The sequence below is a fragment of the Mycena indigotica genome (assembly GCF_014461135.1).
Source record: "Mycena indigotica strain 171206Taipei chromosome Unknown Mind.scaff0015, whole genome shotgun sequence".
Taxonomy (NCBI): domain Eukaryota; kingdom Fungi; phylum Basidiomycota; class Agaricomycetes; order Agaricales; family Mycenaceae; genus Mycena; species Mycena indigotica.
In genome coordinates this window covers 367,905-438,546 of record NW_023503014.1, presented here as the reverse complement: position 1 = coordinate 438,546, position 70,642 = coordinate 367,905, and the positions used below count along the sequence as shown (strand labels likewise).

At 51.0% G+C, this 70,642-nt stretch overlaps 8 protein-coding genes across 8 annotated transcripts; 4 read left to right on the top strand and 4 right to left on the bottom strand.

The window, feature by feature from the left end:
- Window positions 1-6,534: 6,534 nt before the first annotated feature.
- On the bottom strand, window positions 6,535-7,329 carry MIND_01331600 (uncharacterized protein; the record flags this gene model as incomplete). Its single annotated transcript, XM_037369764.1, has 3 exons — window positions 6,535-6,776; window positions 6,830-6,957; window positions 7,007-7,329. The coding sequence occupies 3 exons, from the start codon at window positions 7,327-7,329 to the stop codon at window positions 6,535-6,537; spliced, it is 693 nt and encodes a 230-aa protein (XP_037213760.1).
- Window positions 7,330-17,775: 10,446 nt separating this feature from the next.
- MIND_01331500 (uncharacterized protein) lies at window positions 17,776-21,293 on the bottom strand (the record flags this gene model as incomplete). Its single annotated transcript, XM_037369763.1, has 11 exons — window positions 17,776-18,192; window positions 18,250-18,847; window positions 18,900-19,029; window positions 19,085-19,273; window positions 19,327-19,412; window positions 19,555-19,719; window positions 19,764-20,105; window positions 20,157-20,356; window positions 20,406-20,597; window positions 20,637-21,023; window positions 21,072-21,293. 11 exons carry the CDS (start codon window positions 21,291-21,293, stop codon window positions 17,776-17,778), a joined length of 2,928 nt encoding a protein of 975 aa, XP_037213759.1.
- A 10,570-nt stretch (window positions 21,294-31,863) lies between these two features.
- Window positions 31,864-33,582, top strand: MIND_01331400 (uncharacterized protein; the record flags this gene model as incomplete). Its single annotated transcript, XM_037369762.1, has 2 exons — window positions 31,864-32,121; window positions 32,170-33,582. 2 exons carry the CDS (start codon window positions 31,864-31,866, stop codon window positions 33,580-33,582), a joined length of 1,671 nt encoding a protein of 556 aa, XP_037213758.1.
- Window positions 33,583-34,259: 677 nt separating this feature from the next.
- Window positions 34,260-36,243, top strand: MIND_01331300 (Major facilitator transporter-like protein; the record flags this gene model as incomplete). Its single annotated transcript, XM_037369761.1, has 5 exons — window positions 34,260-34,411; window positions 34,457-34,742; window positions 34,789-35,028; window positions 35,078-35,605; window positions 35,656-36,243. 5 exons carry the CDS (start codon window positions 34,260-34,262, stop codon window positions 36,241-36,243), a joined length of 1,794 nt encoding a protein of 597 aa, XP_037213757.1.
- An 871-nt stretch (window positions 36,244-37,114) lies between these two features.
- On the bottom strand, window positions 37,115-38,574 carry MIND_01331200 (PLC-like phosphodiesterase; the record flags this gene model as incomplete). Its single annotated transcript, XM_037369760.1, has 7 exons — window positions 38,385-38,574; window positions 38,108-38,338; window positions 37,951-38,058; window positions 37,749-37,904; window positions 37,530-37,708; window positions 37,296-37,477; window positions 37,115-37,244 (listed from the first exon to the last, which is right to left on the bottom strand). The coding sequence occupies exons 1-7, from the start codon at window positions 38,434-38,436 to the stop codon at window positions 37,115-37,117; spliced, it is 1,038 nt and encodes a 345-aa protein (XP_037213756.1). The 5' UTR covers window positions 38,437-38,574.
- Window positions 38,575-44,233: 5,659 nt separating this feature from the next.
- Window positions 44,234-46,176, top strand: MIND_01331100 (uncharacterized protein; the record flags this gene model as incomplete). Its single annotated transcript, XM_037369759.1, has 7 exons — window positions 44,234-44,406; window positions 44,454-44,574; window positions 44,632-44,807; window positions 44,853-45,427; window positions 45,494-45,547; window positions 45,595-45,720; window positions 45,767-46,176. The coding sequence occupies exons 1-7, from the start codon at window positions 44,312-44,314 to the stop codon at window positions 46,174-46,176; spliced, it is 1,557 nt and encodes a 518-aa protein (XP_037213755.1). The 5' UTR covers window positions 44,234-44,311.
- Window positions 46,177-46,991: 815 nt separating this feature from the next.
- Window positions 46,992-47,647, top strand: MIND_01331000 (uncharacterized protein; the record flags this gene model as incomplete). The annotated part of the gene is made up of 4 exons (XM_037369758.1): window positions 46,992-47,049; window positions 47,116-47,236; window positions 47,286-47,480; window positions 47,533-47,647. 4 exons carry the CDS (start codon window positions 46,992-46,994, stop codon window positions 47,645-47,647), a joined length of 489 nt encoding a protein of 162 aa, XP_037213754.1.
- Window positions 47,648-48,383: 736 nt separating this feature from the next.
- On the bottom strand, window positions 48,384-49,737 carry MIND_01330900 (uncharacterized protein; the record flags this gene model as incomplete). The annotated part of the gene is made up of 10 exons (XM_037369757.1): window positions 48,384-48,548; window positions 48,595-48,644; window positions 48,698-48,801; window positions 48,848-48,952; window positions 49,003-49,085; window positions 49,136-49,187; window positions 49,238-49,317; window positions 49,372-49,566; window positions 49,618-49,648; window positions 49,700-49,737. 10 exons carry the CDS (start codon window positions 49,735-49,737, stop codon window positions 48,384-48,386), a joined length of 903 nt encoding a protein of 300 aa, XP_037213753.1.
- Window positions 49,738-70,642: the final 20,905 nt, after the last annotated feature.

Genomic DNA, 70,642 nt, shown 5'->3' with positions numbered 1-70,642 from the left:
TCAGGCCGCAGAAGGACAACATTGGAGTTGTCGGAATCGACTCCGTGATCGGGTCTCCAAGAGAGGGCGTCAGGTCGACCCATGTCGCAGCCAGGCTTGTGGTGCAGCGTGAAATCGAACCACGAGAGGTACAGGGACCACCGGGCCTGTCTCCAGTTGAGGTGCTGCGTCTTCCTGAAGTACTCCAAATTCTTATGGTCAGTCCAAATCTCGACAGGGTGCGCGGCACCCTCAAGGAAGTGTCTATACTCCTCGAGTGCGCGGATGATCGCGAGCATCTCCTTGTCGTGGATTTCGTAGTTGCGCTGGACATCATTTAAGCTTTTGGAATAGAATGCTACAGGGTGCCACTTCCCGTCCGGGGCGGATTGTGAAAGAACCGCCCCCGTCGCATAATCAGAGCTGTCCGCCTCGAGTCGGAAAGGCCGTGCGTCGTCCGGAATCGCTAGGACCGGTTCAGAGGTGACCGCGTCCTTGATCGCTTGGAATGCGGAGGCCTCCGCATTGCCCCAAGTCCATTGCTGGTCCTTCTTGGTGAGCACGAAAAGAGGGCGCGCAAGGGTCGAGAAGTCCCGAATGAACCTGCGGTAGAAGTTAGCGAACCCAAGGAACTGCTGAATGTCCTTCTTGTTTTCCGGAGTCGGCCAAGCGGAGACGCCTGCGACCTTGACGGGGTCCATTTCGACGTGGTTGTGGGAGATGATGACTCCGAGGTACTCGATTGACGATTTTTCAAAGTCGCACTTCTCCGCTCGAAGGTACAACTTGTGCTCCCGGAGTCGCCGTAAGACCTCCTGGACAATCTGCCGGTGTTTCCGGAGGTCGGAATGGGCGATCAGGATGTCGTCAAGGTAGATCATGACGTCTCCGGAGAGGATGAGGTCCTGGAAAATGTCATTCATCATCGTTTGGAACGTTGCAGGAGAGTTTGTCAGGCCGTAATATATCACCAAGGGCTCGAACAGGCCTCAGTTGGTCCAGAAAGCCGCTTTCCATTCGTCACCTTCCTTGATCCAGACATTGTTGAAGCCCCAACGGACATCGAGTTTGGTGAAGTAACAAGCGCCTTTGAGCCGGTTGATGAGGTCGTTGATCAGCGGGAGGGGGTACCGGTTTTTGACGGTCATCGCATTGAGAGCACGGTAGTCCTGGACGAAGCAGAGTCCGCCATGTATCTTCTTGACGAAGAAGACCGGAGATGCCATCGGAGACTTGGAGGGGCGAATCCGACCCATCGACAGCCCTTCCTCGATGAACGCGTCGAGCTCGTATTGCTTGAGGGGTGGGATGGGATACATCTTGCAGTTGGTGGGCTTAGCGTCAGGGACAAGTTCAATGGCTCATCACTATCAACAGTGATACCATCACACACACACCACCTCAACTGAGTCATCATCATCTTACTCTTATGGGTTGCAGCATGGATATACTTTCCATCGAGCCCCAAACACACAGACCTTGATTTGGGTGTTTTGGTTGTTTGTGGAGTTGTTTCTGCATTCACCATTGCTCTCATTTCACGTGTTTCAATATGGTCTACTACCATACTTGTATATTTTCTGCATCATTGATGACAACTTGATCCTATTTGCTGAGTCCTACCCAGCGGCTCATCCTTGCTCATCATCTCCCACCCATCACCACCCAGTCCCACAAATCACGCCTTGCCGATGTCAAAACCGCATTTCAGTGGGACCGACTCTGACCGACTCCCACCAAACGTGTATATAGAATGCGACCTTTGCAGGATCAGTGTCATCAATGCGATCACGGCCTGTCCCGCGCTAGCGCCAAGCTAGCAAAGTCACAGAAGCGCGGGTGGAGTGGAACTCAAGGTCCGATTCTCCGAAAAGGAGCGGAGGTGCTCACTCACGCTTGGCGGAATCAAACTCGGGGCGTTCCGGCAAGTTGTTCTTGGCCTCCAAAAAGAGCAATTTGTAAATCAGGCCGCCACAAAAGCCGACGTGGGCCGCGCCCCGGGTCCGGCGTCGTGCGCATGCCGGCATTATCTGGTTCCTTGCGAGTGCAGTGCAACAGGTGTTGCAAATCCTTCGATCATTGGTTCGCTTCTTCACGAACTCAGCACAATGTTATGTAACTTTAGTTGTCGCGGTACGTCGCGACGGCAGTCGCACTTGCTGGCAACCCATTGCAGTAGGCGAGCGGTTCAATTGCGATCCGGCGATGTGCGCAATGTGGTTCCCAGGGGGGAATAGAATAAGCAGCTGTCGGCCGTCGCCATTTAAAACGCAGGCCGGGTTTCACGGGCTCTTTCCAACCTCTCAAGATGCATTTCTCATTCACCACCACCCTCTCCGTGCTCTTCCTCGCCTCCTCCGCCTACGGCGCCGCACAGGTCAACTGGCACCTTGGGGCGGAATGCACGGGCGAGCTACTCGGGACGCACACCTTCGCTGGCGTGCCAGGCGACTGCATCTCCAACGAGCTGACCCGCACCGCGAAAAGCATCTCGTGGGAAGGGCTCCATGACCAGGACAATATCCAACTGATCCTCTTCTTCCCGACGGGCGGCGCGCACGACAACTGCATCAGTAAAACTACATGTCCATCTTGGGCATCTTTGGTCTTTGAACCTGGTCTTTGGTCTTGGGAAGGCATCTTTCGGCGTCTTGGGCTTGGAAACGGTGATCTTTGGTCTAGGGCTGTAGGCCGTCGCCGTATATTACGGCGTACGGCACGCCGTAATACGGCGCCGTAACCGTACCGTATGGCACCCTGGTGCGCAAGTGTACGGGACGGCGACGGGACGGCCGTGACGCCGTAATGACCGTCCCGTATACGGTGACGGTCGCCGTATACGGCGAAGGCTCGGCTAGCGCGCGATTTGATCCGGAGATCGTCGATCCGCCGGGTATCGGACCTCCGGATGCCCGTTGCTAGGGCCCAGCCGCTGTCGGTGGTCAGCCAACACGGCCTGGCTAGCCTCCGAGGCAGCCTAGCACTCCAGGCGGGCGCTTGGCACTGCCACCCGTCCCGGCCCGGTCGCTCGGAGGCACCTTTAGCCTAGGTCACACCCAGTGACCTAGCTGGCCGTCACCGTCACCGTAATACGGCGTGACGGCGCCGTCCCGTACCGTAAGCGCCTCGAGCTCGAGGGCTTACGGTACGGCGTAGGGCCGTCCCGGCGCCGTCAGAGGCCGTACCGTACACGGCCGTAGCCGTATACGGTACGGTCTACAGCCCTACTTTGGTCTTTGACACACCATCTTTGATCTTTGGATCAGCGTCTTGGCAAGAGGAAATTCACTAGTAGAATTTTTGGCCTTGTAAGCCATTGAAGGCATCTGAAAGCAACCTAGAACCTTGTGAACAAGTTGTGCACTCATATAGATGGGCATTTGCTGGAAGTTCAGCACATTGCTGGACCCGAGCCGTTGAAATGTGCTAAGTCCCTAGCCGGCGCACGTGCATCTGTCACTGTCACATCACATCAGTGCCACGTCGCAAAAAATGATACCACTTTTTGCGATTCTTCCTTCCCTTCCCCCACCATCTCCCTGCAGCGTCTCACTGAGATCTTTCGCCCATCCCAATCCTGGCGAGTCCTCCTTACAGTGCTATCTTCAAGTACTAACCAGCCTTCCACCGTGCTTCCGCCATCGTGCCCGTGCTGACGCGCAATGTGTATAGCTTCGACTGGCAGAGTGTCAGGCTTATCTAACTCCCCCATGAGCAACATTAAATATCAATCGACGTCTTGTATATCGTTCATTTTAGCCAAGAAACAAGGCATTTTGTTGCGCTGCTCTCAGGATGAAAGTTTAAGGAACTGTGCCGTTGGGGATTGTGCCCACTCTCCGAACCATTCGGCGCATACACGTAGTACACATCCTTCGGGCCCTCCGGGAGGCGCACGTACGCCAGAGTGCGTTGTTGCCGCTGAGTTAGGGGCCGCGGCTGGCGAGAATGCCGTCTGGTTGCTGCTGTGGTCCGTTGGGATGCAGAACAGCCCGGAGGCGGGCAGGGCGGCGCAGCAGGCATTAGGAACATGACGGGGAGAAGAGTGGTTGATAAGGTGCACGAGGGTGGCGACCGCCCTGGATGGATGGCCGCGCGCGAAATCCAACGGTAGTCTTTCCCTCAGCCAAGTTCCTCTGTTGAACTTCTGACATGTTCCGGTTTGGCCTGCCGCCCTGCAGGCGAGCGAGGTGCGCCAGGCGGTCGAACGGGCTGCATGCGTGGATGTCATCAGGGCTGTAAGCCTTGTTGCATTGTGCGTTGACGTTCCGGTGTGCGCGGTGCGTGTTCGCCGATGCTGGCCATGGCGTCCGGGCGTGAAACTCGGCCCGTGGCGCGCATCTCCGGCACCAACATGGGATTCCAACGCCAGCGGCGGGTGATTGAATGTAGGTGGGAATGTGGTGGGCTGAGCAGTGATTATATTTGTTGTCGTGGAACGGGAGCTGCTCCACGCAAGACCGTCCTGAGCGCTCGCCGGTGGTCTGATACCTAGTGGTGAGACGATTTTAATCGCTGCACGTACAGTACATGTTATTTCAATACTGTAGTATTTTACTCAGTTCGCATGTCACGCGTCACACTTGCTATAAAATTCGAATTTTTCTCGCATGTCACACTGTTTTGCTCAAATTTGTGTCCCAAAATAGCAATTTATGACGTTTCCAGGCGCCTCCGGCGCCAAGAACTTCCTAATTAGGCAATAATTCGAATTCAAATTTTCGTATCAAATGTCACGCCATTTTTGGCATTCGAATTGAGTAAAATACTACAGTATATGCCCCAGCAGGGCCAACCAACCCCGCAGCGCACCGGAGCCCGACACAGGACGACAGACGGGGGCGGGGCAACGACCGGCTCCGTCGGGAGAGAACCTGTGGCTCAGCCTCGCTCGTGCCCAATCCCCGGCGGGCGGCGGGTGGAAAAGTGGGGTGGGGGATGGGAAGAAGGTAAAAAAACGTGGGATGGCAACCGGCCTGATCGGGGGTGTCACCGGTCGCCACGCACGTGCACCTTATCAACCACTCTTTTCCCGTAATGCGCCCTGCCCGCCCACAGTATTCTTGCTAGCCGCGGCTCCTCACTCAGCGGCAACAGCGGCGAATCTGTCTACTTCGGCACTTACTACACTACACGCCCAAGTCCACCCTTCCGCCCTTATCGCTACCTACGACCAGCGCCCCACCACAAGCGACCTCACCCACAATGCCTTCCCGCAGACGCCTCCGGAACCGCCGAATAAACGCTAAGCATGAATCTGGTCAACCTGCTCGGCGACGACAACGCAGATACTCACAGATGGTGGACACGACGACGACGTCAACGACCAGCATGGTCCGGGGATGGCGTCAAGTTGGTTTCGGCAATGGGCGACGGGCGTATCGCTGCACAAATCCACCCGAATTGCACGCACCTCAAACTCATTGGGTAATGGCGATGTGTCATCAAAAGCACCCGCGGTACTCGTCCGCCCTCCTCCGGATCAAAGACACTGTGTTTCACTTTCACAGTTTTAACTTTCAACCTTCTGCTTTCGTTCTTGGCATTCTTCAAGTTTCGCACGAAGGTGCCGAAGCGTGGTGCGCATTATTGTCCAGGCCCGCCTCCGCTCGAGCCCTGGGGCGTGCAGGATCAAATATGATGTCCCTGCCCGACTGGGCACAGTCCGTCGTGTCCCCGAACGATGGGTCGCTGAGATTATAGCGCACGCCGCCCCCCGAATGCGCCATCATTGCCAGTGCAGGATAGTTGTTGCGGTACGTCGCGACGGCAGTCGCAATTAATATTCATTGGAGTCGACTGTCGCTGGGGTTTGCGATCCGGCGATGTGCGCGATGTTGTTCCCAGGGGGAGCCGTGGGCCGTAGCCGTTTAAAAGGCAGACCGGGTTTCACGGCCTCTTCCCAACCGCTCAGCATGCATTTCTCCATCACTACCGCCCTCTCCGCGCTCTTCCTCGCCTCATCCGCCTACGGAGCCGCCCAGATCAACTGGCACCTTGGGGCGGAATGCACCGGCGAGCTGCTCGGAACGCACACGTTCGGTGTCTTGCCAGGCAACTGCCTTTCCTCCGCACCGACCCCCGACCAGGGCCGCACCGCGAAAAGCATCTCGTGGGAAGGGTTCCGCGGCGTGGAAAATGTCCAGAGCATCCTCTTCTTCCCGACCGGCGGTGCGAACGACAACTGTTCTGGCAACGTCCGGACGGGGAGCAACGAGACGTCGGGCTGCATGACTGCGCCAGATGGGTGAGTGTCGGGTCGCTCGTGCTTGCGCCATAAGCTGACGCGGAATGTGTATAGCTTCGACTGGCAGAGTGTCCTCCTTGCGTAAACCCCGCATGACATAACGTCTTGCATGAACGTATTTCGTCTTGTATGATCGTAAGAAAATGCATTTTGTGAATCGAATGTTCAATGAACTTTGCGGATGGATTCTGGATTGACGGATCAGTCCACCGACTTCTACGTACTAGTACTGGGACCACTCGTCAAGCCAGATTGTGCAACAGATATAGATTCGAGAGGCACTATCAAAAACAAAATGTCAACTGGGTCTACAAGAACATGCGCAGCGCGGCCATGCCCGTGACGGCCCCCACGACGAACTGCGCGACCGGCGCGGCGAGGCGCTCACCGGCCGACGGCTGCGAGGACGAGCTCGAGCCGGCCCCGGTGTTGGGTGAGTTGATACCGGCGCTGGCGGCGACACTGGCGGGGCTGCTAACCGCGAGACTGGCGCTCGCGGAAACTATGGGCGCCACGCTCGCACCGCTGGCAACTGATGAAACAATGGGGGCTGGAAACATGCCTTAGTGAAAATATAGACGCAGAGGAAGCAAGTTCCCTTACCCACGGCGCACGCGGCTTGTTGGACGGCGGCGGCAGCAAGGGCCTCTGCCGCAGTGCACTCGTTTTGCACACAGGTCATGGAGGACATTTGGAAGCTGGGGTTCGTACACGTGCACGCGTAGTTCGTGCTAAGCGCGATTCAGCCAGTAAAATCAGGGGGAAAGCGGTGAAACATACAAGGTTCCACATGAGCTCGACACAGCCGCAGCGTTGAGGCAGCTTGTGACACAGGGGGACAGGGTCCCGCTTGGCGCGGGGACAGCAGCGCTGGCGTCTTTGCTCGGGACCAGGGCGGAGCTTGGGACAGCGCCAGAGGGTGCGACGGGCATGTCGAGCACGCTACCGGAAACGGCCGCGACCTGGGCCGCGACAGACGGAATAATGCGCGCGGGGGCGCCGCCACCATAGACGAATGGCGCTGGGGCTGGGACCGGGACCGGGATGATGGCGGAGACGAGCCCAGCGTTGGCAACGAGGAGTGGCAGGGCAAGGGCGTACATCGTTAGGAGTTGAAGTCGTTAAGGGTGAGTGTGGGTGATGTCTTGGAGAGGCACGGAGGACTGCTGCAAGTGGTGCCGAGATTTTATAGCCGTTCTTCGTGTTTCGGCACGGGTCTGCGTTCCGCGAGACATTGGTGGAGTAACGGAGGTGTTAGACGGCCGCGGTCAGTCATAACGGAAGCCTTGTGTGCTGAGACAACGGGTGCGGCAAGGCGAAGGCGAAGGTAGTCGGGTGGTCTCACCAGCCTAGCCAGAACCATCGTCGTTGGGAAGAAGAGGAATGACGTGGGAACCTGGTAACCAATCTTGATACCATCATTTTGTCAACGACTCTTCTTCTTGACAGTCATCTGCAAATTGGTCCTCGCTATACCCAGCAACTAGGATCCACTATCGATGTGATACGGTACCGCCACGCGTCATTGGGATGTGTCTGCCGATCGGGTTATCTGTACGTGATTCACTTGCATTGCATTGTCTTGATGCTTTTCCAGCGGTCCTCCCCCTGAATCACTACCTGCCACCGAGGCCTGGGGAACGCTAGTCTCTAGTGTGCAAGGTCCGACCATGAACTCTGACTCGGAATTTGATGTGGGAATTTCGAATTCATCGTTGCAAGGCCTTTACCACTAGTACTTCAAGTTTACTGTAACTTACTCATCATATCTCATCAGGACTCCCAATCCCAATCCTGCTCTCCCTCCTGGAGCACAGTGATTCCGCTGTACCGGATGCACAGCACCGGCGGCTCGCATGACCATTTCTACACTTGCGCGCGCGTCGTCTCCGCTTCCGCCTGCTAAAGACTTAAATGCGCATCTTCAGTGTTAATACGTCGGAGGTCCATAGGCCAGCCTTCTCTGCGTATGGCCTCGAGGGCGCCACGGCACGCAGCAAGGCGCATCCCAGCCGCTGCTCCGGCCGTGCGACGTCACGAACTGATGTCATGTCTACACGTAGGGTCTACACACAAACTACCGGCTCAGCGAAGTCAGCTCCGGCATCTCCTCAGAATGGAGGCTCTGGCAGGTCGATCTCCGGGAGCGACGGGTCGGGGTTGCTCACGAAGAGGCGGACGCTTTTCCACTCGCCACTGCGGACGGGTCAGGCGGGGTCTAATCAGCATTACAGGGGCAGCACGCACCCGTTCGGCGCGTTGCGGCAGGTGCCTTCGGGGATATTCTCGCCGTGCCCGGTGCAGCCCGTCCCGGTGAACAGCACGGACCCGACGGTCGTGAGCTCGTGCCATCCGACGCTCCGGATGCCGCTCCCGAGGTTCACGCACTCCTGCTGGGGGCCGGGCTCCCGGTAGATCGACCGAACGCGGTCCCGGCAATCTGGGCTTAGGTTCCCGACGATCTCGAAGGCGTCCGCGGACGCCGCAAGGCAGAGCACGAGCAGCGCGGAGAGGGCTCGTCAACTTGGTAGGCATCGCTGGGTCGGTTCTGTGCAAGGTAAGCATGGGCGTGGGAAAGTATGGTGCACTACCCTGTTGCGTAGAGTGGAAAACTGGCGATCAAGTGGCCGCCGTTGCCCAGTATGTATTTATATGTACACGAAACTGCCCCAGTGAGCTGCCACGCCAGTGTATCCACGGCAAGGGCGAGACCCTGCGCACAATATCGGGTAAACTTGAACAACACTGCACTCGTGACAAGCCAAGCCGCACGGAGGACACTGAGCTAAGGTGACCCTGCTCTGTGTCAAGTCTCCACGCCGCCCGGCCGACGATTCCGGAGGCCAATAATTTACGTCGCCGTGAGCGCATCAGAGCCCGGGCCGCCCCGAAATGCTGTATACGGATCAAGGGTAACCCCGAGGTTACTGCCGCACAGTACCGGGAACAAGAACGCCGCACATTTTCAAGTTTGTAGTATTTGCAACCGGAGCTCTACCGTCTCAACCGACCCTTCGTTAAAGCAAGCCCCAAGGGCCCAAGCGGATAATCTGATCATTCAGCCCCAAGTTGAAACGAGATGTTTCAAACACACGTCCGACGGACCGACGGTATTTACAGCCTCGAGAAGCTCTGAAAACAACTAATACTTATTCGTGAATGCCTAACAGTTGGAAATTTAAAAAGATAACAAGTGCTAGCTAAATAAATATAACTTGAATATGAATTCCAGATACTATACTGACCTATTTTATTCAATCTGACAGTCACATGTCACACCCCTCTAATCTGACGAAATTTTTTTGTCAGTCACACCAAGATGCTGAAATTTTGCCCAAAACACGGCCAAAATGGTAATTTTCACATTTTCTGTACCCCATTGTATATAGAGCTTGGTGAACTATTGAGCGTAACTTGTGCATGATATCTAATATGAGTGGTATCAGGTATCGGTTCTTGATGCAGTGTTGGCTCTAAGCTCTAAGGCTTAGAGGGTGTCTATACCCTAAGGCCTTAGACTAAGGCTTGGGCTAAGGCTTAGATATTGGCCGAAAATCTTCGGAGGGCTTAGAGGGCTTAGAGATCGCGTAATATGTATGACATATGACCGACGCGGCTGACAAAAATTCATCGATTATTATCGGCCCATCTTCCCTTCACCACCAACCCGTTGACACAACGAGCCGATGTCACCCCAAGATGTCAAGGCAATGGCGGCGCCAATCTCGGGTTGATAGTTACCCAATATCATATTACTGTCAAACAGAAAATGTCAGATCAACGTTCTAGAGCTGTATTTGGGATGTTATAACCTACATCGTGCCAACATCTCGCTTGATGTCCACCAGATGGGCGCGGAGCAAGCGCGGAACATGCATCAGCCCATCAAGATGTAACATTATTTCATCGTGTGACAATAAAAGATGGCGCCACTTGTGGCTTTTTCTTTCCTCCGCCCACATCCCCCTCCCACTTTCCCCTCAGTGGCACTCGCCCCCACTCTTCCCTCCCGCGCCAAGACAATAGCGCTCCGCCCGCTCCGCCATGGCATATAAGGAAGAGCTGGCTGGAGTTGGGAGGCCGCCGTTGGTGCCATGCTGTGGGCCTGGGCTAGGTGCGACACCTTCGTCTCTCCGGGTTGTGTTTGGCTGACGCGACGCCGGGTAGCCCAGCCATGATTCACGTTGTCAGTCCTTTTGGACAGCGTCCAGACTCCCCACACCCACGGTCGCAACGCAGTCTTGTGTTTGCTGTTAACGGTGTGTCTCCCTTTCCCCAGGCCCACTTTTCTTTCCAACGCTGATATTGCTCATAGTGGCGCTTGTGTTTCTGGCACGGTCGTCCAGCGCATCCCCGCGGGCACCCAGTTCATCACCGCTCGTCCAAGGCGGACTGTGCCTTGCGCTACTGCACCGAGAACGGTTTGTCCCCCTCCCTATCGTCCCCCTTCTTCCCCGCTGACCTCCCCCCAGCTGGCAAATGCGGTGCCCGTGGAGTCGCTGAGGGCCGGCAGTGCTGCTGCGGCCCACCCTTCAATCCTTTGGGCGCAACCAGCTTCAGCAACGGTGCGGGCAAGCAATTGATCGGCGGGTAGTGTCTGAGCGAGAAGGATGCGCCGGCTCGTTGGGCAACTGCTGCGCCCCGGTGCGGCCTCGGTGTACATCCATAGCGCACACATAGGGTTGCAATTAGTCAGTATATATTATGTATGTAGTTACTACAGCACAATATACATTATTGCCTGTCTTTTTGAGTGTTCTGTACCATTCAGTAGGCATCCCCCATTTGTCACAGCCTTGTCTGGCGCTGGTCCACCTCAGGATGTCTGTATGATATCCCTTGTCAAACAGATGTCAGGAAGATATGCGCATTCAATTTCGTCCTGACATCACGGATATCCGATCTTGATGTCACAACCTGATGTCAGGCGACGTTTTGGCATGACATCGGCCAAGTGTCATGCCGGGTTGGTGGTGTTCTTCTGCTCGTCTTCCGTCGATTCCACAATGCCTCCAAGCTGTGGGACCACTTCCACCCGCTCGACTCGATCCAGGAGAAGAAGAGCCACAAACGGGCGGCATGTAAAGGCTGTGTGAAGCATTTCAAGGATAATCCGCCTGGAGACTGGCAAGACTTGATGATAATCCCATTCAGCTTCTGATGGTCCTGTACGGGAAATAGCTTCCTGTCCTTCTTCTTTACGAAGAAGAATGGGGACATGTAAGGGGACTTGGAGGGTCGAATCGATTATCCGCCCAGTGGCCAGGTGTTCATTTATAAATGTGTTGAGCTCCTTCTGCTCCTCACCCCACAGCGGGATGCAACAGCCCTTTACGGGCTCGGCATCTGGGTGAAGCTCAATGGCGTGATCTTTTCCCTTTGGTCTTTGCATGATAAACTCTGAAAAGATTGTGCGGATCTGGTTGGCCGATGTGGCCCGGTTTGGGCACATATGACTAATATGTCCTTCTTAGTTGTAGCAGCAAGTGCTGCGGGTACCCACCGGTTAGGCGCGGGCCTCGGGTAGCCCGTGATCCCGCAGGCCCGTCGACATGGTTGGCGCTTTGATAAACCGCCACGCTGCCTTTAACACATCAAAGATGTGGCGATGGACACTGCAGATCTCCCTGTTGTCGTCCAGCTGCACCCCGGCGCGGGCGTCGGTGGGCCGGCCGGCTCCGGCACCTCAATGGCCGAGGCCTGCGGGCCCAAGCCCAGGCCTGCAATTTACAAGGGGCAGGCCCATACCTGCACCCGAGGTGGCCCGTACCCGCAGCCCATGGCAGGCCACCTCACCCGTGACAATCACTAGATGGCACGTTGGCGCAGTTGATCCAGAAGTTGCACGAGGCGGGTTTTTAAAGCGCTCCTCTCCCTTAGGGTGCTGTGAGTAATTCCTCAGGAATTACTCACAGCTGTTTCGAAACTGTTTCAAAACACCCCCCGTTTCGAAACTGTTTCGAAACCGGCCGCTTACCGGGGCCGGACCACCCGGCGCTCGTAGCCGGCGATGGTTCCAGTCGGTCCGAATCCAGGCCAACTGAGCTTGGCGACAGGAACTCCGCGGAAGTCAGGAGAGTCTCCCTTGGCCAAGAAGACAGAGCAATCTGACAATGTTGATTCAAAATATGGACATTATTCTCCTCTCAGTAAATTAAATGTGACTCCTGATATGCCTACTACGGACTCTTTTTATGGTACCAACTCGGACTCGTTACGAAAGGACATACATGAATTCCTTTACAACTCTCGTTGTATCCATGTTTTGCAAAATCAGAATTGTCTTCATAACTTAAAGGAACAAAAGTGTGCTCTCATATTATCGCCCGCAATGCAGATGGCACCGAGAATACTCATGGCAAAATAACACACTATGTCGAACTACACATGGGTCTTGGAGATCATTGGGAAATGCAACACTAAATCCATGGGTTTATATAACTAAAAAAAATAGACCAAGCAGTTAATAAATGCACTGGCAAAGCACTATCAACAAGTCAAAATATCATGACAAGACAAGTATCAGGACAATTTACTGATTGATTATAAGCTATTTCATTTTTTTTATTGATTGATTAGTTGAATCATGTGACCTTTGCAAAGGCCTTTGCCCTTTTAAAGGTCTTAAGCTGGGCACCAACTGATTTCAAAGGCCTTTGGGTAAACACTGAATTATTATATATATGGCATTGTATCTTGTGGCATAATTGGTGCATTTGTTTGCTTCAAATCATAGGCAGAACAGTGTCAGCTGATATTGGCTTTGAGTTAAGACCAATCTGATGACTTAATATATACCCTAATTTCTTATGAATCAAGTCAACTTTCCTGAAGTTTTATTTGTTATCTTTCCAAGTTGTTAAAATATACATCTTTTCATTTTGTCCACTATATTTCATAAATAAATCCTCATTTTTTGACAGAAACCCGGTGTGAGTTGGCATGTTAGGCCGAATTCTCATCAAGGAATCACAACGATGCTGATTATTGGCTGGATACCTCACTACAACAAGTGGTAAAGTCATCGATGATTATTGTGTTAAGGTTGCAAGTCAACCAATTCAGGACTGATAGATTTCAGTGGTCAACGGAAAGTCACCATGTGAGGTGGAACTCCAAGCGCGCTGAGGTCTCATCAGGCAAAGCTTCAAAGCATAATCGCCAACGCACCCAGAAATGCTTGCTCCTCCGTGTCATGGGCCAATAGCTGCTGACAGTCCTCCCTCATCTTGACATCCAGCCCTCGATTTGGCGACTTATGGTGATTTTGCGCTATAGTCTCCAATCCCGTCACCAGCTGCCCGCAGGATCGTAGCAGGAAGAGATGTTGACCCCCGGAGGCTGGAAACGTGACGCGCCAGCCATCGTTGCCCTCCGCATTCAAAGCGTCGTTTCCGGGGATCTCCATGGCCCTCCGCGGGAGACCCAGGTCCAGGAGGTGAGGAACAATACGGCCCTCCGCACAGGCTGCGAAAAGGTCCCCATTCGTCCGGACACAAGCCAGTACATCGTTCTGCCGGCCATCTTTTACGACGGGCATAAGCTGCAAGACGTTGTTGAGACGGGAGCCATCGGGTTCCTTCGTTGGCATGTAGGACCAGCTGACGAATGGCTGTGCTGCTGCATCGTTGCACAGAAGAATCAATATCTGCTCAGCAATCGCCTGTTTGTGGGTGATGCATGCGTGCATGAGGACCGCGGAAACGAAATGGCGGTCTTGATAATGCAAAAGAGGCCAGGTACTCACCTGAGCTGTCAGCACGTCGTTGACAGAGCTCCCGATGACCTCCGGCCTTCCAGTGGACCTTTTGACATTCTCGAGAGCAGTAGGAGGCAGATCCACAGTCCATGCACCGCTTAAGCAGGTGTCTTTCCATGATTCGAGGGCACTGTGTAAAATTGAGTATTCTTTGACAGGCATATCTGGGTCTTACCCGGATGTTAGAACAAGCTTGTTTTCTGAGAGCAGAGGAATCCGCGCGATCATGATACTTGTGTTATACGGACACTCGTTCTACAGCCATGGCAAGAAACCCCTGCCAAACCGGTGCAGCATAGTCCGGCAACGATTGTGCGGCCGGATCCTTGACGGCGGCCGCAATCGCATTTCCTAACGCAGCAGCGACCGCGGGGAAAATTGTAAACGGAGGTAACACAACGCGCAGGAAATGCTCGATCTCTGCAGACGCCATCGTGCGTCCACTGCTAGAGGATGTCATCAGGAAAATAACAAATCCTTGTGGGAGCCTTGTACAAGGACCTATGAGCCTTGTCAGAACTTGTAGGCCTTGTAGATACTTGTAGATACTTGTAGCACCTTGTGAGCAGTACTTGTAGAAGAGCCTTGTACAAGATCATCTACAAGGATGTACAAGGACATCCTACAAGCACTCAAGTATCATAACTCTAAACAGGTACCTCAACAATTCTAGTATAGCATCTATCATTAATCAATAACCAGCTCAGTTTCTGGAGCTGACTTATATTTAATAACAAACTGTCACAAACATTAATAGTACTGCTGCAAGAAGTCAATTATAGGAAGTAGCCTCACCTATATCTTTGAAGTCTTGAACCAAGAATCATTACAGACAGCTACACAATCTGTAAATGAGCCTCATTGGTCTGGAATAACAGCGAAATTTGGCTAAGTCTAGCCGAGGGTGATGACACAATTGGGCTGACGAAGCGGTCGGCCATGGTCCGTAAGATCACGGACAATTACTCTGGAGTGACGGGGACGTCACATTCTTCTTTTTTCTTCCTCTCCCCCCCACTTTCGCCTCTCCGCAGCACTCACAAACGCGGTGCGCCTTTTACTCTTGCTCTCCGTTCCTTGCTCACCGCTCATGCGTTTCCTTTTCAGCTGAGCTGCCTGGACCGCAAACACGCCGCGGGTACGTGGCCGACCAGGTCTTGTCGCGTTTGGTGCGTGCTCGTTCTTCCTTCTACCGCTCAGTTCTGACAAACTCTGAGTTGGCACCATAACTACTTGGTTTTCGCCTCCATATCTGATCCCAGTGGTTGCCCGCAGCATTGCGCTCGCCATTCTCGTTGGTTGGGGCTCGTTATGGCCGGGTTTGTTCTTTTTACCGCTGAATTTGGTGACTCACTACTTCCCAGCCACGCGCCTTCGATCCTGCCCTTGCCAGATGGATGACGAACGTGTCGGTCTTCAAATGTCGTGTGTCATACATCTTCTGCTCATTCGACAACTGATTCATTGGTACAGCTTGACACGGCCGTCTGGAGACATCGCAGGGGCGGACTGGCCCATTCTTCGAAGTCAGTGGGCTGTGCAGAGGATGGAGCGCGGCTTTCGCACAGGACAGCCGATCTCGCTCATCCATCGGCCGTGACGCAGCGCTCCTTGGCGTGCCTCTGATGCTTTCCGCCATGGCACTCGTTGTGCGCTTTTTGCGTAGCCGTGCACATGCTCGCGACGGGATTGGTGGCATACCGACCTTTCGACGGGATTGGTGACATGTTTGGAGCTGGTTGTGGCTGTGGAAGTGGAAGGTTTGGCAGTTGACGCATACACACTGTACTGTAGCATAGCTTCCATCAATGAATCTTTTTTTCCTGTTTCTTTGCCCATCCTGAGTGCCTGCAGGGTCCTTGTACATGTCCTTGTGAAGAGGCCTTGTATGGCCTTGTATGACCTTGTAAGCCTTGTAGGCCTTGTACAAGGAGGGGACATAGCTTGTACAAGGCCTTCTACAAGGCCGACCTTGTGGGGCCTTGTAGACCTTGTAGACCTTGTACAAGGCCTACAAGGCCTCTACAAGGATTTGTGATTTTCCTGATGGTGAAGTAAAGCGTGAGCAAACCAGCGCGAAGTGCCTCTGCGATGTATACCTGCGGCCGCCGCGACTGCGAAGCACTGCCAAAGCGTATGCATGATGGGGAGCAGGACCATCTGCAAGTGCGTCGCGTTTGCCGGCGTCGACCGCATCCTGGTGATCGCCACACACACCCTCATCAGCGGCGTGACAATCCCCGCCTCGTTGAGTTCCGGCCCAATGATATCGGCGGTGATCGTCAAAAGAGCCGATGGGCCCGAAACTTCCTCGAATTCGGCTGCCGTCGGTATCCGCTGGGAGCTTGGGAACCGGCGCGTGAGGTGGTCGACAAGCACTTTAGCAAGGGCCTTCCGCCCACCTACTCCGTCCAGCAGTTCAGCAAGGATCTGTTGCGTAGAGAACGTGGGATTGCCCGCCGGTGTTGCCAGGATTGCCAAAGTTCCTGAAAGCGTCGCTAGAGAACCCGCAGGGTCAATGGGAGCAGTGACATAGTAGGTCCACCACTCTGCGAGCGTGCGGAGAAGCCCCTGTGTGCCAGGTATGCTCGTTTTCTGCGCCAAGATGCCCCGTTGCCAGTGATCGCCCAAGGTGCCAAGGCCCTTTGATGGCAGAGGCCTCTGGGGCCCTTGGCCAGGGCCCTTGGGCTCCCAGCTGCCAGACTCGAGGGCCTTGCAAGGCCCTTGTGATTGGATCATGATCCCATCATTCCATATACCTAATCTGTATCACATCAACAGGTCAATTCAATACAATTCCATCATCCCAGATCAGAAAATTTTCTCACTTTTCACGTTATTCAACCGCTGCCCACGTCCCACTATCCTGCAATGCAGGGAGGGCTCAGGCAGTAAATACTTCTACTACCCTGGGACCTTGGCCGGTCGCATCACTTTCTAAAGTGTCACTTTGAACTGACTTTCCAGTACTTATTATTTCACTTTGTACTACACCATTCACTGTAATTATACCGTGTATCCAAGTGAAAGTGAAGGGAAATGAGAATGAAAGGAATGAGAATGAAGGTGACTGCAGTAGATCAAGCCATTGGCACACAAAATTGAGTGAGAATGCCGAGGACGGAAAGTGAAGTGGAAGTGACGAGGTGAAAGCATAAGGTGAAAGTGAGAAAGGTGGAATTGCGGTGGAGTGAAAGTTGAGTGAAGTCGGAGGTGAAATGGCAGTGAAGTGAAAAATGGGGAGTGAAAGTGAACAGAAGAATGAGATGGTGCTCGGAGTGGGAGAGAATGAAGGTGAGAGTGAGGAAGTGGAAGTGACGGCCTGTCGCCGTGTGCGCGAGAGCACTTTAGGGTGCGCGAGAGTTGGGGCTTGCCTCCAGAAGCTTGTACAGCTTTTATACGTCTGGAAGAGGCTTGGCACAGACAATGGCGCCATCCAGCACAATGAACAACCATAGCCGTTGTGCCCAAGCGGTACCACTAGCTCAAAGCGTTGATCTGCATGGCCATCGTTGAGCAGTCTGTCACACGTGACAGCAGGACCAAGCACTGTCTTCGATCTTTGCTGGCTCCTTCCACATTGCCCCGACCTCCAAACTCTGCCCATCAGTCTCCCAAATGCAAATACCACGCTGCCTTGAACTTCAAAGTGCTTGCCTACAATGGCAGTGTGACTGAGTTGGGCTCGGAAAAGTTGAATGGCCCCAGTCAGCATTGTTGCCTTCGCGACTCACGCTCGCACACTCACTCAGACATTATTCGAATACATTGAACAGGACTGCCACTTCCACTATGTTGTGTGCAAGTCTCGGACTAACTCGACCTCAAACAACTCCTCGTCGCCCTTCTCTATATCGTGCTTGGCTTCCTGTTCGTCTTTGGCGGCTTGCTCTGCGTCCCGCTTCTCCTGACGCTTCAAGGCACTCGCATATACCTCATCTAACGAAGACCACGCTCCCGTGATACGATCTGCAAACTTCGCGAACATTCGTGCTTGCTTTGTGGCGTAAGCAGACTTCCCCATTTCCCCGTCCTTATGGGTTTTCGCCAATGTTGCCCATATGTCTGTGTACCGCGTGAATGCTCGTTTGCAACGCTTGAATTCGGCGTCCAGTATGTGGGTCTCCTCCGTAGCACGGTCAACTGATGCCCGTAAGCGGAAGTATCGCATCCGGTCCACTATAAATATCGATAAGCAGCGGACTGTCTGGCGAAAATCAATGGCCTACTTTCAATTTGCCATTCTTCTTTCTGTGTTTCTGACATCCCCTGTGGACGCCCGACCCTCCAAATCCATGATTCGACTTCCCGTGATTGTCCAGCTTTGAGCGCTTGGCCGTCTTTCCCCCCGCAGATGTTTCTTCAGCAAGGGTTGGAGCACCGGGTCATTGGCAGGAAGCCCTAGCTTCATCAGTGCCTCGCGTTGGACCTTATATCCTGTGGCAAGAATCCGAATGTCGTTGTACTGTACCATTGCATATGTTTGTGCTCGAGTATTTGCGCCAGTACCGTGGATGTTGGCTTTTTTGAAGGCGATGGTGATATTGAAGGCGCAGATGGCGTTACGAATGTCCTGTAGTAGATCATGAGCCATTCCCTCTCTCAATGCGTATTCGGTGAATGCCAAAGCCGATAAATCGTATTCATCTTGTTGAATACAAGAGAACTCGGACGGTAGGAACAGACGTGCTGTCTCTGGCTTCTGGGCTATTACGCTCTCCAGTAGGGACTTGAGTAGTGGAACGCGTTCACAAAGGATTTGACGGAAGTCATTCAGCTTGGCAACAAGTTGATTTCGTCTGGTTGAAATGAGTTCCTCTTGGTCCATGTGTTTGGCAGCAACTAGTCGAGCCACAGAGCATCTAAAAAAACGAGTCACTGTCAGTCGTAAACAGCCTAAATGCAACCACATACTGGTCTTTTTCAATCGCAAGACCGACAGCGATAATTGCTGAGTCACCCTCGAAGGAGCCAAGTCGTCGCTTTTCGTTGGATATTTCTTCCTCAATCAACTTCTTGTATGCGGCCTGGTGAGTCGGTGGCCCTACAAGAGACAATCAGTTTGGTATCGCTTCGATCAGACTAAGCAGTGTCGATACCATTCTTCAGCTTAAGCTCAAAGGGACAGTCAACCACCTTTCCGTTGGCATCAAAGGTGTTCTTCACAGCAAGTGCATCCCATTCTGCTAACTTCTTGGCAGAAATCGTGCTCCGATGGCCGTTGTAATCGTCCTCACGTTTTCGTAGCTGGAGCCTTGCATCGCAGTACAGTCGTGAAAGGGTTTCGGCTGGCCAGATTGCAACATATTAGCCATTGCTTAGTGGTAGATGAAGCGCATACCGAGGCGAATGAACTTATCCCAGTTCCAATTGTTGCAGGCTTCGTCAAGAGAATCATGCCGATTCCCATGATTTTGCTCCTTAGTACTGCCCGCTGTTAGATTCAACTCCGCCCACGACGATTCTATCATTTCCCCCGTTATCAAACCCATACCAACAAGCCAATTAAGATTGAAGATTAGCTCGCAAAATTCGCGGTGGTTGTGGATATGCATTTTTGGAATCGCACCGAAAAAGAAGTTTCGCCACCGGTGAGAGTGTTCGAAAGAATTTTTCAACACGTTTGGGGAGATTAATCCCATATTGACACCAGATATCGTACGTGACGACAATGTTCTTGTTCCTATGATTTTCGGCAATGACTCCACAGAGAGTGAAGTCAGTATTTGCATACCTGTAATTCGAGTGAGCGTGACACAGAGACCAGATAAAACGTACGCCTCTCCCTTTGTGAGATCAACCATAGCACCAGGAAGGAAAAATCCATGTCGAGCACACTGAATAGCGACAACACCAGAGATGACAACATTCTTGAATTTTGCCATGTTCTGCAGCGTTTTTGCGTTGAAATGGTTGCAGATAATGCCTTCAGGCTCTGGATTTGGATCTCGGGCCTTGGCGGACGTGGCGGCCTTGAGATATTCTCCAAAAAGCTTGTCGTCCGGGAAGAATGCATGTCCACCATTGAGTGCGACATCGGCAGAGTCTTCCTTGGTCTTCTTGTTTTTACGCTGTGCTTTGAAATTCGCGTCTGCAGATAGAACAAGACGGCTCGTATACCTCCAGTACAGTCAGTCTAGAGCCATGGAAGCACCGGACAGATTCACGTACTTGAGTTCATCTGGAAGTGCTTCGATCTCTTGTTCCGAGATATTGAACTCAATTTCTGGGCAAGCTGGACAGCGAACCGCAAGACCACCACCTGTTCGGTGGGGAACATGTTCATCGATTCCATGTTCCTGGCCTGAGCGTCGTTCTAGAGTCAAGAATCGCCATATTCGGAATGATCTCGCAAATTCTCGATACCGGTCCTGACAAAATTCAGCCTAATAAAACACAGAGCCAGATATATACACATACGGTGACATCATGAGGAAATGCCACATCAGTAAGCTTTTCGAGTGAGCGAATGTAGTCGTAGGCAGTGATTTTAGAGGTGAGCGACTGGACATGGAACTGCTCCAGAGCATCGAAGTCGAATGCCGTTCTGGGGAGTGCAAATGTCGCCGGAAATAAGCGTAGTTGAATAAGCTGTTCCCATCGCTCATACAGCTTCTCCGAATCAGGTTTTCGACAGCCACAAAAACGTACGGCGACAAGATGAAGGCCATTGACAGCAGCGACGGTTAGTTTCGAGGGGGGTATATGATCATCTGGCGCATAAGGACACGGAGAAAATCCATTCATACAGGCGCTCCAGACAAGCCCAAGGTCAATAAGAGAGACGGGACTGAATGCAGCACCATATGTGTCCTGTTTCCATTCGAAGATGCGATGAAATGGGTGACGGATATGTTGGTGTACAACACACGCCTTGCAGAGCATCTGCCGACCCACACATTGCGTACATGTAAAGAGACCGGGCTCTCCGCATTGGCATAGGCGACCGATACACGGATTTCCATGCAAGCTTTGGGTGAGTTGTTTGCGAAGGCTCGGAAGCCGCTCCATTGCATCATGAAGCTTTGCGGATGCACCCTAATTTGTTGAGGCCTGGTTCTCGGAGCTAGGACATGAAAAACATACCTGACTACGCTTGGGCTTGCTGGGAATAGATGGTGCTGGCTCATCGACATCTGAGATTGATTCGGTGGCCAAGTCAAGAAGCTCGCCAGAAGCTGTGCGGACTGCTGGGATGGCTTGGTCGTACATTTCGTCGTCAGAGTTGTTGGGTATACTCTGCTCTTGAACATTGATCTTCCGAGGTCTTCCTCGTTTTCGCACTGCAACTTGCTGATATTGCGACATGACGGAAATAAGAAAGATCAATCTCGGATTTTGACGTCATGACAGACTTATTGTTAACCAGATTGAGACAACAGATACACTACTTTCGTCTGAGTAAATAGGAAACATGAGAGTGAGTATCAGTATGAACAGTTTCCAATGGTGGAGGGCCTTCATCATCGTCATCGTCTTGCGCCGGTTCTTCGACTGGGTGGATATCTGGCGCTGGTTCTTCGACTGGAAGGACTGTGACGGGCTTTGAGCCTTCGACGCTGCTGAGACTGGTCATGTCCGATACCCGATGGTTCCGAAAGAAGGACGCACACAGATTTCAACCAGGCGGTCTCGACGGCTTCACCTTGCCAGTTTCCGCTACAAGAAACGTCGTAAGACATCCTGAATTGGGTCAATATTGGATACTTTGCCAATGTTAGATTCAACTTACGTGCTGACAGTGTGCATAATCATCCAGGATGCTCCGAAGAATTGCTCTCCCTTCTGGAGATTGTGGGTGCTCTTTTCCGGGGGCGACATGGCAAGAGAAAGAGGAGCGCGGCACGTGGCTCTCGGGAGCATCACATCAGCAGTATGCCAGAGCGACTGCGCTTGTCGACTGACCATGTCAACGCTCAAACCTGGCCTCAGCATTAACAATAATGCTGGTGGTATCTTATTGTGTCGATAGGGTATAAGAGTCGGTACGACACTCTGCTACCTAACCAATTCATACTCACAATGTCTCGTCACGACTCCCTTTCACCGATGGCTGCTCTTCACCATCAACTATTCCCTCCCAATGCCGAACATGGCCCAGGAGAATGTCCTAATGGCTATATTCACCAAACAACAATCAATCAAGCAACAGATGGGCGACTCGAAAGACTTGGTCAGCAAACTCACAAGGTTCGCGAGACTGTTGATACTTTCCTGACACTTATAATACCTAGTGTATCGCTCCAAAGGGCAAGACTAATGATACCTGCTCTGTCCTACCATCGGGACCGCTCCACCCAGAATCGGTTGTGATGGCTGCATGGGAGAAGATATTCGTGTATGGGATGGAGCTGAAGAGTACTCCGAAGGGGAAATCATCGATTAAGCGACAAGGTGCGTAGTTGACTGCTTATGAATTGCCTCCATTACTCAAAGCTCAAATCTAGTGAAAGCGCAGAGCCATTTGCATGAACTTATTCAAGCACTTGAGCGAGGTTTAGCTACGGCACATCCAGCTGGTATACCACGAAAATTTCCCATCAGTAAATCTCGCTTTGAAAATCGAGTTGTCCACTCACGATTTGTAGCAATGGCTGAGAAGCTATACTTTCACAAGCTTATGACGCAGCTCGCAGCATATACTGGTATTGCCCCTCAAGAAATAAACAGTCACGGTGCGACATACACAGGGAAGATGAAACGGCAAACCTCTCCAGGTAGATGCTCACACAGATTATTGGCATTAATACTGACTCCAGCCACCTCAGGCTACCCCTACCTGGTACCTCTTAGGCTTAATCGAACCCACGGAACCCTGGGCCTAAGAGGTACCAAATCCATGGTATCACCCATGGGGGTGGTACTATCCACAAATTGTGGATGGTACCATGGGTGTCACACAACCCATGACCATGGTTCCATCCATACAGCCTTGGGTGCATCCATGGCTGTGTGGATGGTACCATGGTGCTTTGCCTGATTTGGATGGTGGGGTGAATGCCTTGTAGCTCGCTCAAATCTGGCTCAAAAAATAAGCGCTTTGGTGCAGCCGGTAGGTCTCCCCCCGGGCTCTTTGATCCAATCACCTAGTGACGGGAAAGTCACTGGTTTGGCTGGAAGGTGCTTCTGGCATATTTTAGGAAAAATACCCTTGCAATGCTATTGCCTTGGCTTTTGGGTTGTCTGATTTGCACTAGAAAAATGAGATATTTTTGCTCTTCAAGACAGGCCAAGTCCCATGAGATTTGCTTGGCAGACTATGGAGTTTTGAATATTTTTTGATTTTTCTGGCTTTTGATTAGTTGGCAGTTCGGGCATCATAAATGGGTAGTAGGCAGGCTAGAGTACATGGAAAGTGATGTACAGTATGTCTAGAGTATGTACTACATGCTCCCACCCAGTTGGCCATGCCCCCACTCCTTGGCCTTTGCAGGGTATTGGGCGCTGGGGGAGCCGATCGGCCATCACTGATGGCATCAATCCGACCGGCATGTTTGATTTGGATGCATCCATGGTGCCAGGCAGATGGGGCCATGGATGCATCCATGGCTGGGCTTGATACCATGCATGGATGCATCCATAGGTAGTTTTGAAATTATCTGTGGTACCGGTGGCTCTGGTGGCTTAGACTAAATTGAAGTCATGCTACCATAAGATATTATAATCATCACATCATTCTCTTCTACTAACTATCAACAGTAATCCAGATATGCTGACAGAAATGTACAGAAGGTATTATAACCCCCACTCCACCTTACACGCTATTGACAGAGTCTGTAAGCCAACAAAAGGACAGTAGTATGAGTTACTCCATAGCTATAGCAGGCAAGATGGAATATAATATAAGACTTGTCAGCCTGAGAGCCACCACAGCCACCAGAGCCACATGGCAGCACACAGCGAAAATGTCACCAGGTGGCCTCTGGTGGCTCTGCACAAACTCTCTATTCAAGTCTTGCATTTTACTTAAAATTGAACAATGACTAGTTTTAATAGCTAAGATCTCTCTTTCATCCTCTGTTCAGCTACCTTTGCTATGGTGAACTTATTATTGAATGGATGGATAATACTGATAATAGTACTAGGAGAGATTCCTAGGTTCAAGTGTGGAATCACACTTGAAATTAAACAATCACTAGTTATAACAGCTAAGACCTCTCTTTCACCCTATTCAGCTACCTTTTATAATACATTTTAGGTGTTGAATTGATTACAGGAGAGAGTTCTACTAGAAATTTAGAGCTCCTCTGAAGGTCTGATACTCAGTCTATCAACCTCATCATTCATATAAACCAGTTCACACTCAATCTGTCTTTTACTGTTCCCCAGTTCATCCCAGAAATCAATTCAAGTATGTGTGTGTGTGTGTGTGTGTGTGTGTGTGTGTGTGTGTGTGGCAGATTACAGCTAGACTGCATATATCATGAGTTATAGTATTCATAGGTCTAGTGGGGAATCACTAGAGATTACATACCTGAAAGATATGGTATGAGAGATGTGAACTGTGAGTGTCCTAATAGAAGCAACCCTCTGTATATAGTTCCAACTTTAACTTTAGTGAGAACTCCCTATCTATGAGTGAGTTATTGACAGATTGATATTAAAATACTAGGTATGATAGCCAAACTTACATATGGTTAGTAATGAAATCAGTAGACAATAAGTGCACCTTATTTGAACCCAATAAGTTGTCAAAACATGGTGTCACATTATTATGACTCAATTGCATTTTATCACTTATTTCAGATATATCACGTACACTTTGGTCCTGTCTCTGATTTTTAATATATATAGTCTTATATCTTATGGCATATTTAGCCCATTTAAAAATTGTTAGCTGATATCAGCTTTAAGTTGAGTCCAATATGATAACTTAATATAAGTATTCCCCAATTTCTTAAAAAATCAAGTCTACTTTCGTAGAGTTTTATTGCTATTTTTCCAAGTCATTTGAAATATATATCTTTTTGTCCATCATTTATTGCGAATCAATCCTACTTAAGCACCCATTTTTGGGTGGAAATCCCAGTATGAATAATAATTATTAATGACATTATCAGAGGAACCTCCCCTTCGGCCCGCCAATTCCGAGTCTGATTCTGACTCTAGTGAGCATATCACCACCTCCATCAGGCACATCGCTGCCCTGCCATAGAGATTCCCCTAGGACCTGGCCTGCGACATGGCACAGGCATACTGCTTGGAGCAATGATCACACTTGGTGTATCAAGAGCATAGTATATAGTTCAGCTACCTAGCAGGCGGACCCTTAGGGTTTCTTCTCTTTGGATCCTTCCTGCTAGGTCAGCTTCCTGTGTATTTGCCTGCCACTGGATCCTCCCCTGCTAGGACCCTGATTTCGGGCCTCCAGGGTTGCCTTACAGACATTCCATTGTCAAAAGATAGAAATACTGTTATTAAGGTACTTGTGGTTATGAGTTCTCCAATTAGTGAGATGACACCTCATTAGTACTGGTATAACAATAAAGCTACTACTCAAGGTTACTGAAAAAGTTATCCAAGTACTTGGAATAGCCAGCTTTGATGTAATAGCAGGACCTGGTGACATTTTGTCATCTTGAAATAATCCCTTATGAAAACTCTAATTTTCTTGCATATATAGTATGTTTGCATAGTATATTTGTTTTGTCATGCCATAACTACTATATTAACTGATGTCCTTTGACAGAACTTGATTATATCGGATCATACCAAGGTTACTTAGTATTACCAGGGACATAGAGGACCATATGGGCCTTGGATAGTACCACTAGTGTATGGATGTATCTATACAGGAAGTGTGGATGCAACCATGTGCTATGGTACCATCCATATGTGGATGCAACCATGTCCATATGGATGTACCCACAGTTTGATCCAAGTTGCCCGTGGCTGCATCCACATATGCCAGTGGTTGCATCCATTATGGTATTAACCATGACTGTGGTACCATCCATGTGAGATGGATGGTACCACAGATAATTTCAAAACTACCTATGGATGCATCCATGCATGGTATCAAGCCCAGCCATGGATGCATCCATGGCCCCATCTGCCTGGCACCATGGATGCATCCAAATCAAACATGCCGGTCGGATTGATGCCATCAGTGATGGCCGATCGGCTCCCCCAGCGCCCAATACCCTGCAAAGGCCAAGGAGTGGGGGCATGGCCAACTGGGTGGGAGCATGTAGTACATACTCTAGACATACTGTACATCACTTTCCATGTACTCTAGCCTGCCTACTACCCATTTATGATGCCCGAACTGCCAACTAATCAAAAGCCAGAAAAATCAAAAAATATTCAAAACTCCATAGTCTGCCAAGCAAATCTCATGGGACTTGGCCTGTCTTGAAGAGCAAAAATATCTCATTTTTCTAGTGCAAATCAGACAACCCAAAAGCCAAGGCAATAGCATTGCAAGGGTATTTTTCCTAAAATATGCCAGAAGCACCTTCCAGCCAAACCAGTGACTTTCCCGTCACTAGGTGATTGGATCAAAGAGCCCGGGGGGAGACCTACCGGCTGCACCAAAGCGCTTATTTTTTGAGCCAGATTTGAGCGAGCTACAAGGCATTCACCCCACCATCCAAATCAGGCAAAGCACCATGGTACCATCCACACAGCCATGGATGCACCCAAGGCTGTATGGATGGAACCATGGTCATGGGTTGTGTGACACCCATGGTACCATCCACAATTTGTGGATAGTACCACCCCCATGGGTGATACCATGGATTTGGTACCTCTTAGGCCCAGGGTTCCGTGGGTTCGATTAAGCCTAAGAGGTACCAGGTAGGGGTAGCCTGAGGTGCTCCAGCGAAGATGAGGTTGAAGAAATACCATCTGAATGTGACGCATATGACCCAGACGAATATATGGTAGATACCGCAGCAGGCAGGCTTTCTTTATTCTTGCGTTGGGCAGCACTGACACGTAGTCAGCCCTGCAACTACAAGTTTGTGTATGGACTGACCGTGAGCCACCGATGAAGCAAAAGCTCAATATTCGCCTTCCGGAATGCTTCGATATCACGCATTTCAACATCGCAACCATCGCAAACATCGCTGCCGAGTCCCCGATCACATTTGAACGCTATTCTCCTCGCCGCAAGAACTGGACTCAAGAACGGGTCCTCGACAGCTTTAATCTCAAAGGAAACGGCAGCATAGTCCTGTATCGAGCGAGGGGTTTACAGGACAAGACATGTGTTGGGATGCAGACGTGGATTTTACGAGCTGATGCTGCATATGACCGTGCAAATATGCACCATCATGGTGTGTACTCTTTCAAATCGCCGTCCACTTCTTCATAACACTTTCTGATAGGTAAGCGCAAGGCGGACACTATCTTACCATCTCCGAGCCCGAAAAAGCGACAGAGAAAAGACCATACGACCGGTCCAATTGCCGGTCCATCACGCTTCTCACTTGGACCAATTGACTTCGAGGAAGACACGCGCATGTTCGCCGATGCAGATGTGGAAGACGAGCTGCAGCGTCGCAGTTTGTATGGGGCTCAGGATAATAGTATTGTTGTCGTCTCGTCCGAGGAGGAAGACTCCGAATAGATCTGTTTTGAGCGTGCAATCAGACTTCGAGCTTTGGCTATCACTGCATTGACCTAGGCCGACACTTTGACCAAAGCTTATGGTACAAATACTCCAGGCTCTGTTGGCCAATGCTTTAAGTTGCAATTGAACATGCGCGAGCAAAATCAGACTGCCCGTACGCCACTCAAAGTAGGTGGGCTCATTTAGTGTGGAAGTGTTTCTGAGCACTTGTTTAGCGAAATCGCCGCTCTCTTTCACCTCCCTCTCTTGCACCAAGGAAAAAACAACATGTTTGCATAGTCTCTCACCAAGCATATATTTCGCTGATCCTAATTCAGGTTGAACCAAACCGCTCGAGCACACCTCCGCCAATTCACCCAACTCGCAAGACACCCTTAGCCGCACAGCCTGTCATACCTGGTTCTCCTTGCAACCGACTAATTATTGCGTGGACAAGTGTAATAGTCTGTTTATCGACTTGTGCAATACTTACGGGGGGCTTTCAGAATCATTCCATTCCGAGCAGTATTGCGATCCCAACTAACGGAGGAAAGTTTGATTTTGCGGCATTGAGGATGCTACTCGGTGAGATTGGACTAGAGGGAGGGAAGATTGAACGCTTTTCCCATTTATTGGGCCAATGGGAAGCACAACACTGGGCAAGTGCATATGGGACGTATCGTAAACCCATCTTGATACGTGTGAAGGGAGTAACGACGCTCCGAGACTGGGACTACTGGTCAGCTGTTGAGTTCAAGGCTCCAATGTAGAATATTTATCGACCGTTCCAAATGTATAATATTTTGCAAGTCGTTTTGTCATATTATCTGAAATCTGTGACAGTGTGTCACATCAACTGCTTTTACCTCTTCCAAGAGAGCGCTCTAACCAACGGATGGGACGTCGCTTGGAATGGTGCTTGAGACGATGGCAAAAGCGGTGGTTGGCGTCGCATTGACTATCTGCAGTATAATATGGCTTGTTGGTGCGTCAGGAGACCCACCTACACCCGCAATGGCTACTAACACCACCCCAGCCCCAAGCACTCTTCGGGACTTCGCTCTATCCAATAAGAATGACAAGATTATCCAGGAGATGGGACGCTATATGAAGGATATACTACAGCCCTTGTACAACCAACATCAGGCAGAGGAAACCGGGAAAAAGGACGGCAAAGAATATGCAAACAACGAACTTTTTGCGATGCTGAAGAAGAAGTTTGCAAACGAGGTACCCTTGTATCGGGAGTCTCAGCTACTTGCAGTATGTTTTCACGGTTCCGTTTCATTGTGTCGCTAACAATTGCGCAGGCGATGTACAACAAACTCAACAACGCTGCTGGCCACCAAGCCCGTAAAGGACGTAAAGCTGCAGCGTTGCCGCCTCTTGTCCCCCCACCCAAGCCCGTTCCACGCACCAACGGACACGACTTCTTCAAGTTGAGTCATACAGACCAAATCAAGGCGGAGCGGGACGAATTGCGTGCCAAGATGTCAGGAGATTCGACAACGGGGGAACTACTTCGTCTGTGGCATGAAATTGGAGATGCAAAGTGGAAGGAGTTGAATGAGAACGAGAAGGAGGAATGGGAAGCCAAAGCAAAGGTGGAGAATGCCCGACGTGCTGAAGGCCCATCTCAGGAAGAAATTGCTCAGTCGGTGAAAGAGTAAGCCTCAGTCTTGTCTTATCCGAACGTGTCACTGAAAACATGTGTAGTAATCAAGCGCGCTCTGGAGAGATAGTCACTGCGGTACTTCAATCGCTTATTGGGTCTGGCCATAATCAACTTGGCGATGCGTCCTTTATTGTTCTCAGCAACATACGTGATTACGAAGGGAATATCAACCACAAAGTGTTCGGAGCTACCTATCCTTGCGTCGTATCCACTAATCGTTTCTAATTCAGAGTCCTGGTTACCAACACCACTATTTCGGCTCCAGCGTTCAACCTCACCGACGCGGAAGCTCGCAATGTGCGTAAATGGGCACGCAAATCACTATTTCGTACATTCCTTTCCTGTTTCCTTCGGTTTGACATTGACTTCTTGAAATAGGTTATCCGACACAAAGTCAAGACGGTGCATTGTCACTAGTGTCCCTTGACATCAAGACACTCAGTACAATGGAGGGTATTGCTATTCTGGAGTCCTACTTTGGTGAGTTTCTTCCATAGATTGTTTAGAAGTGAATTAACAAGCGCTAGAGCAAGAATTGGAGTCGAACAAGCTGGAGATTATCATCTCAGCTGAGGACAACACAGAGCCTATTCCACTTGCCGAAGCCGACCAGCAAGCTGTACGAAATCTCTACCATGCTGCACTAGAGGCCCAAGGCAAAGGCGAACGATTGGCTATCGAAACAAGGCCTCGCAAAGGCAAGAGTAACCTTGCTGTTCTCCCATCTCCTACACCATCTTCTCCATCGAAAAAGCAACAGCAAGATGTTGATTTCTCGCGGCCTATTGCTCGACAAGGGGGGAAGAAGGAGGGCGAGACGGTTTCTGCTGACAAAGAGGCCGGCCCGGGGACAACGGGAAAACTGCCTTTGCTCCAAACTCCCATTCGTCCTGCACATTCTTCGGCACCTTCCTCTCCGCTGACACCACCACCTCCCACGCCCAAGACCAAGAAACCTGTAAAGACTGCAACTCGCAAACCCCGTGGAAGCACGAAGCGTAAAAATGAGCAAGAACCAAATATTCCTCCGACAAAGCGCGCACATCAGAACGACAACGAGGAAGAGGAAGCTCCACCGAAGAAGCGTCTGCGTCGAGGGCAGCACAATACGGACAACGACAATTCGGATTTGGTTCCTGGGCGTATCATTCGCCTGAACCGGGGGAGCTACTTCGTTGCTCATGGAAAGCCATTGCCTGATGGTTTCAGCTGGGATGATCAATATGAAGTTGCATATGAACCAGTAAGCAGAGTTCCTCACTCGCAATCTTGGTCTGACCAAATTTACTTCCAGAAGGCTCGATTATTGTGTGGTGGAGGCTATTGATTCAATGAGTACATATATCCGGTGCTTCAGTATACGGTGCTGTACAATTTATGACCTTTTCATGACCACCTTGCATTGTCGCACTGTCCCTTTGACCGACGACTTTCACTTTCATCTCACTTCACCTCAGTGTCACTTCGACACTTGCTACCGGACACAAAAGATACTGGAGGGCTGTTGTGTCACTTCATCTCACTTCACTTTCATTGCCCTCTCGGGACTATGGCGGTGGGAATGAGAATTCTCGACCTTGGAGTGTCATCTCACTTCACTTCATGTTATTTCACTTTGTGTCACTCTATGGACGATGATATAGGCAGAGAGTGAAGTGAAAAGGGTAGTACAAAGTGAAAAATTAAATACTGCGAAGTCAGTCTAAAGTGTCACTTTGGGTGGTGAGAGTGTTGCCTTGGCCAACAAAGAGCAGTATTGTAACTACTGCATATAAGTACACTGTGCATGCCTATGAATGCAAGAACCAAGTCAACACAGAGGGAATGGAGGATCAAAAATTGATGATCATGATCAAAAGGGCCCCAAGGGCCTCCTGAAAAGAGGCCTCTGGCCCTTCCAAGGCCCCTGTGTTCCTGCCGCCAGCCAAAGAGGCCTCTTGGGCAATCACTGCCCGTTGCACAAGCTGATAGATGAGGGATATCAACAAGCTGGTAAGCTCGGCGTATCGTTCTACGGGGCGCCAGTTTCGATTATACATCTCCAGAAACTGGACCCAAGCCCAGCAACGCAGCCATACGGGTTCCAATGCATCGAGAGGAATGTCTTGCGTGTTAGAGAGCATAAATAAACCTTCGAATGCTTGTTTAACGCGTGAAAGAATGGCGCAGAGGCTGGAAGCGTCCTGCAGGAATTCATCGTTCAAGAGCGAAGGCATAAAGCTGTCGTCGATATTTGCATAAAAGACGGGGAGCAGCAAGATACGCTGTGGACCAGCGACTTGGTGCAGAGTGCGCAGCAGGGGATTCATATCGAAGGGTTTCCGGACGGCGCGCTCTGACAGAATCTGGAGAATGTTGCGGGAAAGGCAGACAGATGAGGTAGAAGAACTTTACCCTAAGACGGACCGGCAGTCGCTGCACATTGGACAGGCGCAGAGATTCGTGCATGGTGGTCAAGAGCAAAAAGGCTTCGATTACGGCAGCACCTGTCAGCAGGACACGTGACGATCCGGATTCGGGGCTTGACGCCGTGGCGGCGTGGGAGGATGATGGGGTTTTCTTCCCAAACTGTCATCTTCACTGACTGGGAAACCTCGCTCTGCCTATAAAGCTCTACCTGACGGGCGCTTATCCAGCCTCCCTCCCCCATGCATGCCGCCCTGCGCGTTCCAGAACTGCTGGACTTCATCTGCGAAAGCTTACATCGACCACTTCCGCCACTGAGCGAGGTGTACGAGTACCAGCCGGGGAGCGAGCTTGTACGCCTTGCTTGCACGTGTCGGGCTTTCTACGGATCTGCTTTACGCCAGCTGTGGCGTACTGTCCCTCTCAGCGCCGTCCTTCGTCTTTGGCCTGACGATGCATGGGACACACGGTCTCTCGGATCTCCTCCGAGGATGACGATGGTGCGCCTTCCTCCATGTCTCATTATTGCGCTACATGCCGTTTGTTAGGTCCTCAAGTATGCTCGACGCCTTCGTGACAGCGATTGGGACCGCATCCGTGCCTACGAAGCTCATATTCGCGAACTCATTGTCGTTGGGAGTAACCCCTCACTCGACGTAGTGCTCCCTACCCTTGCATCCCATCTCCCGATCACCATGTTCAGAAACCTCAACACACTCGTTTGGGACCGTAATGCCGATTATATCGACCTGTTCCTACGCACGTCCGTCTCTCACATCGTCGTCGAGGCATACAAGCTTGGAACGCGGCTTCCCCTGCTCCTCGAAAGAATCTCCGACTCCCCATGTCGGCTGCGTTCCCTCACGCTCACTGAAGGAGCAACCCGGACACCCCCATCCACGTCTCATTCAGTTTTCCCCAACACCCCGCAGGTCCACCATGTCTTTCTGGAGCCCATCTCCCGCTTCATCATCACACTTACTCTCTGCAGCGCCCCCTTGACTAATCTACATGTACCGACGTTGAGTATGGCCGGGCTCAGCTGCCTTTCACGACTCGCCTCGCTACATTCGCTTGCGTTGGATGTCCTCCCGAGAGCATTGGCACTCGACTCGTCGGAAGTATGGCCCTTCCCTGAGTTGCAAGAACTTTCCATTACCCATGAGGATACGCCGCTTGTCGCTCGTTTCCTGCAGCGCCTCCGTCCCGGCGTGCCGCTACGCTCGTTCCAGGTTGAATTTCAGCCGTACCCCACTGCGGATGGACAACACGACCTCTTCGGGGCTCTCGCAGCGTGTTTGGGCAACGCAACGCTCGAGGTACTGTCGCTCGCTGTCCAGGACATCTACGACGAGGACTCCATCAGACTGCTGGACGACCCAGAGCTATATGTCCTCCCGGCCGAAACATTGCGTCTACTTCTCTCCCCCGCCTTCAAATCGTTACGCCACGTGACGGTCGCATCCGCGCTGGGCTTTGGCGGTGACATTGACGATGACTTCCTTGAAGACCTGGCCCGCGCCTGGCCAGCCGCCGAAACGATCACGTTGCTCGGTCCCGCCGCTGTCCATCGCCCTGCGTGTTCGCTGAAAAGCCTGGCCAGCCTCCAGCGCGAATGTCCCGCGTTGCAGGCGCTCACTTTGCGCTTTGCCGTCGAGTCAGTGGAGTTATCAGTGCCAGCAAGAGAGCATCCGCTCACGCGGCTCGACGTCCAGAACTCGCCGTTTCTGGTAGACAACTTGAAGCCGCGGCGCGTGGCGCGTTACCTTGCGGCGCTGTTCCCGCACTTGCGCGCGATTGCGACCGCGGGGGAGTACAGCGAAGGTTTTGACTCGGACTCGGATGAAGACGAGGAGGAATTCGACTACGGGGTGAACGAGCTGCCGGACCACTGGCTGCGGTATGACCGCGAGAAGCGGTGGCATAAATTGTGGAAAGCGGTCGAGGCAAGGCTAAATTGAAGTCTGCGTGCCTATGTAGTCGCCCTCGGGGCAAAGTACCCGGCGGCGCCCACCACCGCGGACGTTCTCTACTCCCCAACTACCCCCGCTTCTTTAGACTGTTTGATCCCGAACCCATCGGACATTACTTAGCGAGTCCTCGGGCCGATTCGTGGGGCTGTCATTGGCCCTGCGTCACTGGTACATACATACATCGAAAGTGGATCACCTACTCTCGCATGCTCGCAGCGAGCTCGTTGAAACCTGCAGGCTATATAAATATAGCAACCCACTATATTCGTTCGACAGTTTCTCCGCGATCGACGCGTCATCTTGTTTTCACTATGACCAATCTTCCTTACGTGCGCACATTTCCCTGAGCCTCTGGCAACTGCGTCCCTACGCCTACAAGCTGGCTAGCCAGCGATTTTCCAACCTGCAACTCTTCGCTACGTATGTCCTACTTCACGGACCGAAATATCCGAGTGCCAAGCGTTTCGGGGGGTTTTCTGCGCTGGGCCGCCAGCTGAGGCCGATTACCCGTCACGTCATCAGGCGTGCGTGAATCTCTCACGAATTGGCGGATGCGGCACTGAGGAGGACGTGGCGTCGCTCCGCGCTGCTTTCTCATTCTCTCACTGGGAGCCGCTTTAAAAACTGTGACCTGAGCCCTCCGCGGCATCACTAGCGCTCAGACCATGGCGGACGTAGACACCCAGCGCTCCTCTGACGACCACACGATGACCGACACCAAGCCAGAGGCTGCTTCTCCTTCCGCTGCCCCTGCCCCTCAGGTGGATGCGGACACGATTTTGACGGGGTCTAAGCTTGCGGTGGTGTTCATTGCCATGTACGTGGCCTTCTCACTCTTTTCGCTACCTGACTCTCCGCCAAGGCTGCTCTCCGTCCTCTTGGTGGCCCTCGATCAGACGTGCGTGCTCTACACTATGTTTTCCCCCTGCTCACACCAACTAGCATCCTCGCCACTGCCCTCCCCCCGCATCGCCTCCGACTTTGACTCGTTCTCCCTCCAGGGCTGGGTGGCGACCTCCTTCGTCCTCGCCCAGACCGTTTTCCTGCTCTTCTACGGCCAGCTGCTCCGGATATTCCCCGCGAAGTACACGCTCCTTGCGGCGATAACAATCTTCGAGGTCGGGTCATTGGTGTGCGGCCTTGCCCAAGTGAGTAGTCGTCCTGACTCTCAATATTTGCTGACCACGTTCGCAGGGCGTTGATTCCCTCATCGCGGGGCGGACGGTGTCGGGTATCGGAGCAGCAGGCATCTGTATGTCTTTCCTTTCCCTTCTCGCTGAGTTACTTACTTGCCTAATAGTTGTCTCCATGATCCAAATCATCTCACAGGTAACCCGGCTCGAAGACCGTCCGCGGCTGTTTGGCCTATTCGGCGCTGTATTCGGCCTGTCGAGTATTGTCGGGCCATTAATTGGAGGGGCCTTCACCGACCATGTGCGTGCTCAGAAACAACTTTTGTTTTTGCGCTAACAACAAAATACAGGTCAGCTGGCGATGGTGCTTCTATATCAACCTTCCCTTTGGCGGCGTCTCCCTCACCGTCGTCACCTTCCTGCTTAAGGCTTCGCCCCCGCTCGGATCTGACCCAGCCCAACGTACATGGCGCCACCTTCGCGACCAGGTGCTGCGGATGGACTATCTCGGCATGCTGCTCGCCTCCGCCTTTGTCACATGCCTCATCCTCGCGCTGCAGTGGGGCGGGAACACGAAACCGTGGAACGACGCGGCGGTTATCGTGACCTTTGTGCTCTTTGGCGTCTTGGCGATCGGCTTTGTCGGCTGGGAGGTGTGGCTCGGCGAGCGCGCGATGGTCCCCACGGCAATCTTCAAGAGCCGCTCGATATACGCCATTATATCGTATGCGTTCCTCACGCGCTTCTCGCTCCTGCTCTTCTCGTATTACATCCCCATCTTCTACCAGGCGGCGCGCCACCACTCTGCCACGAAATCGGGCATCGACTTGTTGCCGTTTATGCTCGGCACAGTATTGTCTGTTATCGGAAGTGGACAGGTGCGGCGCAATTTTGTGTAATTTGTTTTGTTATCAGTGACTTTGACCAGATTGTTGGACGATTTGGGCGGTATTACCCGTTCTTGGTGGCGGCGCCAATCTTCCTCGCCATTGGGTCTGGGCTGCTGTACACGATCTCCGCGTCAACGTCGTCTGCCAAAATCATCGGCTTTCAAATTCTTGCGGGTGTTGGAACCGGCATGGGCATGCAGAACTCGCTGCTCGCGATCCAGGTCGAGTTCAAGTCCAAGGCGGAGGCGCGGCTGCTTGGGCAGGCGACCTCCATGGCGTCGTTCGGCCAGTTCTTGGGCGGCACGGTTGGCCTCGGCGTTGCGGAGCCCGTCTTCGCGTCCGAGCTGACTAAGTTCCTCGCCAAGTACGCACCCGAGGCGCCGTCTGTGATCGTCAAGGAGAGCCCGACGGCGATATACGAGGCGCTGCCCCCGGCCATGATCCCCGGCGTCGTGCGGAGCTACACGGAGGCGCTAAGGATCGTGTTTGTTGTGGGTGTTCCTGTGGCGGGGCTTGCGCTGCTCGCGTCGCTGTTCATCAAGAACCTGAAGATCGAGAAAACTGGTCCAGCGCAGGAGAAGGGCGACGTGGAGAAGGGCAAAACGGGGGAAGAAAATAACGCTTAATCGCACGTGGTTGTATTATAGTACCTAGATAGTTGATAGTTTCACCTCCGCTCGTTCAGGATACATTACGCAGAATGGATAATTAGTTTATTGAGGTTAACTAAGACTTTACATAGTCAAATGTAAAGCAGCCAATCACCCCGAGGACTCAGGACAAAACTCAAGGATTTTTTTAAAATTTTAATGAAGGTAATAATGGGTGCAAAAATGGTGACTTTTATAGGGTAGAAAAAAAGGTTTAAGAAATGTCAACTAGATAGGAAAGGAATTTAAAGAGAAAAATGCTTCTCAGATTGTAGTATAAAAAGGGTGCCTATGTGGGAAAAATGGAGTATATCTGGGCATAAGAGGCTTTTTTTTTGTATTACAATGTTGATTGCTTTTTTTGTTATAAGATTGTTGTTCTACTTATCATGTCTTCCTTTGATCCATTTTCTCCAACAAATAAAGGTGGCCCTTTTTTGTTTCATTATTACATTATTACCTTAATTAGAATTTTTTTTTAAAAATCCTCCTTTTTTCAATTCCTCGGCTGAATACACAGATACTTATTAGATCAAGAGGGAACTCAGGCTGGGTAAGGAGATGAATGTCTTGCTGACATTTCGCATGATGCGCAAATGGAGATCAAGAAGTGGTAACTACCCCAATCTTGCAGGAATGCAGCTGCATCGTTTGCAGTCGTAAATGGTACCCTATTGATATCACGATCAGGATTACTTACCAAAGCTGTGTTCCAACGCAACTTGAGCCCAACCGTCTTGCATCCAAACCAAGTCAGCGCGAATGATTGAAACGGGTTCTATGTGCTAATCATAATCAAGCTTCCAACAGAAACCCAGCGGTGACTATAAATACATTCAAACCATTTTCAAGACACCCCATTCAACTGATTGATCGCCGCCATCCCCGTTCCTAAGTTGACGAAATCAAGCAGCACAAAATTCGGGAGGCGGTTCGCCTGGGACAGTGGCACACAGCCGTGCGCGTCCGCAACAATTCTAGAAGTGCATTGATGTTTCGGTCCGAGATAAAGGAGCCTGGCAACTTACGAAGATACTCCGTTCGTCGTCCCCGCCTCTTCGGGGTCGCTGAGCAGGATCCCGAATATGTCGATGTCGAGGAAATGGTTGATGATGTACATGTGGTCCGCAACGGAGAGCTTGCTGGTGTCGATGCGGTCGACGGAGCACGGGAAGGCCGCGTTGGTGCTGTCAAAGGGTGTCTCCCAGATCTAAGCGAACGAAAGGTCGGAGAATGAAGCAGTGCAAAGTGAGCGTACGTACTTGAGTAAACTCCGGGAGGATGTAATTGACGGGTGTGCCGTCGCTGCCATCCGCTCCCGCATCGAGGAATATGACGACGCGCTTGCCCGAATCAATCATGCTGCCCAACGTCGGCCAGGCAGACTGAGGCATCGGGTTCTGTGGCGGTACGAAGGCAATGCTCGCAATACCTACAGTTCCTAGATGAGCGATTAGCTAAGAATGACCATGGATACGCACCTGACTGGACAAACGCCGGCGCCCATACGTTGGGAATCGACAGCCCCTCGGGGTTTGTGAAGAGGAGAGTGAGCACCTCGTTGGGATTCGCGTCGAGCCAAGACTTGACTGTTTGTAGGTATGCAAGCACTGTGCCTCCGTCGAACAGCGCACAGCCTGTCGTTGCAAGTTACCGTCAGTCATATTACAAGATCTCACGCACTGGTGTGGCAGAAATGGATTACACCACCGTTCATGTGCGCCTGAGATTGCAGCATGCGCACCCCCAGCCCCAGCTGCGTGGGGATGTCGACCTCCTGGTCGCGGGCAACTATGGGAACTGTGAGCCCGTCCACCAGGGAGGAAACCGAGGGACATACGCGCAAACGGGTCGCTGCTGAAAAAAGCCGAGTCATGGGAGCCCATGAAGGTGACATTCCCGTAGCTTCGCCCGCAGAGCTGGGCATGCCCATTGCAGACCGTGGCGCGTGGCACCGCCCGATTGCACGACGGTTGTGCAGCACCACCGCATCTCTCCTGCGGGCTGGGGACACTTGCGGCGTATGTCGAGGCCAGCAGCGCCGCGACAGCGAAAGCGCGAAGAACCATGGCTGAATATGAGTGGCGGCGCAAAGAGTGAAGGAGAAAGACGCTTACTGGCAAACGTGCGGCCATATATAGCCTCCCCAGTGGTCATGAGGCACCGCATGCCAGTGCCAGTGCATCGTGCGTCACGAGCTAATTTAATTCGGTGACAGATTCCGCGCGTGGACGTGGCAGAAGCTATCGCGTCCGAGTGGCGACGACTCCAAAAACGAAAATAGCCAATGTATCGATGAAGGTCCTGCCATGATGGTTGTCGGGAAGAAAGATGGGAAAGCTGTGCTCGTCGTGTCACATACGCGTTCTGTGTTACGTGATCACCCGAGTACAGTACTCGTAAATTTGAAATTGGCGCAGCCGTTTTGACATTTGTCTCCTGCCGCCATGTCTCACTCTCACTCAACCACCCACCTGTCGCCAGAGGATGACAAGCCCTATGCACACATACCAGACCACTTCCAAAGCTCAGGTTTGCGTAGGAACCAAGTTGGCAATTTCTTTTCAGGCGCAAGAAACTTTTCTATTTCTCACAGCACCTTCTTGACACATCTTCATCCCGAAGAAGCAGTTCAAGCCCACATCTATCAGGAACCTGGTGAGCCAAACGGAAACTCCCTGGATGGACTAGGACTCACATCATGGGTTGAGATTTCAATTTTTGACGTATCCGGCTGGGTGACATTTTGTTGAAATCTGAACTAGTGGTGACTAGCATTCCATATTTCAGACAGAAGAGAAGGACATATACTGCAATGGTTCAGGCTCAAGATATGACTGTGGGCATTTATAAACCAGGAGGCAAACAGGTAGCTGAATATTTTGAAAAACCTTAGTTCTGATCAACAACAATGATAGGACTGGGCAAAGGAAGTCAACCTGATGAAAGGACTGAGGTTATTGTGGTTCTATCAATATGTCTGTTATTATCATTGATTCGGTTATTCAGGCATCCAAACATGCAACAACTCTATGGGACTGCATATAATGATCAAATATATATGGTGATTTATCACCAAGGTATATGGACTTCCCCCCTGAACTATTGAGTAAAGAACTGTTTGACAGAGATGGTGCGATTGGAGCAGCTACCTGAAATTGCACAATGTGAAGAACGAGTCAAGATGTTGATACACAGTGTGAGTGATTCTACACATGATGACTCATAAGTTATTGAGTCTAATGTGACTCCCAGCACTGTGCATTTCCTGTGAGAGTGATTAGTTATCATGGGCTTGCGCTAATCAAAGACAGTCTGCTCAACAAATCATTAAACAAGAGCAATCAAATATGCAGTCATTTGCTGTCAGTGTCTGCTGTTGTACTAAGCTGCAGAATTTCTTACTGTATCATCTTATTTTAGCATATTATGATTTGGTTCTCTCTTTCAACCAGGCAGCTATGTTTGGGAATCAACCTTAACTCCCACTTTTCTGAAGAATTCACTGACTATGACAAGCACATTAATATTGATCCTCAGTGGAGATCTAGAGTGCTACCAGGAAGTTTATATGCTCTTTGCCAGGGAATACCTGTAGAATGGCTTTTAAGCACCTTGACTCATAACAAGGTCTACTTAACAATGTCCTCATTTAGAGACTTTCATCCAAGGGCACAGATGATAGTGAAGTTTGACCGAAAAATTGAACAAGCAAATTCCTATATCCCACAGCATAAAGCTCCTCACGAGTGGCTGGACCTGAGGATGGTTCAACAGGTACCTGAGACCTCTATCCGCAGGTGTAGCCATCCGCGGATGGAGGTACCCTTTTTCCCACGGATGGCAGGGAGTGGAGGTCTTGGATTTAGTTCTTGAAGGTACCTGTAAATTCATTAAAATATCCTCAGAACTGGCCTATAATAGATCATACAGCCTCAGATAGTGCAAGTTATACTTGTGGTTTGCATATCAATTTAAAACATAATTCTACTGCTCTGTATTTCCTTTGTTTATACCTAATCCACCTTTGTACCATCTGCAGGTACCCTTAAAGGTACCTGTATCCATGGATAGAGGTACCTGACAAGCATAAATACTCAAGGATGGAGGTATGGCTGAATTGCCTGAAAAAACCTGCAGGTGAGTGGAGGTACCTTACCTGTGCCAGTCGTGAGGTGCTTTACCACAGCACATTCCTTGTCAGCTGTGGGCCTCTCATCCTCAACCGAGCCCTTCAAGTAAATGGTTCTCTGCAGAGATCAATCTTACCAGACTCTCAAATGGATGGTGCTAGTATGATAAAATCCATTTTTTCCCTAATTTTCTTTTCTCAATCTCTTCTAAACAGTTTTGCTGTCAAAAAGAAGACCCTCAGACAAACATACTGGATGACTGTAACAGATAGTGATATTCCACTTTCTGTAATACGCAAATTGTGGATGAGTTAAGCACTCAATCTATTGGAAACTTTTTCTGAGACCAATCCACCAGATAGATATGGTAAGCAATATCTCTATGGAACATGCCTAATCTCAGCCAGACACTAATATCTATCCTGGGAATTATCAACTTTCATGTGGTTGAAATTAGTATCGAAATAGATGATCCCAATCTTGAAGGGTACTTGTTCTTGTGTCCTGGAGACTCTGCACTTTATAGTTCAGAACAGCCTGAAGCTATTGCCTATTGGTCACTTGATCACCTTGGCCAAGAGAGGCTGATATGTGAGGAGGCAATCAATCTAGGATTTCCACATATTAACATATTTTGTTGGGTTAAAGTCTTGTATTTTCCTGCCTCTTTTTATGAGGAGTTGCGTGCAATACAAATTGCAAAAGGATTTGATCCTATCAGCGAAAGCCTTGCAGAATATTTCAAGTTACCATTACTGAAGATAGAATATGAGGAGAGAAGAAACGGTGAGGATCTTACACATTCATATTAGATGAGGGGGTTGACTACTTGTGTTTCAGAAAACAGAGATAATGAACTTAACCTGCAGCACCTTGTTGAGAATCCAAAATTAGAAATCAAGGTACCGTATTTTGGGTACTATCTAAACATACTCATGATCCACAGAAAGCATCACAAAAAAAGTACAATTCATGGAAACTCTTTTATAAAGCCAAATGTTTGATCATCTTAGTGATACTTATTTCATTCCATGCTCTTCCCACATTATAAAGTTCCAATTCAACCCCAGTTAAAAAAATCTTCAACCATTGATACACTACTATATTCAAATGTGGTTTTAGGTAAATATCTGCAAGACAATATCTGTTTAAGAATTTGGAAGAAGACCTTTGGTTTCTGTTCTCTCAAAACCTCTTCTGAAAACAGTAATTTCCTCACTCAGAAATTTCACTCAAAAAGCTATTGTTTCGTTGCTAATTTCCCCCTTGCAGAACCTATTTGTTTTCAGTAAAAAAGATTTGTACAAAAACTACTTTTTTAATCAACTTTCAGGAGCCAAATTCACTGTAAACTCAGGATTAACTACAGGGGTAGCTTATACCCTCAAGGTTACATAGCACATTGGGGTTTTGGGGGAAAAGGCGGCCTGAAGCTTGACTTTTTTGTGGCAGTCTGCAGATGCAGGCCCAAATGATTGGGGTTGATCTTTACATAAATCAGGGGCCCCCCGCTCACGTGATGCAGAAATTACCTTATCTGGTAATTCTGTAGGAAAATCTGCAGTCTTGATTTGAATATCATCAGCTGACCCCATTTGGCACCAGTTTTCCCACAAAAAGCTCCTGCTTCAGGTCTCCATTTTTGTTCGAATCCCCAGTCATGTGCGTGGGTTGATCAGCCTCGCCTCTCACACATGATACATTGTCACACTTAGTCATCCATCACCGTGCTGCCCAGGTTGGTTTCCTTCCTTTATTTTTCATAGTTTCTATTTTTAGGTTAGTCTCCCCTAGTTGTCATCCCCTAGTTGGCCTGACCTATAGGCCCTTGTTGCTCATTCCATATTTCATTTTAGTCTTTATTTTACTTATCCCTCATTTATTTTGGCTGTAAAAGCTTGTCTGTAGTTAGCCAAATGCAAATTTCCTCTACTGTTTTGCTTCTCTCCTTCTCTGAGTTCCTTTGAGTTGTGAGCTTGGCTTTGAGTTACCAAGTGTTAGCCTCCCAGGAGTTGATTAGCTTGAAGAAGCTTCCTCCTGTCCTTGTTTGTCAGTTTGGCAAGCAAGATAGTACACATGATATTCATGGATGGGCTTGTTGCTACAGTTGCCTAGTAAAGCTGATGGGAGCCAAAGATATGAGGGTCTAACAGCATACATTATAAGGTATTTAATACATATATTGAATCACCTATTTGCTGGATATGTGACCTACAAACTGGCTGTCACAAGGGGGAGCATGATGGCATCACACATGATGCTGGCTGGTTGAGTCCCTCAGCCAGCCTTACAATGTGAGGAGTGATGAGAGTAGTGGGACTGGGACTTGCACAATGGGACCCAGTCCCACTTTGATGGGTGAGTCCCACTCTCGCGGCCCTGAGAACCCTTAGCCAGGGACTAATGAGACAATTAAAAAAGATAGACAACATACCACGCAGGGCGAGCAGCGATGTGGCGGCAGCGTAGGGTCTGGGGCGAAGGCCTAGTCAGGGTCTGGGGTGGAAAACCCCGGCTGTCGCGGCCGGGCGCTGCCACCCTGTTGAAATCTGCATGCTTACCATCCAAAAGAGGATGAAACACGCCGGAAGTGGATCCCATGCTCTGTGCAGTAGGCCACGCGGTGAGCGGAAGCCCCTAGCAGGGTGAGTTTAGGGCAAGGCCCTGGTCAGGGTCCGGGGTGGAAAACCCCAGCCGTCGCAACTTGATGTGATATGTGTTGATCCATCAACACATATGACATTGATTCACCAAGTCCCATTTCTGGGCCTCAGGAATGGGACTGGGACCAGGAAAAGTGGGACTAGAGTCCCATTATCCCAGTCCCAGTCCCACTACTCTCCTATATACTCTTACAATGTCTTCTATAATTGTGTTTCTTTTGATATCTTAGATAGCCATAGATAGGCAATAGCACGGGTAAGGCATACCCGCATGGGTACATGGGTTTTACCCATACGGGTACGGGTATAGATTAGAAATTTCTAACCCGCCAACCCATGGGTAGATTAGATAAGATACATCATGTCAATATTGATTACCAGTGCAATCAATCATTCCCTCTTGGTTCTTTCTAAAAGTGCAAGCACTGGGTGGGTGCCACAGCAGAAAAATTGAGTTAAACTAGCAAATATATCACTTGAGGTTTAGAATTGACAGTACCCATGAGTAAAACCCGTACCCATACCCATGACTACTCATACCCATACCTATGGGTATGGGTATGGTGGCTGTGCAGGTATGAGTATGAGTAAGGCTCTGGGGTTTACTCACGCCATTGCCTAGCCATAGATATTATATGAAGTTGTACTCCTAGTCTCAGCCTTCCCATCAGTAAATTTACTACTAACCTACCATATCTGGCCACTTTGGTGACAAATTAGAAGAATTGAGAAAAAACCGGAAGATTTTTTCCGTTTTAAATTAATGAAAGTAATGATCACCCCAAAAAAAGGGACACCTTTATTTGTTAGGAAAAATAGATGAAAAAAGACCCAATAAGTAGAACAGCAACCTTATAAGAAAAAAGGAATCAACATTGTCAGACAAAAAAAGCCTTCTGTACCCATATATGCCCAGTTTTTCCACATGGGCACCCTATTTCTACTACAATCTTGAGAATTTTTTTCTGTTTAAATTGCTTTCTTATCTAGTTGACTTTATTTAAACCTTCTGTCTGATCAATAAAGGTCAGTCACTATTTCTCGGCCATTATTACCTCCATTAATTTTCTTTTTTAAATCCTTCTGAGTCCTCAGGGTGACCCCAAGCGAAACACGTCATTATGTGACGGCGTGACTCGGCGTGACTCGAAACTCTTTCCTTTTCCGCACTCACGGCTTCGACGCGTTTCGGACTTTCGCCACCACGGAGGAAGTACACCCGCCACTACCCCTCGCCCAAGGCCCCATATGGCACCGCCACTGCCGCTCCCTCGCCTAGCCGCCGTTGCGCGCGTCACTCGCTCGCGCAGCGCGGATATCGTTCCTCAGCTGGAAACCAGCACGTATGACCGTTCTCGGAGTCTCGCCCTGCCATCTGACACGTATGCAGCCGAGCGACTCGCGGCAGGGAGGTCTTCACCGTGCAGCAGGATCACCTGCTCGTTGAGCATCTCGCGACGATCCCCCGAGAGTCCAGATCCACCATAAGCAGCTTTAAGCGCTTTGCCGAGGTGTGTGGCATGACTCTACCGGCCTCCGCTGGACCTCCGTAGGCTGACTGAGTGCAGGACCCACGTTGCAGCAATCATTCGGCCAAGAGCTGGCATGACCACTACCGGAGGCTGGCCGTCATATTCGACGCTCGTTGCGACGAGCTGACAAGGAGTCTCTCGACATCAAGCGTCAACGCTGTGAATCCGGAGGGGGAGCAGACTCGGAGCAACAGCATATCCAGCCATATTCGGTGCGACGACAGTGCCCTTAATGACCGTGTACTAACATGAGTTAGTCGCGAACCCCAGACCTCCATTCCCCATCCTACACTTCATCTCAAGCCCCCTCCAGCCCCTACCCCATTCGAAAAAGCGATTTTTGGAGACCTCCTTGCCCATACTACGCGATACCTCACCAAGCCCCGCCCGCTTTCCGAAGAAGACAAGGTGATTGGCCTCAGTCTCGCAATAGATCGTCTCGCTCAAGTGCACGGGGTCTCTGCGGATGCTGCATACGATGCCTGGGCTAATGCCGGAGTCGGAGGCCTTCGCGCTGCCGATCAAATGCTCCGACTACGTGCTAAGGCTTCCGATCCATTCGCCCAGATGTCTGCACCGTTGTCGCGCCATGAAGCAGCACTGCCTACTCCAGAAGCCTCCGATGACGACGAAGACCCGATCATGATGGCGGCGCAAGTTGTCGTGAATACGCCTGCTGAACCGTCCGTTGCTCCAGCGAAGCCCACACTCAAGCGTAAACGCGACCAAGGATCGGAAGCCTCTACTCACTCGTATGGTACACGAGCGCAGAGCAAACACCGGAAACGAACTATGGGCGTAGAGGTTACCCACGAACTTTCGCCACACAAGGGTGCGCTCTCGTTTGACTTGCGTGCAAATATTCGTTGAACCTGGGCTTTGCCATCTCCGATCACAGAAGCTGCTGAAAAGCCCTCGAATTTGTTGCTTAAGTCGCAGGTCAAGTTTAGAGGTGACTGTCGGCTGCTCATCCTCCAACATTCCCTGATATCGGTGCAGTTCCCGTGCGGGATGCCGCCGATATTTCTCCCTCGTGGCATCACTTCCGCCTTGACTCGCAAACTGTGCCGCTTCACGGTCCGCCGCCCGCTGAGACCGGCCCCATATCTTGTTCTCCCGTCAAAGGTAATTTCGGCGTTTTTATGGGTTAGACCGCTGAGGCAGTCTCCAGTGTCAACTCCAACGCTCGACCAGGTCGCTTCAGCCCGTTCTCAACGAATTTCCCCAAAGCATGTCCAGGCTCATCAGCACCGTCCTCATACCAATCCCGCAAGTCCGAAAGATTTCTCCACCATGCACACGAACCGCAATGCGCGCCACCACGTCCCGTTTTCTCCGTCGGCGCATCGCGGCCTGATGTCGCGTGTCCTCGACGGTGGACCTGCCGCACGCAGGGCTCGTGCTCCGAGCGTTGATTCGGATGATGATGAAGACTACGGCATCGCTACGCTGCTGCAGCTGAAGCAGGAGACGCGGGCGGCGCGGCTTCCTGGCTCGCACGCTCGCCTGCATTATACCTTTGATCGGACGCCGCCAACTGTGGGGCTGGCGTCGGCGTCGACAACCGCCCAGGTTCGGTGATAGCGAGGGGATTCTGTACGAATATTTTCTTGGTTTGGAGAGTGTAAGTTGTCGCGAGAGCGCCAATACCGACTGTCATGATTAGAGATTATTTTTTTCTTGTTTTTGTTAATGTGTAGCGAAACCCTCGAGGATTGGATAGATTGTAACATATGTAATCAGCTGCAGCAGCTGCAAGGCCAAAACTGTCGCTTGTATCCCGCCCCAGTGTCATATTTGTATGTGATTCCAACAATATTGTACTTACGATATATGGTTCCCCATCCAACGAGGTCTAGACCTGATTACGATCGTGATGCCACGTCACAGCAAGTAAGTATCTTTTCTTCTGCACCACCATCGATCGTGGCACATCCACCGGGATGGAAAGCGCCGGCGGGTATACGGGTGTGCTGCTTTTGGATTCGCGACAGGTCTCACGATAACTAATCCTGTCTCGCAGTAACAACTCCCCGATCGCGTCTCTCTGGGAGCAATACACTCGTTGTCGAGCCCGTGGTTATTCATAGCACACTCTTCTGTCGTTCTCACAGCACTCTCAACACCCGATGATGCACTGCGACCCGCCGCTGAGGCTATTGACACTTCTACTGCCGCACAGTTGGTGAGCAATCAAGTTCCGAGCAGTCTCTATGGAAATCAACATCATTCAAGTTCCCGAAGGGCAGGAAGCATCACGGTTTGTGCGAAGTACATAATAGGAGGCGCCTTCCACCACGGAATCTCTCCGTTTCTACCTTCCCTCCTGCGCATTCTTCGTCTTTGCTGGGCCCGGTGCTCTTCCTTCCAACTTTTTCTCCTATTTCAAGTCCGCCATGGCCCCATTCGTCGCGTTTTTCGTGTCTTTCGCGCTTGCGCTGGCCGCTGGCTCTGGTGCGTCATATTTACTTCCCTCAATTCGGTCCTTACTCGTATCCCGCTTATTGACAACTTTAACAGCCCCAACACCCTCGAAGCGCCAGATCGGCAACCTGCAATGCAACCTCGCGCGGCTGACGATCATCAACTCCGTCACTACCGCGAAGGACCTCATCACATCCATGCAGCAAGCCAACTCGACGTGCGTTTCCCGATTTCCGTTGGGCTTAGCTCGTGAATCATTTGTGCAGCATTAAGGACATCCCGACCAACTCGGCATTCTCGGTCGCGCAGACGGGGCTGACAGGAGTGCAGGCCGCGATCCAGGACATCCTCGATGCAGTGCTCGTCGACGATCCTGCGCCGGAGGTAACCCGTGGGGAGGTCGTCGGCGGAATCGAGGCCGCGCTGACGGCGCTCAAGAGCGCACAGGGAACAATGAAAGAGTGCGTAGTGCGCGGTTCTCAGTCTCTGGCATCAATTCATGCTTTATTGCAGCGGAAGCCTCAATGCAACGCTGAGCAAGACTCTGGACGTGGTCAACAAGAGCCGCAAGGACGCGAAGAACGTCATCGTGAACTGCACCGTGCCAGCAACTGGCAGAGATGAATGAAGTGCGACTCCGAGCCTGAGCAGTAACCTATAGTCATAGGTCGGGGTATATACGAAAACGGAGCAAAGTATCCCCACTATGTTGAGTATACAGTTTTGCTGAGGTGAAGCAAGCAGCATGATGCAGAATAACTGGTCCGAGCCGCCAGGAGCCTGAGTAAGTAGCCTGAGTGCGCTATTGCGAGTGATGAGTGACGCTACTAGAGCTCTGAGGGCTCACAGCTGCTCAAAAAGAACAAAATTAGTATTACAAACAGGAATGAATGTACTACTAGTATGAAATCCTGTAAATAATAATAATAATGGCATATTCCCTTGGTGGATCAGTCAAATATAATTATACTTGAATACATTACAAAAAAAATCAATTTCTGTCTGATTACGCACAGGATTTAAGTATGGCATAATTATGAGCAATTTTTGTAAGAAAAATATATTTATAGGACTTAATTGTGGCTAGATCAGAAACAAATTGGATTATCTACCATATACTCAATATATTGGGTTGTAACTCAATACTATCCATATCCCAATACAATGCAGCCTTGGAGTGTATATGGATAGTAATTAGTTGGAGCCTTCAGCTGCAGGTCACATAAATTATGACAGTACTATCTTCTATTATGGTCCCAGAATAATTATTTAATTATCCCATAGATAATGATAATGATTGCATGATACTACAACTTCAGCTGATATTCTAAAACTCTTTGAAATACTAGTAGTCTGATGTGATTCTAAATCTTTGTTCTGGCGTCATTCCAGTCCACCTCCTCCTCCAATTGCCGCACGATACCAGCAGTCTGAGTCTGGGATGGTGCCCGCGGAGCATGCGGAATGGTAATTAGATCTTGAACGGCGAGTATCTCATTCAGCGACTTCCGGAGGTTGAGGTTAGCCAGCTGTACCGGCTGTTAGACACTGATAATTTCAATATGAGTATATCACCATAGTGAGCATGTAGACGCGTCCAAGCGAGTACGCGATGCTGAGCGCAACTACCGGACATAAGTCAAATCTAGTATTAGCAATGAGTCTTAAGACGACACACTGTTATTTTCCTGGTCGATGGAGAAGGCGATGAGACACGCGACCGCGACCAAGGCACTGGCCCCGCCCGTTGTCAGTGTATGCATCATGAGTCGGTGAAGCAAGCTGTAGAGCCATGAGCAAAAAAGAGTTTGTTTGATATCCAGATCACCTGCGGGTTCGATCGAAAGCGTTCGGGCTGCTCCACCGGTGTAGCTCCCAGAGCAGCGCACTCGCGATCAGCAGATCTGTGGCTGCTTGAGAAATGAGCCAGGCGCTGTGCGTTCATCAGTAAAGGTACGTTGAAATAGATGACTAGCTGGATACCGGACGGGGATCATGGATTTGTGTCGGTCGGCGTAGTTTGGGAAGAGAACGGTGTATATCCCTGCAGCAAAACATGCACCAAGCTAGCAACCAATCAGTAAAAAAAGACATTGTCGTCGCGGAAGCAACGTACCGTCGTACCAATCAAAAGGAATAACACGATTGTAAGCGGGGTGTTGTGTGTGCTGTGGATTATATCTCAGGCCTGGCGGCGAGGAACAAGGATGGGCTCAACAATCTCCAGAAGCGGAATGTGAGGAAAGATTGAACGAGAACGGCGACGAGACCGGTGGAAATGGCTAAGACGGGGAATGTCTACGGGCCCGATGATATGATGAATTCCATGGCAAGGAAGAATTGAAGGCATACCCATATCTGCACGCGCAGGTATGCCACATCGCCTGCATGTCGGATCGTGTATAGATAAACGGCGGTATAGTTCGACAGCCCCGCGGTCGTGTCGAGGGCAAACGCCACCACAACGAGCACTTTGATGCGCGAGTCGTCGGAGGGGAAAGAGCGGAAGTAAGAGAACATCTGCAAGAGTTCGATGCTGTATAGAAGCTGGGATACTAGATAAGCACTGGTTTTGGTGCGAGCAGAGATGGAGCGCACGGAGTTCAGCCAGGTGCCGACGAGGAGAGCCCTAGATATGCGACTGGGTTAGGCAAGCAAACCAGGGAGGCAACGGACGCACCCGGTAATCGGGTCGAGTGGAGGGATGCTCTCTCCCATGTATGTGTTTGGCGAGAATGGAGCGATAGCGGCTCTGGGTGTCAGTTAGAGCAAACTCGAAGGAGTGGGAGGGTGAAAAGCTGCGCTCTCCAGGCTGTCGTGGAGCATGTCGGCAATCCGCCGGTATCGGGCGGCGAGAAGCTTCAAGGACGCCGCCATGCATAAATGAGCGCAAATCCCGACGACGTATCCACGATTGCCCTGTCGACCGACTCAATGCATTGTTGGCATGCGACTGCGGGTCTACTGCATTGGCGAGAGGCAAGTCGTATGCAAATGACGTGGCTGTTACCTGTCACATCTGATACCGTGTGATGGCATGGTCGCCGCGGCGTGAGTGAGACAGGATCCGAAAAGAGGCTACGGACAGCAGTATGCTGCATGCCGAGGACTCGGAGTGCCCCGTAGTGCTATTCAAACTGCTATGTACTTGTAGACAAGCCCACGAGGGCTGGATGAGGAAGAGATCGTTGAGAGATCGATTGACTGCGGCTCGAGCGATTGTTGGCCGTAACGCCAAGGGTGCGGCCCAGTCCGACGTCGCCGGACTCGGAGTCGTAGCTGATATCGGAATAGGACGGCGCCAAGTTGACGGCGCCCAGGCCATGGCTGGCGGCGATGGCTTGTGTGAGCCCGCTTGCTGCAGTGAGGCGTGTCGGGCTTGGTTTGCAAAGATTTTGGAGGTTATCAACTGGTTTGATAAAAATAGCCTCTGAAACCCTGTTTACAGTTTTTAGGTTTTATAAACCAACTGAGCCGATATGACCGGAGAGATCAAAATTGCCTTTTTAGGAAATTTTTTGCAGCAAATTTTGGTGTTTTAACTTCATGACTTTGACATTCATAGACATTAGGGGTTGAAACAGCAAGGTTATATCAACTATCACTTGTAAGTTTGCATAACATGAATTAGTTATATATAACATGTATAATTTACTTATCAGCAGATTTTAGAACCCCTGTCATGAATCCTTTAGAACACTTGAAAATCATGATAACCATGATAATAATTAATCTGTATGGTTAGTATAGTATAGTCACACACACCCAAGCTCCCAATCACTTCACGTAACCCTCCGGTACTCCCCTCATCCTCATGTCGTGCTTGAGGCGCTTCAGGTCGACACTGGGAACGCTCCCTTGATGTCCATGAGATCCTACTTGATAAGAAACAATATATTACAATAGACCTATAAGATATGATCAAACCTACTAGCAGTATATAGAAGCAATATTAGTGTAAAGCAAGTCTGGTTTGCTAGCTTCTTTCCTTTTTGGGTGCTTACTAATATAAAACCATAAAACAGGGGGTTTCCAGCCAGGCTGTTTATAAACATATAAAACAGGGGTGTTTATAAACCGGTTTATAAACACCCCTATATAAACCAAGCCCTAGCGGCGTGCCGCCATGTGCCCGGGCCCAGGTCGGACTGCCACACTAAAAATGAGCATTATGCGGGTAGCGCTGCCTGGCAGTGCCTGCGTAATGTACCTCGGTAACGCTAAGCAAGTTGGGCCCAGGCTGGGCCCGGCTGCCTGTGATGGGAGAAGAAGACCAGGAAGGCAGCTGAAGAACTTGAAGTGACGTGGCACTTCATAATTAAGGACATCCTATTGGCTAAGAGCATGGTTTTTGCACAGAAGTAAGATTTTTAGCCTGATTCCGACTCAACCATCCAGGACTAGGCTGTGGCGTTTAACCTGCCTGAAGTGATTAGACAAGGATCAAGACACATGTTGCGCTTGCTTCCTCCCCTCGTGTGGCATGGTATCCACACCTCCCTCCACTCCCTCCACTGAAACCGTGGACTCGAATGCGGTGCCAAATGGCCCGGAAGTCGAAAACATAATGGTTCAAGACACTCAATTGGGAAACATCTTCTCTGGCACAAGCGACTTCAGTATCTCACACAGTACTTTCACTTCATACATCCATCCACCTGCACCACTGCTCCAGAGCAGTGTAGATGATGAGTCATGACTTTTACATCATTCCACTGGGTGATGTCTATCTGCAAAATGAAATAGTGCCTACTCTCAAGAGGGACAGGTGGCAGTCAAGGAGAAAAGTTTATACTGCAATTTTACAGGGCAGGAAGATGACTGTCACCATGTATTCTAATGAACAACAACCCACAAAAGTTATATCAACATTTACAGAAATGCTCAACCTAATTATCATTATCTGTGATTGCAGAAATGGACTGAGGAAATTGAAATACTTAAGAAGATTAGGTAATTGAGATATACTGTACTATTTTAATCGATTCGTCACCCCTTCGGAGGCGTGACATCGATGACGAACCTGGGATTTCGTCATCCGCGGATCAAGGGTGTGACTGACGAAAATTTTCGTCACTTCATCCAGACCGCTGTCCAGCGACAGCCATACTACGGGCCGGATGCCTCTCACGCCGGAGCGACTGCAACAATTACGGCTTCCGGCTTCTCTGGCGGCCAGAATCCTCCCAAACAAGCGGACAGCCGTCAAGAGCTTCCTTGATTTCCGACTACCAGCCCAGCGTGCTTCCACCTACTTCACTTCAGCGGACCAGTATCTCTCGTCTAGGCTCCCGACATCTCGTGACGCAGATATCACCAAGCTCACGACGCCACCAGCTGCAGTCCTCCGTACACTGCTATTGGCGCTTGATCAAGCAGACGAGGACGATGAATACAACTCGGTGCTTTGCCCTCACATTCCGGGGAACCAACATGCCTACCCCTTGCATCTTCTCTCATACTGGGCGGAGCTGTCGCATGTCCGGGAAGCTCGTCAGCAGTGGCAGTCGGCTGTAACCCGATCGAGAAGCTATCCCATGTGGACGAGACTCGTATGGCAGTGCTGGAGGAGACGAGGAAGCTTCCGTGGGATGGCTCGCTAGCGGGCTTTCCGAGAAGGCAATGCTCATCGATCTGGGCCCATTCTGCACGCGGGACTGGCTTCAAACAACACACATCAACCTAGCTCTCGAGTTGCTTGATTTGGATGGGAGTTGGGAGGCAGCTGGCGTTCACATCGTTCCTAGCGGGCACGCGCAGAGCCTTATTGAACTGTATGAGGATGGTGGGGAGGGTTATGATACGGAGCCCTGCTACCGAGATCTTCGGGAACAGGGCAACCAGTTTGGCTTGGGTGTCGATACAAAGCTGCTCACCATTGTCAATGTGGACGAAAACCACTGGGTAGCGCTCGTTATCGACTTCGAAAGCAAGACTGTGTACTACGGAGACGCCTTGGATGGCCCTATCAACGAGTCCGTCAAGTGCGCGTACAGCTGGTGGATCGCACAGCATGATGTGGAAGACTTCCGCTGGCTCAAGCTCGATATAACGCGTCAAAAGGACTCATTCTCCTGCGGGATTCTGGCCCACAACTCGTTGAATCACTATCTCCACCCCGCAATTTCACTGCTGGATGTGGGGATGCAGTCGGCAGTCGACGAACGGCTGCGGCTGTTCAACGAGATACTCGCGCGGCATGCCCAGAAGTTAAAGGTCCCGGTATGTCCCATCTCATTCCGAGTCATTCGCCGCTGGTTGCCATATTGATTCTGCCAAAAGACGGTGACCCCAACTATCTTCGACTTTACATTTGGTCATGATCTTGCACAAGACGACCTTGTCGTCCTCCCAGCAAGGGTTTCGCTGGCGGAAGGGCTTTCCCTGGATCCGGATACACCACACCACTATGCAGTTGCGGTCCCGGTCGCAGTTCGCTTCCCACTCGACGACTTCAACGACGAGCCAATGAGTGAGACTGAGGTAGTCGCTGTACCGTCTGAGTCATCTGGTTCCCACCGCCTCTACCGTCCATTGCCGCGGAGGGTGATTCATTCACCAACGCCAACCCCTTCGCCACCTTCCTCCCGTTCAAGCTCACCCACCACCACAGCAAAACACGAGCGTCCAGTGACGCCGCCACCAATTCAGCATCTGGCGGATATCTTCGCGAAACTATCGCCAACAAAAGGCAAGGTCAAACGCTCAATGCAGGACCGTGCTCTGGGTTCGCCACCACCGAGTCCCTCCAAAAAACGACCATCCGGCAACACTACCGACCCTGAGGACACGCGCCTGGAGTCTAATACCAAGAAAGCATTGGCAGCCTTGGGTTCCAGCGACGCGAAAACGGGGCTTCTCCGGTTCATGTCCAAGGCAACGGCGGAGGATCGTGAAAGAGAACGTCAGCGAAACCGCGAATGGGCAGATAGAAATCGAGAAAAACAAGCTGCCGAGGCACTTCGTGTGCAGCAAATGGCGATAGAGAGGAAGGAGAACTTACGAGTAGCCGCATGCAGTCGAAAGCGCAAGCAGCGTGAACGAGAGAAGGAGGCTGAAATAGAGCTTGGGATTCGTCACGCTGACGGGACCAAGCGCAAAGTCAGAGTGCGTGTTCTCGGAGTCACCTCAATCTGGACTAACTAGTTTAAACCAGCTCATCGAACCTATCCTTGCCGATGCAGGGATGGATAATGACACAGCAAGAAAATCACGACTTCGACGATCTGTGAAGGAAGAGACACTTGCCCAAGTCCGCAAAAGCATCTGGGCGAAAGCGCATTCATGCCCCACGGCAGGTCAAATATGTCAATTGGAAGACGCCGTTCCTCTTTCGACAGATACTCTCCGCTGGCACTGTAAACAATCACCCCACCACCGGCCTCAGCTCATCCGGCATTGTGAAGACATTAATTGGCCGTGACCGACAGACATTCAGCAAACTCTCGCGTACCACGGTGAATGGGTGGATTGAACAAGACAAGAACGGCAAGCGTGTCTGGATAAAGAGGATATTGGATGAGGTTGAACTCAGAGGAGACCGACCAGGGCATTCGCTCGGGGGACGACGTGGAGCACTGGTAATGCTTAATCGATCTCGAATCCCGGATTGCATCTGATAATAGGGCTAGGCCAGGCGAGCGGATGTTATCAATGAAGTCAAGAGCAAATTGATTGCATTGCGGGAATCGGGTGCCGCTGTCTCAACAATTGTTGTTCGTGCGGTGATCATCGCTACCATCCAAAAGCTCGCACCCGAAATCTTCGAGAAGACTTATCGCGATAACTCCAAGTTTCGTGCTTCTGATAGCTTCTGCCGACACTTCCTCAGAACGGAGATGCGCTGGTCAGAGCGACGCGCCACCAATGCAGCGCAGAAGCTTCCGAAAGACTGGGAGGAAGTATGTGCACAGGCAGCTCTTCGCCGTGCGCATATTATACAGACGGAGGACATTCCCGCCAAGTTAATCATCAACACCGACCAAACAGGCATCGTCTACAACCCCGGTGGCCGTCTTACATATGCTCCTCGGGGGTCCCACCAGGTCAAGCTCATCGGCGCAGACGAAAAACGTGCTTTCACAGCAGCGTTAGGTATTTCCGCTTCAGGGGAGGTCCTTCCAATTCAAGCGATATACGAGGGCCTCACCAACCAGTCGTGTCCACCGCGAGATGCCCCAAAGTACAGCGATTGCTCACAAGCAGGCTTTGCATTCGTACCGTCTGAGAAGAAGAAGAATCACTGGTCTAATCAAAAGACGATGCAACGCTACGTCTGCGAAATCCTCGAGCCCTACATTGATGCTCAGATTTTGCGCCTCAATCTATCTCCGTCTCAAAAGGCCCTATGGATCATCGCTGTGTGGTCGGTCTGAGAAAGAACAAGAGATATATTGACTGGTACGACGAGAGAAGGCTCGGATAAGTAGGTGTGAATGGTGAACAGAATAGGGTCATACCTGGTACGACGAGAGAAGGCTCAGGAGCTTCTCCCGTCGCCCAGGTTCCAGTTACAGTGCGATCGAGTGAGTGATGGAATATGAGATAAGATATGTGATTAGATCTAGCCGGCAGCGTCATCGTCCAACACCCCCCCTTGACGCGGGTCGAGTCGTAGCATTCTCACCCATCGAGCATGCATTACGCGGTGCAAGGGCTTGGTGAACAAGTCAGCAATGTTTTCGTTGCCAGCCACATGCATGACGTCCACCAGTCGCTTCAGCACACAGTCTCGAATAAAATGTTCTCTGATCGAGATGTGTTTCATCTTGGAGTGCGCGTGGGGATCGTGTGTACAGGCCACAGTGCCTTGATTGTCGCAGAATAAGGAAGTGGGTTGCGATTGAGCGAAGCCGAGCTCGAACAGAAGATTGCGAAGCCAAAGTACATCTTTTGCGCAATGAGTCGTTGCAAGATACTCGGCTTCACACGAGGACAGCGCAACGACGGCTTGTTGCTTTGATGACCAAGATATCGGTGACTTTCCGACTAGAATCATGAAGCCCGATATTGACTTCCTGTCGTTCCCCATTCCCCAGTCAGAGTCGCTGAGTGCTGTGAGCATTGGCTCAGGTTCGTCTTTGCCGCCCAGTAAAATACCATGGCTTGATGTCCCACGAAGGTATCGCAAGAGATGTTTCACGGCCGTTACGTGTGTGGGACCGTGTCTTGCCATGAACCGAGCAAGTTCGCGCACTGTGTATGAGATGTCGGGGCGTGTGCAGGTCGCCAGGTACATGCAGCGACCAACGATGGCCGCATACGGGTAATCTTTCGCCTTCTCCACTTCTTCTTCGGTGGGTGGCGCTAGACGAGTACTTGGGTCCATCGGTGTTTGTACCGTATTGCTTTTGTCGAATCCGAAGTCGCGCAAGATCGACTCTGTAAATGATTTCTGGTGAAGACGGATTGTGTGGTTCGTGTGATCTCGTTCAACAGAGCACCCCAAATGGAGTTTTGGTTCGCCGTTGTCCGTGATTTCGAATTGGGCAGACAGAGCCGATACTACTGCATCGGATTCGGCTTGGTTTGACGACGCAAATCAGCATATCGTCGACGCTCGTGGTGATGATTGTGCAATTGCCATCCGCCTTCCGAATATAAACGCTCCAATCGGACTCCACTCGTTTGAAGCCTATGACTTCGAGTCGCGCGTTGAGTTCGAGGTACCATTGTCGGCCAGCCTGCTTTAGTCCATAAAGGCCTTTTAGCAGCCGCCAATAGCCAGGTCCCGCTATTTCTGGCTTGCGCATGTATATCTCTTCATCGAGTGGTCCGTTGAGGAAGGCAGTCTTGACATCGACTTGGCGCAAAGTCATGTTGTGTGTTGCGGCCAGCGTGAGTACGAATCGGATAGACTCCCAACGAGCGACTGGGGCGAACGTGTATGTATAGTCTTGGCCGGGAATTTGGGTGAATCCCTTTGCGACTAGTCGAGCCTTGAAGCGGGATATTCGTCCGTCTCTGTCCCGCTTGATGTGGAGTACCCATTTGCATGCGACAGCCTTGCGGTCTGCTGGAACTTTGTCGACTTCAATGTAAACGCCTTTCGCTCTTAATGATTCGAGTTCTTCGAAGATCGCGATGAGCCATTGAGGCCAGTATGCCGACGCTTTTGCTTCTGGGATAGAGTTGGGGTCTTTGGCATCAGGGTCGTCGATAGGTTCGGTGAGTGTGGAGTATGCATGCTCGGCTTGCTCGAGTGCTTGTGCGACTTCGACTAGTTCTTCGAGCTCGCACTCGATCTCGAGTTCATCACCCGACATGAGGACGGACAAAAGGTAATCTTCGGAGATCACGAAGTCCTCCCCCCCCTCGTCCAACGTCGCGTGGTTGATGATATGGCGAGCTGGAATGCGGCGGGTACGCACGCCCCTTCCGCTGGGCCAAAGGAGTATCACCAATCTCCTCAGCAGTTGGAGTAGGCATTTCTTGGTCGAATAATCTGGGTATCAAGTTAGGGTATTCCCCAAGGAATCCCAATGCGTTAACGCACGGAGTAGCTCTAGGCTTTGATATGATTTCTTCCATTACTTCGTCTAATAGACGTTGTACGGGTCTAAAATTTCGTCAGTGAATTGATCTCCCGGCACGTTAACACGCACTCAGGAGTCGCACTGCGATTTGTTTGATGATCATCCACATTGGGGGAAAGCCTGGTTAAACAGGTCAATCGTTTGAAGTCGTTAACGACTGATACATACTCGTTGTTGTTATCAACGGAAGTGTTATGCTCGTTGGCAGGGTTTCGCTCAACGGCGGCAGGGTTATGCTCAACGGCAGTGGTGTTTTGCTCAGTGACAGATCTCTGTTCGACCCGTTTCACCGGTGGTGGTTGAATGACCGCATGATCCTTGAAATGGTCCTCGATTTCGGAAGGGATGTCTTCCCAGAGAGATTCGGAATGAGCGGGAGCAGGGATTAGGTCGGGGAAGCCGTGAAATTCCACATCTCGGCGTGGGCGAATGGCTTTGGTAGCGGGGAACCAAATTAGATACCCTTTGGAGTCTCGCGCATAGCCCACGAATTTCCCTTCTTCGCCTCGCATCGCAAACTTCATTTGCTCTGTGGAGTTGGTCTTCCTGGCGGTGACGAGGGCGCCAAATGGTCGGAGATGGGAGAGATCTGGTTTATGTTTGAACCAGCTTTCGAACGGGGTAGAGCCATCTGCGTTGGCTGAGTGAGGGACTCGATTTTTGATGTGGACGCATGCTTGCACAGCCAGAGGCCAGAACCATGTTGAGAGTGTCGCATCAACTAGCATTGCTCGGGTCATGCTTTCGATGGTCTGGTTCAAGCGCTCTGCTACTCCATTTTGTTGCGACGCGTCTGGCACTGTTTTCTCGTAGGCAATTCCGTTTTTCGTTGCAGAAGTCGGCAAATTGTCCATGAATCAGCTCGGGGGCATTGTCGATTCGAAGGTAGACGATTTTGGCGCTGAGTAAGTTTTCGGCTCCAGTGCGGAAGTGCTGGAAGCACTTCAAAGCTTCGTCTTTGGTCTTGAGGAAGTAAACGGCAGAGTAGCGGCGGTAGTCGTCTGTGAAAGTGATGAAGTACTTGAAACCCCCGTATCCAACGGGGAATGGGCCGCAGATGTCGGCGTGAATGCGGAATAGAGGGCGCTCAGCGCGTGTCGAAACCTTTGAAGGGAATTTCAGTCGTTTAATATTTGCTAGGGCACACACTCGACAGTTCTTGACTTTGACCGAGTCCACGTCATCTGGTAGACCGCGGGTGGCGTTCTTGAGACCTTTAACGTCTAAGTGCCCCATTAGACGATGGAAAAAACCTGTTGTCTGGACGCTGCCTCATCAGCGTCCGGTCCAAGAACAGCCACGACCGATGGCGTTGTCGCATTGATGAGATCTGCACCAAAATTAGCTTCCGCGGAAATGTCTGTCGAGTTGCTGGGATTTCGGGCCAAATCTGCTTCCGTGATGATTTCGCCGCTCGGAATGATCTTGACACCCATTTTGTACAATCCTCCCACAATCTCCCCAGACGCGAACGGGAATCCCTCAGCGTTGTAATAGTCAATGCGTCCGCCCCCCGTTTCCGTTTGCACACCTTTCAAGTCGAGTTGCGTGCCAGAGATAAGGTTGCAACGGGCTGTGGGGATGTGTAGGACGTTGCTGAGAGAGAAATTGGTGTCGTTCTGGTGAGTTCCTTCTAGGAAAACACTCCCCTTTCCTAAAGCGTGTGTAGTCAGATTTGTTCCGAAACCGTGGACATTGACTGGGGTCCTGAATTGCTTGTAACCTCGAAACGACGCCAGATTGTTGAAGACATGTCGGGAGGCCCCAGTATCGTGGTAGATGTTGTCGGTACGATCGCCAGCTTCTCCACTCGAACCGACATTGACAGCGTTAACCCAGACGTCACCCTCGTCTTCCTCATCGTCGACTTCCATAGCGCCCAGCATAAATGCAAAGGCACCCGATATCGTCTCATTGCCAACAGCGTCGAGTACCTCGTCATCGTCATCCTCCGTGAATTCGGCCATCCCTGCAAAACGAGCTCCTCCTCCCCTTTGAATGTTCTGTCGGGCTTGGCGCCTGGAGGCAGCTATGCGTTCGGCAGGTGGAAGGTGCACAATTCGTGAACCTTTGTAACTGTCGGGATACTGACCCTCTTTTCCACCTTTGTAAGCGAAACAATCGGCTTGCAAGTGCCCTATTGGAGTCGCGCATTCGACATTTTCACAGAATAGACGTTCACGATCACGATGGGGAGTATAATTTGGTGCGGCGTTCGCATGTCGTCGATCGTATGGTGCGGGTCGGTGCTCGCCTCGCTGGTGAGTCCGTTGCTGGAATCTTCGTTGTTGGTGATTTGTTTGGGCTAATGAAGCACTAGCAACTGCCTCGCTATCTGCCTCAGAGTCCGCCGTCGATGAATTTGAGACACCAGTTCCCAGTCCTTTGAACGCCTCTTCTTGCTGCAGTCTGGCTATAACCACTGCAGAGCTCAGCGGTTTGCCCGACTTTTCGGCCAAGGTCATCTCCTGCAGCAATGAATCCCTGCAATATCGCCACTTTTCAGTCTGGGCCATGTTCGTCACCAAACACTTCGTAAACTCGCTGTCTGGCATCATATTTGGGTCGGCTCTGCGAAGCCTCTGGTACTTTTGGAGCATGGCGACTCTCCATGCGACTGGGTTTCCAGTCCCACACAAGAGCGACGTTATCTTGCCCTTTAGAGTGACTGCCGTCAAGGTGTTTGTCGGTTCGTAAGCGTCTCTCAGCGCGAACCATGCCTGACGTGCCGAATTGCAGTCATTGACGACGTAGAGTTTGGCCATGGGAACAGCATCGGTTATTGTGGAAAGCGTCTTCTTGTCTTGGACCAGCCAGGCCTCTGCGGCTTTCTTTGCGACGTTGACGGCCACCTCATTCCCTTGGGTGGTAATCGTGGTTACGTTGCCAGCTTGGTCGACACCCGAATATTCCTGGCTTTGAACGAGTGTTGGAATCACAGGAGGATTGTATTCGTCGCCGTCAATATACTTCCAGAGTCCAGCTGCATCAAGTTTGCGCATGGCTTTCGTTTGGAATTCAGCATAATTGTTGCTGCCATCTGAATTTTCGACAATGGTGGTGAGTTTGAGAGACCTCCACTCCTTTTCGTTGTCGGATGAAGACATTTCGAATAGGCTTTGGTATGGATACGCCGTTGTGCGCTTTGGATGTTCGTCAATTGAGTGGGTGGCTAGAACGACAAAGTCGGCGAAGTGCGAGTTGAGTGAATTGGGATGTGGTGTTGCTTTAGGAGTTCTGAGTATTGGGTGAATGCTATCTTTTGCTGCACAGATTTTACGCGGGGCCCATAACCTGAGAAAGAACAAGAGATATATTGACTGGTACGACGAGAGAAGGCTCGGATAAGTAGGTGTGAATGGTAAACAGAATAGGGTCATACCTGGTACGACGAGAGAAGGCTCAGGAGCTTCTCCCGTCGCCCAGGTTCCAGTTACAGTGCGATCGAGTGAGTGATGGAATATGAGATAAGATATGTGATTAGATCTAGCCGGCAGCGTCATCGTCCAACAGGTCCATCGCTCAAACGAGTTCCGTGGCTACATGCGAAAGGAGCATCCGCGGATTATTATCGATTTTGTTCCCGGAGGCTGTACTGGCGTTGCGCAACCTCTTGATGTGGGGATAAATCGGCCATTCAAGCAGTCGATGAAGGCCTCGTATCATGCGGGGGTTGTCGATGACCTGTCATCGCAAATGGATGCTGGTAAACCAATTCATTTTGACACCCATATTGGACCGCTGCGAAAGTCCTCCGTTGGCTGGCTTTGGGACGCGTACAACTTCATTTGCAAGCCTGAAATCGTGAAAAATGTTCTGGTTTTCCTTTCTTCAAGTTGTTGGTACTCAAGCTCAACACATTTTAGGCTTTTCTGCGCTGCGAAGCAGGCGGTTGGAACCTTTCATACGAATGTCTCACCTCTTCCCGTATTCGTGCACGCCTTCGGGAAGAGCGAGACAAGCAAACGGCTTTCTGGACAGAGCTCAATACGTCGCGCAGTGGTGATATCAGCATTCCCGAAGATGTTGAGGTTGCCGAGGATGTGATGCCAAATATTAACTCTGGTGAGGAAGACGGGCGTCGACGACAGTGATATCAGTCCGGAGAAAGTTCTTGCTGATGTCATGGGAAAGCCTCCCCGGCGACGGGCGGCACGGAAAGCAGATGGTGGCCTTACTTCATCCTCGATCTCTGAAGGTCTCGAGGCCGATGATGACAAGCTTGTCATCCCAAGCCGACGCAGTGAAAGAAAGCCGCGCGTAACGACCAAAAAATGCCTTTAATTTATTGCCCCAGCCAAAAGGCGGTTTTATATAGAGAAATGAGAGATAAATAAATAATAGGCAGATGACTGAGGACACAATTCAGTAGGGTGCAGTTTTTTTTTGATCCGGTTTACAAACCGGTTTATAAGCCCGTGTTTATAAACACCAGTTTAGAAAGATTTGACTGGGTCTCTGGTTTATAAACCAGGCTAGTCACGTGACTTACTACTGCCAGCTGATCAACATTATTAATTATAAGTCCTGTACATTATATATAGTAAATTATCACCTGTACCATAGGTCACTGAGAGAAAAGAGGTATAAATGCAACCCTTTCAGCTAGAATGTAAGGCTAGAAAAATTTATATCGTGACATCAAAAATATCACATGTTTGGTTGCCTGGTTTATAAACCAGTTTATAAACACCAGTTTGGGACACCGAAAATTATAAACCATTTTTTAATACTCAAATATTTAAAGACTGCACCCTACAATTCAGGTTTATATCCTTTTAGTTGAGAAAAGGCGGAAGTCACGGGGCAGCAAACAAAAGCCTATTTGTACAGTTAATTGAAGAGTAGGTTCAGACTTGCACATCCTAGTTCCCTGTCATCTCCTCTCTTGGACCGGAGCTTGAAGCCAAGTTGCACATGATCTATTCGACAGCAGCAACACAATCCAGCAAGACAATCCCAGCTAGGTAACATGATGTCCTCAGCACCAGGAGCGTCACATAAGAACAAAACAAAAACATACCGGTTTCAAAGCTCTGCGGCGCACAGCGCACAACACTCGCCGAGCTGGATCAGAATATCAATAAACCGTGCGTTAACTTCAGCCTCCACCTGGGCGCACCACTGATTCACGGGCGACGAGATTGGGGTGCATGTGATGCCGACGGGGACGGGAGGGTTGGGCTGCGGGATGCCGAGTAGCGCGAGGATGGCGGCGACGGCGGCGTCATTCGATGGGCGCACGCTCTGGCAGCACTGGAGGGTCGACTGGGCGGCGGCGAGGCCGGCGAATAACTAGTTAGTGCTCATGAGCCGGGTGACCTTCGAAGACTGGGACGACATCACCGACGAGACAACGACTGCGGGGCGGACGAACATGGCTGGCAATTCTCTCGATTGAGCGGCTGAAAGGATTTATAACTTGATCCTGGCCGGCGGCCACCTGTCCGTCTTGTGTCCGTCGCATGACTAGCGGTCGTGCTGTCTGTCGCTGCCAGTGCACTGAATTGAAGAGATAAGTATGCGCCAAGAGGAAACAGGTAACTGTATTCCGGTTTAACTTGAAGGCCCAACTCTTCCACGATCTACACAACCAGGCACCATCAACGCAGGGCATTTCCTACGAGGCAGGCGGGACGCAGTTATAAACCGGCGCGGCGGCAACTTGAATCCACCTGGACGAACTTCAACCATGCACAAACTTCGCCACAAACAAGTGGTCTTTCTTCTGGAGGAATCGCCGGCTCCGCTGCAGTCCACTTGCACTGCCTGAGAAAGTTCGTGCCAGTCAAGTCAAGCGGCGAGGAAGCCGCTACTTCGGTGTGCTCGGCGGAGGGCTCTCTGCCAGCGCGCGTGTGGCCGCAGAAATCTCCTACTTCCAGACACGGCGTCACAAATCTTGGGCTGGTATTGCGGGTCTGGTCCACTGGAGCTTGCAGAAGCGAGTTTATTCGTCTAGCAGAGTAGCCGAAAGGGAGCATAAGCGAGCAGAAGGCAGGAGATGATTGGCACACGCACCATCTGGCGCCCGTGCCAAAGCCCCACTTTACCGTCCAATCGCCTGAACCACCCCACCCAAGTATCCCTCTCCTGTCAGGTTTCAACTAGATCGCTGCCAGTACAAAGGAGAAGCGTCGTGGCTTGCTGATCAGTTGGTACAACGAGAATCGACATCGACAGGGTGGTGCAAAGTCAAAAGGGTAAATGATCATCTGATGTGACACCCCAGAATTTCATGGCGCTAGCACTTCCGCGGCCCGCCTCCAGCGGCGAATACGCTTGAAAAGGCACAACACAGTGCACAGCGGACAAATGCATGTTATATCCCTGAAGGGTGATTCATTGTCTACCATCGAAAGCAAATCTGTGCATTCATTCCGAATTCCATTTGGCGCATATACACAAAAGGCAGGTGATCATTCACGCATCTTAGGACGACACAGGGACACAATTGAGAATCACCGCCCCAGCTAGCATGCACTCGTCAGTCCCAGCCAACACGCAGGCAGAAGCCGAAACTTACCCGCGATGTTCTGGCCGCTGCACCGCACCACATGGGCGCTGCTGTGCGTTGCACATAAGTCGCGGACCTTGACGAACAAGTAGCACGTACCACTGGTCGGTCGAGCTGAGAGGGTTGCAGTTGAGCCCCACGGGGACGGGGTTGGTGGGCGGGACGATCCCGAGTTGAGCGAGGACCTGCTGGACGGTCGGGTTGGCGGTGGTGGTGAGGCTTTGGCAGCATTTCAGCGCCCCCTGCGCAGCTGCGGGGGCTGTCAACTGTAAAAGCCGTCAGGCGCATCGTCACACTCAGGTCGACGGGCACTCACTGCCACGGAGAGCGCGAGCAGGATCGCTTGACGAGGCACCATGTCGACTAGAAGTGGGTGTTGGTCTTGGTGACCTACGAGAAACTTGAGGGGTATTTATTCGATGAAGAATGTGGCGCGCGAGAGTGCAGGGTGCCAACGCCCAGTTGCCAGAACATTGAACCCGAGTGCATGTATGTTGAAAGCAAAACAAGTGCCACCACGTCGAACACCTGCAGGCCGCGCGCCTCGAAGCTCAATGTAGTCAGGTGTTGCAGGACAAACAGTTGATGCCCCGTCAGGCGAGTCGGACACCGTGAAGGTCGTGGGTCGGTGGGTGTTTGAAAGGATATAGCAAAGAATGGAAGCCCGAAACGCAACAGTCGTCTAGTGGCGTCGTCTCCCACGTCTTACACAACCAGGTACGATCACGAAGAAATTCATATTCCTACGGAACACAATTGAGGATTATCAGACCGCCTGCGGTCAGCGTTCAGTCAATTCTTCGCAGAAAAGGTCATGCACTTGCCTCCGATGTTCTGACCGCTGCATCGCACCACGGTGGCGCTGCTGTTGCTGACTTCAGTACTAGTGTCGATGATTTGCTGAGCGAAGGGGGACGTACCATTGGCTTGGGGTGCTGATGGGGTTACAGGTGAGCCCTACAGGCACAGGCGGATTCGGGGAAACGACGCCAAGGAGGCTTAGAAGCGACTGGACCGCAGGGTCGGCGCTAGAGGCGACGGTCTGACAGCATTGCAGCGTCGTCTGCGCACTGGCTGGAACAGAAAGCTAGAATGCGCGTTATGTGGAGTAAAAGTTGGCAAAAGGAAGGTACACACAGCGAGCGCAGCAAACAGCAAAGGCAGGCGAGGGACCATATCGCGAGTTGGCGTACTTGTGCGTCGGGCGAGCTGGGTATTTATTTGACGAATGACGTGGGTGCGCGAGCGTGCGGGATGCCAGCGTCCTGTTGACTGCATGTGTGTGAACTTTGGAGAAGCAGCGCCGAAACGTCGGCGCTTCATGTTGTCGGGGTACGTCAATGCAGAACTGGAGTGTGAGGTTATGGTCGCGTGGGGGAGGGCGAGGCGGAATCAGATTCTTGGCGGGGTTGTGGAGAACGGAGTATTTCGTAGGCTCGGCATGTCGCAGTAGTCGTCCAAAGAATCGAGGGATTTGCAGTGCACACTGCAGACTACTTTGCAAAACCTATGAAGTTTGGTTATCAGGGTGGCGGCATAGACACACCAAACGATACACCAGTGCAAAACCCCCAACTCCTTCCTCTGCTTCGAGTTGGCAACTAGGTTGGTCTAGGAAGCCGCACGCCATATCCTGCCAGTGGAAAAATGCGTCGAAGACACCGCACAGTCTCAATGTCGACGCCGGCCGGGATTGCAGATAGAAAAGACGGTGAGTGAGTGAAGAAACGAAGATCTGATCGATGATCATCGATGTCACACGAAAATTTTCGGTTGTCATGGCGTCATCCTTTTTCAATTCTCCATCTCAATCACGAAACAACTATGAACACAGCCATTCAAAATGCCGCTTTTGCCAAGTTCCCCGCAAAGCTCGCATCCTTAAACGGTACGTTGCCGCTCCCGAAGTCGGTGTTCTCCAACGCGTCGCGCGCCGCCTGCGGCAGGCTCTCCCACGCGACGAGCGGCTGGGTGCCGCCGACGCTGTCCGTCAGGCCGAGGGAGTGGTCGACGGGCCAGATGCTTTGGTACTTGATGAGGGGCTGCGTCCCGCTCCCGCCGAGGGTGAAGCCGTCGGTGCTGCACGGGAAGTTGCCGTGCGCGGAGGGGCACACGGCAAGAACGTTGGCCGCGGCGGTGGAGGACGCCGAGGCGAGCCAGACCACGGCACCTTCCCAGTCGTGCCGATGTCCGATGCCGGTGGATGGCTCGTCCTTCGGCATGTACCTGTGCCGCTGGTGAGCGGCTATCGGTTTCATAATCTATTAAGGAATCGGCGCACCACGAGTACATTACTCCCGTTCGACCCCCAACAACGGCACTGCGCACATATACCTGCCCCGTGCTCTTGCTGCATCCACCGTCGCTCGCACCAGTCGGCGACAGTCCCCCGCTGCCCGCCGTTCATATCAGATCAAGCTGTTCCGAGTCCAGGTTAGACGACACACCTCGTATTCCCCTGGGCGTCCACGGCGGGGAAGGGCACGCAGCCGTTCACAACCTTCAGCAGCGGCTGGTACGCGCGGTAAAGATCGCCCGTCGGCCCGGCCGGAACAGTTGTCGGGAAGCCCACCACCGCATCGTGAGCGATGACTGCGCGAGAGGCGAGACCGGAAGGCGCTGCGCTGATGGTGGCGGGCAGGACGCCGACGACGAGAAGCAATAGGTGGAACGGGGACATGGCGGTTCAGAAGGAAGAAGAAGAAAAAGAAGCAACGAGCCATATGCCGCCTGCCGCTGCAATAAATAGCACACCTGACCCGGCGATGGCACGGGCAGAAACGCGGCGAGTCACGGGCTCGCTGGGCATGCTTGTCATTTACAATCGTGGATCCGCGGGGTTGATAACTGTCGGATCGGTCGGCAATCAGTAAATGAGAGTATACTTACTTAGTGTGTTTACCAGCTTGTTCCAACTAGCAAGTATGAGTCATGACTCCAACTTGAATTATTAGGTTTCCCACAAGGAGAAGGGTTGCAAAGTTTTTTCCGACCCCCCTGGGGACCCCTCCCCACCCTCCCCTCCTGCCATATAGGGTATAGGGTACTAATATGAAAACACTACCGTGCCGGCATCGACAGAAAGTCATGCGGATGCACGTGAAACACGTGATATTCACGTGCCACCCTCGGATACCGCCCGCCGGTCGCGAGCCGCAGGCGAAGCGGCCGTGTGGGCGCTGCAAATTCTTTTTTATTACTGTAGTCCATGCCACAGGCACGGACGATTATACTTGTAGGGTACTATGTTCCCACAATTAGCATCATGTGACAATTGATGCGATTAAAAGGTGGCATAAAAAATCTAATCTTTGCTAAACTTTTTTTTTCAAAAAAAGATTTACATATGTGTATATGTTTACCTCCCATCAATTACCTGATGATAGGCCTGTGACAGGGTGGGCTATGCTATCCAAGGTCATGGGCTTGAAAATATATAGATATAGGCATAGGGGTTGTGAACTATAGAAATTAGAGTGTATATACTATATTTTTCAGTGTCTTTACACCTACATCAGTAAAACAGCAGGCTGGTCTTTCACTACTTTGGCCTTTCACTAGAGTCTTTGGTCTTTCAAATCAGATCTTTGATCTTTCACCACTGGTCTTTTGGCTTTAATGCAGTCTTTTATCTTTCAATCATTTTGCTTGTCAAGTACTATAATCTCATTAGAAAACTGTAGCTACATATGTTTTCCTCTTCAAGGAACTGTGCTATTTACTACTATATAAGAATTATCTCTCAGGCTGGTCAGAGTACAGATTCAAAAATGACTCAATAATGATAAGAGTCACACATTAGCCTTGAAATAAACTGGACATGTATGGTGCCCTTCAATACTTGGTCTTCAACAAGATATCAAGTTGTACTAGTAAAGTATTTGCAAATTGGACTTGTGCTGGTACTTCGAGTCGGAGTGAGCAGCCGCGGCAAGTGCTCCACATCAATCAATCACGTCATCTCATCTGTCATCACGAGAAAAGTGGCGCCATCGATGGGCGATCGATGGCGCCACTTTTCTTCTTCTCTCCTCTATCTTCCCAGCCAGCGCACAACTGGCCATCCAGCGCTCCTCCTCACAGCCGCCCCCACCTGCATGCTTCCAACGTTGCTCCCCCCATCAAAGCCTCAAACCCGCAAGCCCCATGTCTCTCAAAGCGGCCGCAAGCCCATCAAGCAGCCGCAAAGCACGTCAAGCAGCCGCGTCAAGCAGCCGCAAGCAGCTTCAGCCTCAAACTGCGCAAGACACTACAAGTTTCTCAAGACTCTGTCAAGTCTTCAACCTTGTCAATACCCCTCCCAACTGAACTTTGGACTCGACAGTCTCGACTGCAAGTAGACAACGAGGCGAGGGAGATGGGGCAGGCTATAGGCTAGCCCGGCTGGGGCTTCCGACTGGTCCGTCATCATACTTCTCTGTTCGTACTTAGATTTATATCTTCACAGCTGGCTATGTGAATACTGCGACCGCGACCACTACTGGGGAGTTACGGCGGATAGGGCCGGGGGAAGTATGACCATGGACTGGTGATGGAATGGTCCTTGCGCGGAGGCTAGACCGGGGGAAATAGTACATTGTGTTGTTTGTAGATACATATATAATCATGTCTTTTTGTATATTTCACGGTGTCTTCTGAGAAGTATATTCATCTTTCAGTGCTCTTTCATAAGACTTGTGGATCTTTCGCAAGACAATAGTCTTGCTGCAAGATAGGTGAACCTGCTTACGAAAGACATCATGTCTTTGGTCTTTTTCGTCTTTCCGGTCTTTCGAAAGACCGGAAAGACGAAAAGACCTTCGAAAGACCGGAAAGACGAAAAAGACCAACATGCTGTTTTACTGATGTATATAGAGCAGTAATGAGAATAGTAGGAGTGGTACTCACCGAGTGGGACTCAGTCCCACTTTGATGGCCCAATTCCACTCTTGCGGTGCCGAGATAACTTAGCCGAGCTCTTAGAGAGCAACGGAAATCATATATCAATCAAAAAAAAAAAGGATGGGCAATGCTACGCATAGCGTGCCTCCGCGGCAAGCAGCAGCCCGCGGCAGCGTGGGGTCCGGGGCCCTGGTGGGTGTCCGGGGTGGAAAACCCTGGCCATCGCAGCCGGCGCCGCCACTCTGTTACAAACCTCCATGCTTACCAAGCAAAGAGCATGAGCTAAGCTGAAACAAGATCCCACACTCCGCGCAGCGGGCCCCGCGGCGAGCGAAAGCCCCCGGGCGAAGCCCCTGGTCGGGGTCCGGAGTGGAAACCCCAGCTGCCGCGGCCGGCGCCACAACCCTGTTGGTGCGATGGTTGTCGATCCATCAACTGGGGTTGATATGCGGGAAGTGAGTGCCATTCTGGGGCCGTAGAAGTAGGACTGGGACCCATCAAAGTAGGACTGAGTCCTACTGTGCGAGTCCCAGTCCTACTATTCTTGTATATACTCACCTATATAAGACTTAAATCTTTCATATATAAAAAAGTGTTTTTTTTTTCACCCCCTGAGACCCCCCTCCCTTACCTCAAGTGCCTGATAAGAATCTTGAACATCTTGGTTTTCCAGCTGGCAACAATTTTCTAGGCCACTCCAAAAAAACCTGGATATTGGAGCACAGTGTACAAGGGGTCCAGAGGGTCTGAAGGAAGAGTTCCCCTGACATCCCCCTCTTTTTTTTGAATGTGGTGTCTCGATGCATCCACTGGAAGGGTATTGTGTCAAAGGTCGCAGAGGCAATATGCCATGGTTTGCCGAGGTACTTACAATAGAACTTCATGACTTTCTCCAGAGCGAAGATATAGTTGTTGTTCATGCGATATGTTGTAGCCTTTGTAGCATTTTAATCAATTCAGCACCCAAAATGTGTGTGTGACATTGGCACTGAATTGAAATTTTCGGCATCTGAGGTCTCTGAGTATGACCGCCAAAAATTTTTGGATTTGAAGTAAAAAAGGTTAAAAATGCAATTTTGATCTCAGGGGCCGCAGTATACTTCTGGTTGTAGTACCTTTTATACTCTTCCTTTGCCTTTACCAGTGCAGCCTTGGCCTCAGCAACTCTAGAGGCAATCTGGTCATAGAACTCGTTTACACTCTCCATTGCAGAACATGCCCCAGGTTCGAAGTCCATATGCAGATGGGCTCTTCTAGATCGGGTAAAGCCAGAGAGTGCCACATTGATGTCTTGGAGCGGCTCAGAGCTTGCACCAGTGACAACAATGGCTTCAAGGGCGCAGATGTGGAAGAGCTCCGGACAAGCTGGCTTTGCATCCTTGTTCTATGGTGTGGTCCCAAGTCTGTCACCCCGAGAGGGTGTCGAATGAGTTTTTACTGAAGACATCTTCGAACTCCTTAGCCTAGTCTAGGATCTTGCAGGTGGAGGGTGGAGTTACAGGCAAACACTTCGGCCAACTGTTGAGACACTGTGCTGCTAGCGCATATCTCCTAGACTGGGCAGAACAATATATAGAACATATAGTCCTTATCTTCAAGGTGTTCATTATCATCATCTTCATCAGAGTCAAAGTCCGGCCCTGGCTCTAGGTGGGGCAAGTCTGTCATTAGGGCCGGCTAGGTCAATGGAGCA